Source organism: Melospiza georgiana, chromosome 6 (assembly GCF_028018845.1).
Source record: "Melospiza georgiana isolate bMelGeo1 chromosome 6, bMelGeo1.pri, whole genome shotgun sequence".
Classification (NCBI taxonomy): domain Eukaryota; kingdom Metazoa; phylum Chordata; class Aves; order Passeriformes; family Passerellidae; genus Melospiza; species Melospiza georgiana.
This window is the reverse complement of record NC_080435.1, coordinates 30,163,739-30,235,827: the sequence shown is the minus strand read 5'-3', so window position 1 is coordinate 30,235,827 and position 72,089 is coordinate 30,163,739. Positions and strand designations below refer to the sequence as shown.

The following is a 72,089-nucleotide window of genomic DNA, read 5'->3' as shown; positions in this document are numbered from 1 at the left end:
TCATTTTGTGCCCTCTGACAATATCCAGCTGTGACCTGTGGAGGGATGAGACTTCTGCCCCCAGACTCAGTTGTACTGAGAAGCCACTGAAATGATTAATGTCTATGCCAGCAATCATGGGCAGATATTCAGGTGTCTGCAGTGACCTGAATATCTGCACCTCTCATGCAACATCAGAAACCTGAACTTGTGACTAAGTTTGAATAACAAAATGTTTTAGACACTGTCACCAGGATATTTTATGAAAAATCCCTTCACCAGGATTTCCTCTCCTGGGAAGCTTCACCTTCTCCCTATTTTGCTGCTCTGGAATGTGATTTGGAGAATTGTTTACCCAGCATGTGAATTGTTTTAATGTCCAATCACAGCCAGCTGTGATAGACTCTCTGAATCTGTCATAGGTTTTTATTTCCATTCTTGTTTTAGACTTCTGATGTCTCCTCTCCCTTTCTTTAGTGTAGTTTTAGTACATCATTATAGGAAGAGGATGAGATGAGGATGGGATTGAGATGAGATTGAGATTTGAGATATAATATAGTATATAGTATATAATATATAATGAAATACAATAGAATACAATATAATATAACAATATAATACAATACAATATAATATAACAATACCATAAAATAATAAATCAGCCTTCTGAGAACATGGAGTCAAATTCCCATCTCTCACCTCGGCCTGGGGACCTCACAACACCACAAGGCATCACCCAGAGAAGTGAGGATCATCTGCACTCCTCCTGAAGCAATGAGCAAGAACTGTGCTCAGGCCTTAGGAAAAGTCACCTCCTGAAAATGCTACTTATCTCTGCAATAGCTCATGGCCAGTCTGAGCATCAAAAATGCAGAATAACAACAACAAAAAACCATCTCTAGTTCTGCCTGTTCATTACAGAATAACATCATCTTAAACAAAGAACCCAAGAGAATAAATGGCTCAACCAAGGACGTTGCTCAGTTTAGGAATGCTAAACAGGACAGTTTGCATTGGTTAAACTTCAGCAGGAATGTGTTCAGCAACTGAAAAGCCACAAAAGATTCATTTTACTAATTGTTACGTGCTTATTTCTGTTTTGCAGACTGTTAATTACTTGTGCATGGTGTCAGTTGGCACGTGCCAGTCAGGATTTTGTGTTTTGGTCATTCTGCTGCCAAGAAAAGACCTTTAAATGCTGCAATTGTTCCTCCTTTGGCCATTTAGTGACAGCAGATAAAATGAATGCACTAACATTCCAAATGAGGGGATCAGGACACCTTCAACAGTCTTTATTTGGCTGTTGAATCAAAGCTGACAGTAAAAATGCAATATACTGGATTAGCACTTCAGCAAATTACTCAGTTAATTGGGACACTGGAAATTAAAGATCATCTGTGTTATGCTCCCACACATATTCCTTGAGACAAAGACCTGGGATTTAGACATCTCTGATGTGATAAATTTGGGGCTAAGCAGGCTTGTTTTAGCTGTCTTACACACGTTAGGAAAACTGAATTTATCCCTCATGGCCAAACTCAAAGCTAAGTATTCCTTTCCCAGCACTCAAAAGGCATCCTGAAAAGAAAAGATCAGATTTCCCTCAGCTCAAATGTTTCTCATTCTTACCTCTTAACTGTCAATTTAAAGATGTAGTAATTTTTACTTTTATTCTGAAAATAATTACAGGCAGTTAATACATTTGCCTAAATAAGGAGAGAGGAGAAAAAAGAAAAAAAAGGCATACAACAGCTAGGCAGAGAAAGTTGAGTTCTGATGAACACCAAATTGCAAAGATGGCCAGTACAGTTGTTCAGGTATCTGTCCACTAGAGTTGCTATTATTTACAGGTGATAGAATTTATAAATACCAAATTGATATATAAATAATTATTCATTTATTTGTAGATAATCTGTTTATATTATATATTTATTAATCTATTGATATTTAAATATTTATAAACACCAAATTTATACATTTGGTATTTGGAATATACATTAAATTTGAGTATGAGTAAGGTGAACACTATGGTAAAAGACACAAAAAAAGTATTGCCCAGAAAATCTTATCCTCCTACCAGGATTTCATCCCATCTTTTGAAACACCAGAATCCTTGATGTGCTTCACTCCCTGTCCATCAAGTGTCTGCTTTCCCTTCATGCATCCCATGTTCCCACCTTGGCCTTAGGAGAGGGAGTGCAAAACCCTGCATGTGTTTGGCCATGGGTGAGATCTCCTTCTCACAGAGCTCTTCTGCTCCTGGGACGAGGCCTGGCACTGAGAACAAATGAGGAAAATGCATTGTGGATGCACTAAAGGTCTGAACCTCTGTGGTCTTCTGCTGGGTTAGCCAAGCAAGGTTTCACCTCCAGAAATAACACACACATATCCAGCATCACTCCCATTAATAAGGTGCCCATGAAAATGAAAAGCAAAAAATTATTTCGTTTTAGAGGTTTGTGGAACAGAATATTTTTTGGGGTGTAATTTGTGGTGTAAATTTGTCCTAAAGTCACAATCAGAGAAGAGACAGAAGGAGAAATCCTACCAGGTGAGGTCACAGCTGGGGCTGACCAAAGAGGCTGAAACACCCAGCTGTCACTGTGATATTTTATGAAAAATGCCTTGGCCAGGATTTCTCCTGGGAAGCTGAGAAGCCTCAGAGAGGAATGAAAACAATGATTATCTGATTGCTGCTTTGGCATGTGGTCTGGACATTGTTCACCAACAGGTGAATGTTTGATTGGTTCCATGTGAATTGTTTTTAATTAATGATCAATCACCATGAGCTGTGTCAGACTCTGAGGAGTCACTCACAAGCTTTCATTCTCATTCTTGCCAAGCCTTCAGATGTATCCTTTATCTTTCTTTAGTATAGTTTTAGTATAGCATTCATATAATATAATATATTATCATATATCATGTATCATATATCACATCCTATGTCATATAATATATATCATGCATCATATAAAATCATACATCATTTCATACATCGTATATCATCAATCATGTATCATATATCATACAATAAATCAGCCTTCTGAGAACATGGAGTCAGATTCTCACTTCACACCTCGTCCTGGGGACCCTCGCAAACACCACATTAAAGAATTACAAGTTTTAACTGACAGATTTCCTCCAAGGTTCTTCTATTCCCCTCAAAATGAGCCAAGTGTAGGCCTTTTGATGTGTTAATGGATTAACACTCTGCCAATGATGTCAGGATGTAATTTTTCCAGAGTGTGATACCTTCAAATGGTTTACACATTGCTAAAGCCAAAGCCATAGAATTCAGTCCATTATACAGGCATACTGATAATGTATGTAGATTTCAGAAAAAATCAGACCATGGAGGTCCATAATAGCTCTTCTATATATGGAATTTGGTATCCCAAAGAGCAGAAAAACTCACAGTAAAGGATAAAAAGACTTAGTATTGATACCCAAGTTTTACTGCAGCATTCTTTCTTAAACCTGAATGCATTATATTCATGCCTACCTGCCCAAGATGAAACACTTTCCTGCCTCTAAAAGTAGTCCAAAAATGTAAATACTGTTTCATACTTTTTAGTGATGTCTTATCAGCAAATACATGTCAATGGATGCCCTATCAATCACAGGGAACATTTCATCCAGTGTAAACAGTTCTATTGACTGGAATGCTGTTAATGTAGCTGAAGCTTTGAAAAGGTTCCTGCCTTCAAGCACATGATTATGGGAAATGCACACTGTGCGTTCTTTCACACATGTACAGTAAGGGCTGATCAAAAAACAACAATCAAAAAAATTAATTCCTGAAAATCTCTTTCAATACAAAGGATCTGAAATCTTTGCATTCTCTTCTGTTGTTCCTTAGCTCTACACCTTTTACATCTACACACGTGTTTATGAATATTGCAAAATACATTTATAGATTTTGGCATATTTAAAATATAATTTGAAATTGCAAATTAATTTTAAAATTATTTTAATTTAAAAAGAATTTCAGAAATTTAATTTGAAATATGGAAAAATTACAATTTTACCTTCAAAGAAAAAAAAATGGAAATGGAGGCTATTAATCTAAACCTCCTCCTTTTGTTATACTTTTTTCAATAGGCCCATGCATTATTGAAGGGGTTTTGCAGAGATACACTTACATGAGTTCTGTATCACATTACAGCTGATGAATGCCCAACACACAGGTATGTTATGAAAGGTCATCAGTTACAAGTGAAGCTGCATAATGCATGCCTGCTGAATACATCTGCCACTTACCTGCACTGCCTCTGTGCCTGCCCTGGCAGGGCAGCTGGGAGCACCAGTTTAACCCAGTTTCATTCTGGGCACTCACTGGGAGCTCTCATTCAGCACAGGCAGGCTTTGCTCCAGTGCCCATCCGGGCTCCTCTCAAAAGAGCCACTGGAAGTGAACCCAAAGTGCTCTAATGCCAAAAGGACCACCAGAGAAACACACAAAGATCCCCATAATTATCCCAACTCCTAAATTTTTTCAGGTTTTCTTAATATGGAAAGAAGCAAGGAGCCATTCTGCATGTGAATGAGAATGGAAGGAGAGTGAAAAGCCCATGACTTGTGCTGAAATCCTGTCCCACAGCCATTCCTCTGTGCCCTGGTGTGACAGTGTTCACAGTGGCCTCAGGATGAGGATCTGACTCCATGATTCAGAAGGCTTGATTTATTATTTTATGATATATATTACATTAAAACTATAGTAAAAGAATAGAAGAAAGGATTTCATCAGAAGGCTGGCTAAGAATAGAATAAGAAGGAATGATAACAAAGGTTTGTAGCTTGGGCTCTCTGTCTGAGCCAGCTGACTGTGATTGGCTATTAATTAGAAACAACCACATGAGAGCAATCACAGATGCACCTGTTGCATCCCACAGCAGCAGATAATCAATGTTTGCATTTTGTTTCTGAGGCCTCTCGGCTTCTCAGAAGGAAAAATCCTAAGGAAAGGATTTTTCCTAAAATGTGTCTGCGACACCCTGCTGATGACAACCCCTCATAGCTCACTCCTGACATCAGGGATGTGCTCTCCTGTGCTGTCCAACCCTGTTAAGAACAAAAAGCCATTGCCTGCATGTTCTCCGCTGCCTCTTGCCTCTGCTAGCACTCCCACAAACATCTCCCAGCCTGACCCACTCCTCCAAGGAGCTCTTGGACCAGAAAAGGACAGCCCTAGGGAGCTGCAGTCACTCTTACTTTAGTTGGGAAGGGTTTCCACATGCCAAGAAGCATAAAAATATGCAAGCAAACACAAGCTCCATCGTTCATCAGCAGATCATGTTTGCACACAGTATTTAAAAGCTGGAGTTTGATTCTGGAAAAGACCCCTGCATCCTGGAGAATGCTGGATGAGATGGAGTACTGTATAAAGCTCTCCTGGTTGTTCCAGTGAACTTGTGCTTGTTTCAGGTGCTTGTGCAGTTCTCCCCAGAGCCCAGCCCGGGTCAGGTGAGGCTGAGCATGTGAGGAGAAGGGGAGTTGAAGCCAAGGCACCCTGGCTGCTGCCCATGCTCATCTTACCTGTGACACCCAGCAGCCCTGCAGGGAGCAAGGCAAGTTGCTCTTTTTCCAGCCTCCGTGGGCATCAATCCCATTAGGGCTGGGGAAGGCTGCTTCATTATCCAGACATCTATTTCATTATGAATATCTGTCTAGACGAGGCAGAGATCAGAGTACAGAGAGCTCCTGGTGCAGCACACAAGCAGGGAGCTGAGCAGCACCCTGAGCTCACCCTGGCAGCTCTTCCTGCTCAGGAACAGCAGCAGCAAAGCAGCTCCATGAGGAATCATCCTCCCAAACAACAGGGGAAGGCCTGGCAGTCTGGCCCTGCTCACCCTTGCACTCAGCCAGAGCAGGGGGGAAGTTTCTCCCCATAACAAGGGATGTGTTTTCAAGGGAGGAAAAATTAAAGCCAATTACATAAGAGAGCAGATTTCATTGTGATTATTCTGCAGTTCCCCATCGATTTCTGAAGGACAGAGAGGAAGACACAGGGGTTCATAGCTCAGCATGGGTCTGGGGGCATGGGCAGCTCCTCAGAGCAATAGCTGCCAGCAGCAGGGACACTGAGAGTGGCACTGTGCACAGTGTGTGTGTGACACAGTGGCAGTGTGCAGTGTGGGTGTGTGACACAGTGAGAGTGTTCACAGTGTGTGTGTGACAGTGGCAGAATGCACAGTGTGTGTGTGTGACACAGTGGCCGTGTGCACAGTGTGTGTGTGTGTGACACAGTGACAATGTGCACAGTGTGTGAGAGACAGTGACCGTGTGCACAGTGTGTGTGTGTGTGTGTGTGTGACACAGTGGCCATGTGCACAGTGTGTGTGTGACACAGGGGCAGTGTGCACAGTGTGTGTGTGTGTGTGACACAGTGACAATGTGCACAGTGTGTGTGACACAGTGGCAGTGTGCAGTGCGTGTGACAGAGTGACAGTGTGCAGTGTGGGTGTGTGACACAGTGAGAGCGTTCACAGTGTGTGTGTGACAGTGGCAGTGTGCACAGTGTGTGTGTGTGACACAGTGGCCGTGTGCACAGTGTGTGTGTGTGTGACACAGTGACAATGTGCACAGTGTGTGAGACACAGTGACCGTGTGCACAGTGTGTGTGTGTGTGTGTGACACAGTGGCCATGTGCACAGTGTGTGTGTGACACAGTGGCAGTGTGCACAGTGTGTGTGTGTGTGACACAGTGACAATGTGCACAGTGTGTGTGTGCGACAGTGACAATGTGCACAGTGTGTGTGTGTGTGACACAGTGACAATGTGTACTGTGTGTGACAATGGCAGTGTGCACAGTGTGTGTGTGTGTGACACAGTGGCAGTGTGCACTGTGTGTGTGACACAGTGGCAGTGTGCACAGTGTGTGTGTGTGTGACACAGTGACAATGTGCACAGTGGCAATGTGCACAGTGTGTGTGTCACAGTGCCAGTGTGCACAGTGTGTGTGTGTGACACAGTGACAATGTGCACAGTGTGTGTGTGACACAGTGGCAGTGTGCACAGTGTGTGTGTGTGTGACACAGTGACAATGTGCACAGTGTGTGTGTGCGATAGTGGCAGTGTGCACAGTGTGTGTGTGTGTGACACAGTGACAATGTGTACTGTGTGTGACAATGGCAGTGTGCACAGTGTGTGTGTGTGTGACACAGTGGCAGTGTGCACTGTGTGTGTGACACAGTGGCAGTGTGCACAGTGTGTGTGTGTGTGACACAGTGACAATGTGCACAGTGGCAATGTGCACAGTGTGTGTGTCACAGTGCCAGTGTGCACAGTGTGTGTGTGTGACACAGTGACAATGTGCACAGTGTGTGTGTGACAGTGGCAGTGTGCACAGTGTGTGTGTGTGTGACACAGTGACAATGTGCACAGTGTATGTGACAGTGGCAGTGTGCACAGTGTGTGTGTGTGTGACACAGTGCCAGTGTGCAGAGTGTGTGTGTGTGACACAGTGACAATGTGCACAGTGTGTGTGTGTGACACAGTGGCAGTGTGCACAGTGTGTGTGTGTGACACAGTGGCAGTGTGCACAGTGTGTGTGACACAGTGACAATGTGCACAGTGTGTGTGTGTGTGACACAGTGACAATGTGCACTGTGTGTGTGTGTGACACAGTGACAATGTGCACTGTGTGTGTGACAGTGGCAGTGTGCACAGTGTGTGTGTGTGTGTGACACAGTGACAATGTGCACAGTGTGTGTGACAGTGGCAGTGTGCACAGTGTGTGTGTGTGTGACACAGTGCCAGTGTGCAGAGTGTGTGTGTGTGACACAGTGACAATGTGCACAGTGTGTGTGTGTGTGTGACACAGTGGCAGTGTGCACAGTGTGTGTGTGTGTGACACAGTGGCAGTGTGCACAGTGTGTGTGACACAGTGACAATGTGCACAGTGTGTGTGTGTGTGACACAGTGGCAGTGTGCACAGTGTGTGTGTGACACAGTGACAATGTGCACAGTGTGAGACACAGTGACAATGTGCACAGTGTGTGTGTGTGACAGAGTGGCCATGTGCACAGTGTGTGACACAGTGGCAGTGTGCACAGTGTGTGTGTGTGTGTGACACAGTGACAATGTGCACATTGTGTGTGTGTGTGACACAGTGACAATGTGCACTGTGTGTGACAGTGGCAGTGTGCACAGTGTATGTGTGTGTGACACAGTGGCAGTGTGCACTGTGTGTGTGTGTGTGACACAGTGGCAGTGTGCACTGTGTGTGTGACAGTGGCAGTGTGCACAGTGTGTGTGTGTGTGACACAGTGGCAGTGTGCACAGTGTAGGAGCAGTTGTGCCTTTTGTCACCTTCATTGTCCCCAGCAGCCTCCCCAATGCCTTGTGTTGGTTCTTTGTTTTACCACACAGGCTTCTTCCCAATTTGTGTTCACAATCGTCCTGTGAGTGCCTGGCAGCCTCTGTTTCATCTCTTGCTTCATTACCTTGTAGACATAACCTAATCAAGTACTGACAAATTTACTTTTTTCACCTACAAAATTTAGAAGCAAACTGTCATTATTCCAAGTCTACTCTAAAAGTCACACATAAACACTTGCACAGATGCTTAGCCATGGATAGCTACCAATTCATTGCACACATTAATGAATACAAATTAATTCTCCCTTTTTAACTTTTACTTCCAATTTAATTATCTTTTAAAAATTAATTTACTAGGTGATATATTGTTCTGCTTATTAGTTAATGAGTATGACAGTTTACACAATTCAAGTAATGGCCAGTTAAACATTTTCTGGGTAACTGAGGTTGTCTAGTGTGCAAAAACAAACACTTTTAGAAAATACCAGTGATGACGTTGAGAGCAAAAACACTAACTATGCATGAATCAGTAAGGGCAGTGTCGTACATGATCTAATTCCCTTCTTAAAAAGTGAACAAGGTCTAGAAAGCACATTCCCTTTTCTGCTCCAGGTTCCCCTTAGGAGCTGAAAGAGTTGAGCTTTTTTTGGGCTAATCTTTTTATAACATAATTTAGTAAAACTTAAATAAAAATTTAAGCCCCCAAAGAGAAAATTAAATTAGGACACTTGGACTCCCAATTTAACTCTTTCAGTCCTGGATTCAGATGCATTATACAGCTATTATTCTTATTGAGTGTAAAGTTTAAAGGAAAAAAATATTTTGTCTTCAAGAAAAAACAAACCTGGAATCATCGAGAAATAAGTATTGCAACAAAACCCCTTGGTTTCAAATTTGTCCTTTTCCTTCCCTCCTTATTTTTTGATATTTCTATTACTGAAAAGTGGCAGGTGCAAACACCATTCTTCAGAATCCTTAGTGATGAAAAATCCACTTGTTCTGCCACAATGCAGCATCTTCCACCTCCTGCCTGCGCCCGTAAACACACCACAGAGCCTGAACTTGCACAATTTGCCCAGTAAATAGATATTCCTTAAATCCTCAAGTCAGTTCTGAGCACCTAATTTGCTACGTTGCCAACTGCAATAGTTCAAGAAATTAACCTAAATTTCTATTTGAATGGCAGGTTTGACATTTTGATATAATTGTCAAATGATTCTGTGTTTTTTGGTATTTTTGGTTTATTTTTTTTGCTTTTTTATTTCATTTGTTTGGCTGTGGTTTTTTTTAGATTGATTGTCAGTTACTGTGTTGTCTTCACCCATGCATAGCCCAGAATTCCCCACATGGGCCATTTGTTGCAGTATTTAATCACCTGGTTTAATGACCTAATTTAATCACATTTCCACAGGTAAACATGCTTTCTTAACAGCCCTCCACGAACTGAACACGTGGATTAATACCACCCACCAGTTCCCACTAATTTTCATGTTTTCTGCCACTCTTCACTCTTTAAATGTACACATTTAAAGGAGATGCTGAATAAAGTCATGTTCCATCCACTTCTAGATTTCTACCAGTTGTTAACTGGAGTTTCTGCCTAAATGTTCACAGCTCTGAATAGTTTGAGCAACTCTGAGTGGCTTATTTATTGTTACTCCACGGAACAAAGAAGTTTGGTGTTTCCCAGTCTGTAAATGTTCACAGCTCTGAATAGTTTGAGCAACTCTGAGTGGCTTATTTATTGTTACTCCACGGAACAAAGAAGTTTGGTGTTTCCCAGTCTGTAAATGCCCAGATTATCTGACATGATGGGATTCTCAGGTTCATGGCAGCAATTAAAATGCACTTCCCAAGCTGTTCCTCGAAATCCTCACTCCTTGCAGTCTCTGTGTGCTGCGCAAAGCTCTCTGGCAGGTGCCTGAAATACCAGGTGTGAGCTTCAGAAGATGCAGGGCTGCTTTTAAACCACATGAGCAGGATTCTCTCAGGGGGTGGTTAAACAAACACACCTCATTTGCTTGAGCGCATATTAAACAGCACTAGCTACATTTTATACTAGGAGAACATTTAAGTGTCCCATCAAAATCACATTTTTGAGGGTGCAATATGAGTGTTTCTGTGTGTCCATCCCTGCAGTACAGATGCTTTACCCCTCAACATTGCTTTCTGTGCTGCTCCTGGCACACAGAGTGGGCAGCACCCACAGAAGGGAAGAAAACTTCCCAAAAAAAAGGTTATATTGATATCCCTCTCATGCAGTGCATAATCCTATGAGTTATTGACTTACCATAACCCAAAGCCTACAATGAACACAGAATTAATAATTTCCTTATGGGATTTTGCATGGTGATTTCACTACAGCATCTGAATTCTTTGAAAACATTAATGAACAGATCCTCTCAACATCCCTTTGAAGTTCGAGGATATTTTTATCACTATTTTACACAGGGGGAACAGAATATTTAAGATAAAAGCCAAAATGTTCAGAGTGTCAGCTAATTTTGTTTGCCAATTTTGGAAGTCTGAGGTTCTGAGTTTTCCAAGAGCTAAGGGGTTTTTTTTTAAGGCTTTTTATATGCTCAGAGGAAAGACCCTGATTCCACCAGTTGCTGCTAGGAACACAAAATGTTCCACATGTTCAACCTTATTTGATACCAACATTATTTGATACCAACATTATTTGATACCACACTTCAGCTGCCTCAAAACAAGCCTGGTGAGCCCATTTCATGAAAGGAGCCATCACTCTGGCCAAAAAACAAAACAGCATCCTTTCCCTCCCTCCCTTCCTTTGAGTGTTTCACAAGATTTCTTCCATCTTAAGCAAGAAATGAGATTTTGGATAGAGCTCTGTCCTCTTCCCTGAATGCTCCAGATCACGACCAAACGAATTCCACCAAAAGGGCTAAATATTGAAAAAAACCCCCAAAAATAAAAATCCATCTCATCTCTTTAAACAGGAGACTGGGTAAGTCCTGGAGTGACTTTATCCCCATTCCTCTGTGTGGCTCAGAAATAAGTTTTGCACCTTTGAGAGCAAAGAGGGGGAAGAAGAGGTGGTTTTCAGAAAAAACTGAAAACCTGTCATTCCTACTGCAAAGCAACATCGTCCACAACACAAACAACAAACCAGAGCTCTCCTTTATTTTAGTTAGTTTTAGCCAAGTAAAGCAGAGAAGTTCCCTCAAGTTTAGTTTTGTTTCCTTTTCTTTAAACCTATTTAAACCTGCTCTAAACTAAAACACCCAAAAAACCACCAAAATCTCACACCTGCAACTCACCAAGCCAAGCCTAAGCCACAACATTTCCAGCACCAAAGAAATTAATAACAAACTGAGTAAATCAAGATACAGCCCACAAAAAAAAATTCTGTGTTTTTAATCTCTTTGGGTTTCATTTTTAATATTGTTCATTTCTTTGTGCTAGTGAATGCTTTCCCTGTCAAACAAACAGTTTTTTCTACTTTTATCAAAATTTTTTTTTCTGAACCAGTTAAGGGAAAAGTCACTTACTTTTACTTTCTAAAAGAAACACCTTTACAAGTTTTTCTCCCAAAATTACCCTAAACCAAAACATTATAATTTTTTGTGTCCAACATGTAGCTCGAGAAAGCAGAAAAAACCTGTACTGATTGCATTTTAGTTTTGTTTATTTTGTAATGAGATAAAGGAGGCAGTAATAATTTTAAATTCCTAATGTCTCTCAGAGTAAAAGTGTCTCTTCATGTGTTTCTAGTCCCTAAGTTTTTTTTAAGTTTTGATACATTTCTAGTCACTAAAATTATTTTCTTATCCAAAAAGAGCTCCAATATTATCTGTAACACAGTTTTTACAGTAGAAAGCACAGATTGAAATAGCCATTGCACTAAGCTCAGTGATAATTTAGAGTTTAGAAAAGTACTAGTCTGTTCAAGCTAAGTTTATGGTTTCTTTGTCCTACCCTGCAACCCAATTCCAATAACATGTTTTAAGATGCTTTATTAATAATACACCCAGTTTGTTAGAAGCAAAAAATGAAGGTTTTCAGCCTTTCCTTTACTTCTAATCCTTTAAATCTATTACATCACTTTTTAAAAAGGGTCAGTTTCCCCTAAATGCTAAAGACACCACTTTCCTAGTATTTAACCTAGTAAGCGTCCTCTATACAGCCTACAACCTCTCTGAAATAAAAGCTAAAATATCCAGAACAACTAATAAAGCCCCTAACCCAAAAGTAAACCCAAGAGTCAAAAATCCTGAATAGTATAAAAAATAAAAATAAATAAGCCAAACTTTAAAAAAATTTTCTAACCTAAAACTTTCCACATATACAAAATAAAAACCCAACTAAAAAGTAGAGAAATACCTAAAAAAGGACCATAATGACTCTAAGGAGAAAAAGAATCATTACAATAAGCTAAGCCCTAACCTATATTTATCACACACTCCTAAATACTGTAAAGCAACAAATAAAAGCAAAAAGACAAAACCATAAATCAGCAGCTCCCCCAATCACTCAAGCTACAGCCAACATCCCAGCCACTCAAGTCATAACTTGTCACAGACACATTTTATGAAAAATCCTTTTCATAGGATCTTTTCTCCTGAGAAGCTGAGAGACCTCAGAAATGCATTATAAACAAAATATATCTGCTGCTGTGGAATGCAACAGGTGGATCTGTGATTGGTGTCATGTGGTTGTTTTTAATTAATGGCCAATCACAGCCCAGCTAGCTCACGCTCCCTGGTCAGTCACAAGATTTTATTATAATTTTTTCATTATCATTCCATTCTTTTCTTTGCTAGCCTTCTGATGCAATCCTTTCTTCTATTCTTTTAGTATAGTTTTAGTATACAATTTTCTTTTAATATAATGTATATAATAAAATAATAAATCAGCCTCCTGAACAATGGAGTCAAGATTCTCATCTCTTCCCTGGTCCTGGGACCCCTGTGAACACCACCACAATAACTAAACCAAACAATAAACCTAAACAATGGCAGCCACTGCAGAAAAAACCACACAAAAAACCCAACTGGCCAGTGACCAACAATAACAACCCAGGGCAGAGACCCTCCAAACCAAGCACTGAGACCAAAGTTAAAGCAACTAACACAAAGCCAAAAACACTATTAAAGCCCTGTTCCCTAAAAATCCTTGGTAGCCTAAAAAAAATACACTCAAAGACCTAATAAATCTATAATTAGTTAGGTAATCACTCTTTAAAGCTACAATTCTAAATAGCACTAAAGCAAAACATTGAAAATCCCCATCACATAATCCAATTATCAACATAAGAATAATAAGGGGGTCTGACTCTCACCACCTCTGAGCACGGGTCCTAAGAAGTGTAACACAAAAATAACTATATACAAACCATCTCTAGATACAACAGACTCAATAAAAAACCAGAAACCTAAAAATTCAATGCTTCAAAAAAATAGCAGTAGCAGAAATTCTCTTCTCAAATAACCTAAAGACTATAAATCCAGACTTAGTACCATGTACATCCATAATATAGTGAAAAACTTGTACAACTTAGACCACAAAATGCACTTGTACTTTAACAATAATTAAAAAAACCCCAAAGAAACCCAAAGAAAATATAACAAAATCCAAAACCCCAAAGAAAATACAACAAAAAAACTCCAAACATATACAAATACTGCACATAACCCAATACCTAGAAAAATCACAACTGTAAAAGCATGTCTACAAAAATTAAAATATAAAACTAAAAAAAAATCACAAAAAACTCAAAGAAAAAATTTAGAAATACCTTCTCCATATCTCAGCAATACCAATCAGAAGTTCTAATACCAAATGTAAATGTCCCCCAAACAGAGAGAGAAGGTACCCCCACTACGTGATGGTAAAAAAAAAATTCCATAAGGAAATTCCCATAAAATTCTATTTCCATATTTTTATTTTCTATTTCCATAAGGAAATAAGATAAAAAAATCTACTGCTACTGTAACACAGCAAGTGCCTAAATTAAAAAAACAAGACTCAAAGAAAAAGTTCCCCCAAAAAAACTCAGCTCCAATAACCCGTAACCAAACTACCAAATATAATAATAATAAAACCAACATATCCAATCCCCATAAAAAGCACTACAAAAGATATACCAAGAGAAAAAAAAACAAGCTTCAAGTAAAAGCTAGAAAAAACTGGCTTTAAACTGCATAAATTCATTAACCTAACACATCAAAACCACAAAAATATAAGACCTTAATCAACACTAGCACACAGTACCCAATTATCCCATCAAAATATATAAAGACAAAATCTGTTTCTATTACTAGAGTAACAAAAAGATCACAAAGTTTTACTTTAGTAAAAACTAAATAACTAAAAGAACGTCCAAAAAGCCACTCTGTTGTAACTAGCTCAAAGCCCCCATCCAATTTAAGCACAGACTTCCTCCAAAGTCAGTTTTTCAAAAACCCAAAGAAACTCATGTAAACATTTAAAATAACAACTGTAAAAACAAAAAGCATCAAACAATTAAACACCTGACCTTAACTATCAAAAAACTCCATCTACAATAAAACTTAAAATATCCCCAACAAATACCAATTACCACCTCAACAATACACCACCAGCAGCACCAAACAACCCAAAACAGTGTAATTCCCATCCAAAAAATACATCATAAACTAAAACACCAAAAAAAACCCCAAAACCCACTCACTCTTCAACAAGCCTATTTAGCCTATACCCAAATCTAAAACAAATAAAACTTAACTATAAACTATCATACCTTAAATACTGCTGTATTAAAAGCTAATACCACCATTAAACACTGCTGTGTCAAATGGATTAAAACTCTAATACAAACTAAAATCCAAAACAACAGAATAACACTATTAACATTACCAGTACATTTTTCTCCTTTTCTCTAACAACAAAATACAAACCTCTTTACTCTTACATAAAAAACATACAATACACCTAAAACCAACTACCCAAAAATAAAACCACTGCCCCACCATCTAACATAAACTCATCCAAACTACACTAAAAAAGAGTAAAACTCCAAACCATCTACAATACATTCATTACATCATTGAGAAAAATAACACAGCAACAAAAATGTTTAAAACCAATTTCACCATCAGAAAAATTAAAAAGCCTACTCAAAAAGTCCAGTTCCTAAAAATAAAATAACAAAATAAACAGCATCAAATTCCCACCAATGTCATCAACAAACTCACAATATCTCCACCAACCAATAAAAAAACTCAACAGATTTTCCCAAGCACAATAAGCTTTTAAAAAATGCACATTCCTAAATACAACCCAATGATAAACCCTCTTTACCTAATCACCCACAAAAAGATCACTTTCCAATAAAACCCTAAAAAACAACCAACCTTGACCCCAGTTAAACAAAAAATTGCTCACACAATAACCCTGAGCAGAGTCCAAACAAAATCACACATAAAAAATGTACTCTGCAACCAAGAACCATCATCTGTCTTTAAACCTTTAGAAAGTGCCTAACAAAACTCAAGGCCAACCACGAAGATTTTAAAGTAAAAACTACAAAAAGCGAGTAAAAAAAAGAGTTAAAAAACAAATAAACACCAAAAAACCCCACCAAAAAACCCACCAAAATAAAACCCTCCACCAATGCCAAAGTAAACACTCAAAGAAAAACAATTCCCTCTGCCCACCATGTCACCACCTCCACATAATGTAGATTGCCCTCATCACTCAACACACTCATATTAAAACGCTAAATCAGCCAAAGATTTTAAAAATAATTACAAATTAACCTAAAAGGAAAAAATATAGTCTCACTAACCAAAAAACCCCAAAAGTAACACATATTTAAAAACTGCACCATGTAGCCAACTACCAACAAAAAAAAAACTTTACACTCCTTTCACTAATGATTCCTATCCCATTGTGAAAATCAACCCAAAACTCCCCAACTATATAAAACCCCACAAAACAAATCACAAAACTACTAAAACAGTTCATCAAACCAACTCACTAAACTCAAAGCTATTCAACTAGCCCAAAACATTACTAAAAAACCCCAAAATTCTACCTCAACTCTAATTTGTAAACAGTAACCAATACTCTATAAAACTAAGATATAAAAAACTAATTGACACTGTAGAAAAACCCAGTTTAGCTACTAATAAGCAAAAAACTATCACTATCAAAGTAAAAAAAAAAAATTCCTATAAAAGTCCATCATATAAAGACCCATATTCTCAAAAATAAAGCTAATAAAAACCACCAGAACAACAAATAAGTAAATCAAGCTACAAAAGTACAAGTATCAAAACCAAATTTAAATTAGCAACACAAAAGTGATTCCTAACTGAATAAACTCAGAGTGCCTCCAGTCATCAAAATAAAAATACCACCTGTAGGTAGACACAAAACCCAAGAGCAAAGCTAACCATAGAGTATTTCTCAAGTTGTCCACTCGTGTAAAATATATACTACCACCATCAACCAAACCAAACCCCCTATAACATAATGAGCAATAATCCAAATATAAATATAAAAAACTAGCAAATTAATGATATTGCACTACCCCAAACACACCAAAACAAACCCTATGTGCTCACAGCAACAATAACCACCACTGAGTAACTTAAACCCTTCCCTATAAATACCTCACACTACAGCCCATAGCACCATGCTAAACCTTAAAACACACATCCTTTACAAGCATAGAACCCTGAAAAAATGAAATCAAACCACAGAACTCATTTCAAAACTGACCTTATCAACACCTAAACGAAAAAATCTAACATTAAATAAGTATATAAATAAGTATATAGCATATCTCCTACCATACACCAACTACAAGGTAAAAAAGTACAATAGACTGCTAAAAGCCCCCTTAAAATATAGGGTGGGGGATCTTTCAGTAATTAAGAACAATCTCCAACAAAAGCCACCTAATTAAGACCCAAAGTTCCACTAATCCAACAAACCCTACCCAACCTAAACCCCTACATACAATAAACAAAAGCAAAGTCCTATTAATGCATGTCATTAGTTTTGAAGTTTATTGTAAAAGAAGATTTAAATAAATTCTACCTCAAATTAAAAAAACCAAATTCATAAAGTTGTTTTTACTAAAAGACCAAGTGACACATAGTAAATAATACAAAGAATAAAAGAGCAACACAATGTATACCTCAAAAAAAATCTAATTATTAAGTAAGAACTATGGGTAAATATCACTGCTTGTTAAATGTTACTGTGATTGTCTATATATAACTGTATGCTACATATACCTATGTATAATATGTGTTTATAAAGTTAGAATATATAATAGTTTTAGTAATGAACCATATATAAAATATATAGCATATAAAAATAAAAAGTAAAATATCCTAAAGTAACTTTATAATACTCCTATACCCGTTCATCTCTGTAACTCAAAAATAAGTTTTACACCTTTAAGATTAGTCCTAAAAACAACAAAAGAACAAAATCCCAGAGTTTGTTTTCAAGAAAGCTGCACTCTCACTCCTGCACATTCCTACTGTAAAACAATTCTGTCCATAAAACACAACCAGACAACAAACCAGAGCTCTCCTTTATTTTAGTTAGTTTTAACTAACTACAGCAGATGAGTTCCCTAAACTGGAGGGTTTTCCCTTTTCTTTAAACCTACTCTAAACAAAAGCACCCCAAAAACCACCAAAATCCCACACCTGTACCCCACCAAACCAAACCTAAACCACAACACTTTCAATGCCAGAAAAATTAATAACAAACTGAGTAAACTAAGCCACAGCCCACAAAAAACTTGAGTTTATAACATCTTCTAAAGCAACAAGAAGTTTTATTCTTCAATATTGTTCATTATTTGTGCTAGCAAATGGTTTGCCTATTAAATAAACAATTTTTTCCACTTTTCTCCAAAACATTTTTTTTTCCAAACCATTTAGGAAAAAGCAGCTTAAATTTGCTTTGTAAAGAAAACCCCTTTAAAAGTATTTCTCCGAAAATTACCTGAAAGCAAAACACATGCCTGTGTGCAAAGGGGAAGACTTAGAGAATACACAAATTATAATGTGCAAACATTCTGATCATCTCTGAAAAGTCTTAGACCAGGGACTGAGGAATGGGAATTGATTCAGTAAGAAAATATTCTATAATTCCAATATATTTCATCATATTCAGTATATATTTCTGTGAGCTTCCACAGCACCTTTAAATTCTGGATGCATGAATAGTGTGAAGGCAATCCAGCTTCCAGAGCTTCCCACTGCTTTAAAACTTCTTCAGTGCTTAAAAATTTCTTTATCTTTTAACAGGCCAATGAGCCTGAAATTAAATATCCTAAAGCAACCACAAAATTAACCCCCCTGTATCAATGTCCAACATATATTTTCTCTTCTAGGTGAAGGAGAACAGAAAAGTGTCACAGAATAGAAGCCTGAGAAATGCATGATTTAAAGGTCAGCTGGAGGGAAGACAAACTGAGAACCAGATTAAAAAGCAAAGCCAGACTATGCAATAAGATTATGATGCAAGATGAAAAGATGAAAATCACTATTTCCAAGTTTTATAGCTATACTGGAATGTATGTGGATTCTGTGGTTTTGTTTTGGTTTGTGGTTTGTTTTAGGTTGTTGCAGCTTTTTTCTGTCACTCTCTGTGGTAGTTTAACATGGGAGACATCTATAGGTGTAATACAAATGCTTCTACATATCTGTCTGTCAATCTCAAAATTAAAAAATTCTCAAAGCAAAACCACTACACTCTCCAAAATGGGAATTCCTAATTTACACAAAGCCATTACCCTGCTGAGATCAGAAACAGCACTTGGTGCCCATTATGGTTCCTGGACCTCTTCATCTCCATGAGGGTGGACTCTCACCTACAATCCCAATCTCAGAAAGATGCCCTAAACTAGGCCAAAAGGTCAGAAATTTTCATCCATTCCTCATCCTGGTGCATTATTATAAAGCCACACATATGGAATAATTATAAAACTACATATATGGGATTATTATAAATCCACACATATAAATATGGAGAGTAAACATAAAACTCATTTGGGAGGAGACATCCAGAACACCAAGCTTCAAGGTCTCTAGGAACAAGACTTTCCTGTTCGGTGAGTGCATTGCCAAAAGAATCCAAGCCAGCTGCCCACTCTGAGCTGCCTTCTGTAAGAGTTTCTTCCACCACCTCTGTTCTCTGTTGACACAGGCTGTCGGAGGGCTACCCTTCTGTGTCACAGCACGTCCCAGCTGAGACAGCCACCATACCCAGAGTGCCACCACACAATTTCAATTCCAGAAAGCTTCAGCCGAGAGTAACACCACAGCACTTTAGGAGGCTGCTAGTATCTGCTCCTTTGGTTCTTCAGCCCAGCCTTTTATGCCCTCCTGTTGATGCCCTGCCCCTGTGTGCCCTCTGTGTGATTGCTCAGCACCCCTGGGCACCCCATGGCTCCTCACCTTCAACAGCAGTCACCTGTCCTGCACAGCTGGAGACAATTGGGGATGAGGCTGGGCCCCAATCACCCCAAACTCTGTGCCCACAAATGGTATTATACAAGTACAACCCCCAGCCTTCCCCCTGCAAGGGAGTCTTTCCATGACTGTTGTCAGGTGAAGGTAGCACCAGGTAGTAAATAAAAATTCTCTCCCTTTCCTTTCTTTCAGGCTTCCATCAGCAGCTGCTGTTGAGCACTGCTGGTGCCTTGTGAAGGCTGGCCTAGAACAGAGGCTAGACAGAGTTAAAGAACAAAGTATTCCACAGATCTGAGTAATCAGTTTTGAACTCAACTCTTTTGACATCCATCACATTTTAAGCTCCAGACTTCGTCATCACATATGCTATTCAGGGAGGAAATGTCATGTGTTTTGAACTTGCCATTTAGGTCTCATACAGCAAGAAGCAGTGAATAATTGTTGCCTAGTCCCTTTTTCCATGACTTATTTCATACACTTTGAACAGAACTCCTCACTTCCAGGGTGAAGTGCTCCTAAACTGTTATTTGTATTCAGGCTGTTCACTGCTTTAATTGATCCTCTCATCCATTTTTATACTCTTTGTAATCCTACCACATTTATTTGAAATGTATAGGACAGCACCAGGACTCAGGCAAGGAATTTGCACAAGGGTTTGTTCCTCATGGGTTTTTGTGCTATTTTGACCACAGAGATGTTGTTCTCATGGCATTTTTACAATAACTCCAAGGTCTCTTTCCTGACTAGTAATATCTATTTGAGAACTTATTGCCACATATGTACAGTTTGGGCTGTTTTCCTTCTTGAGTTCCATTCGTTATTTTATTGCCCAGTACTTCAGCAACTAATATGCTTCTCCAGTTCTTCTTTTGTTGCAGCTAACTGAATAATTCAATTTCAATAATTTTTGTCAGTTTACCCTGGAAGCCCTTTTTGAAATGATTTGTGGCTCTATTAAAGCCTCTGAAGTGCCCCTGGAGCCTCTGTCCCAGGCTGGCAGGGGAGCCAAGCACAGGCACAATGCTCCACTTGGCCCTAACCCAGCTCCTGAGAGCCAAAGGGGCACAAGCCCCAGCTGGGGGAAGGCACAGGGCTGTCTGAGGCCAGACATGAGGTGAACATTTCATCTTGACCCTGCCTTCATCTTGGAGTTTCCATCTGAACACTGCTGGAACCCAGAATGGGGCAGTGAGCTTTTCTCTTTCTTCTAAGTCCTCCTTCTTGGAATTTCTTGAGTAACTAAAAATCACTTGGGCTTAAAGTTTGCTAAGTTGAATGGGCCAAGTTAATGGTCTGAGAAGCATTTTATGTTGATTGAATGTTATTATAATAGTGCAAACCATAGCCTGCAGCCTTTGAATGTTTTTGTAAGAATTTCCCAGTGGGACGAGATCTTTAACATCTTTTTCACACTTGCAACACTGACACAACTTAACCCTGTGTGGTACAACAGTGAAATCAGCAAAATGTGTACTTCAGATAAATGCTGTTTCTTAATTAGTTTGTAAAGACAAGCCAGCAGGTAGCAGAGTAGATTGGCAAGGAAATGAAATGAGCTATGCCACACCTCCACTGCTTCCCAAACACACATTGCTTTCTACCTAACTGGCAATCTGACAGAAAAACTTCTTGGGTAATGAAAAGTTATGAGAAGTTTTGTGCCAGTAATGTGCGAGAAATGTGCTGGGAAGCACTTTCTGCCTATGAAGTCTAGATATGCTCACCGTAGGTAAGAAAACAAATGCATGTACAATTAATAGTGCAGAACATTACTCAATAGCAATATGAAATAAAAAACCTCCCTTCAATCTGCTGTATCTCTGGAAACAATTTATGCTAGCTATAAATGGTAAATATGTACCTAGCTAACAAATCTATGATCAACTTCTGATTGAGTCACTCTCAAATCACAGGTTTTAATTTTCTCAATAATTTTTTTGTCCCTGCAAGTGTTGCAACTGAACCAAGCGATTCCACTCAAGTGCATGCCAAAGCCATTAAGAAAACATGGGAGTCACCAGTTTTATGTTTTGACTACCAATATGGTGCATGCACAAGCTTGTCTAAAAACTTTGCAAGATTTTGCTGCAGACATTTGTGTGTCTTGCATGTCATGAGAGCAATGAAAGTAACAAGTATATTTAGCAAAACCCAACATGCCTCTTGTACACATGACAGCAACAAAAGAAGCTCCCTCTGTACATTTTACAATAAACACTGAGAATCTGAAAAAAATCACATAACTCAAAAAAAAAAATAGTCTTTACAACTTCAGCTGTATCAAAATCATAAATTAAAATTAATTCCAAAATCTTGCTGTTTATCATGATAGGGAAATATTGAAGTGACCCTCCCTCTTTGTTCTACTGAAATGAATTCACCTTGCTATGTGGACAAAATATCCCAAATCCTAGTTTTTAGGCTTCACAGAAACCTTTTCCCAGTTCTCATTACACTACAAGATCCCAGGCTCACCGCAACTATATCAACCATAATCCTTTTAGAAAGCAACTAGGAGGATTCAATTTCTCTCTCCTAGTATTTTTAACTAGCAATTCTTATTTCTTAACAAATGATTTCTTCCTCTTTGAACTACTCCAATGAAGACTGCTCCTGCACCACGGTCTGCTCCTCCCAGAGGTGGTCCTGGAAGTTTCTGCAGGCAGTTTCCATTTCCTTCTTTAGAGGCTTGTGAAAAATGCTCGTTCAATGCATGAATTCTGCAGCACAGTAGTGAAATGATCAAGCTCTGGGAAGCTCCTTGCTTCAGACAGTTCTGACACCACAAACTACTTACAGGACTTCTTCCTCTGGCTTTTACCAGATTGGTGAAATTCACTTCACTTGCACAGGCTCAACAGAGCAGAATGACATTTGAAAGCTGGGCAGGCTGTCAAGGTTACAGCACAGCTATACATTGCTCTGTCTCTGAACATTAATGATTTGCTAGAAGTCATTATAAACAGTATGTACTTATAAAAATATTTGTCAAAATCTATTTAGACATTTTTCATAAAAGAAGAAAGGAACAGCTTTTGCTAGAAATACATTTCCCATTACATTGGTCTTAATATTAAATTTTATTTGCAGTCATTAATAAAAGACATATTTACAGCTGAATTAAATTGAAAAAACAGAACAGGAACATTTACAACCAAGTAACAGACGAAAAACCAGAAAGACAAAAAAAAAAGGAAAAAATGCCAGTTTTGGAAATATTTTTCTGTCTCTTGGAACTCCACAGGTCATCCATAGATGCTAACAATCTAAGAGCATCTAAGGCATTGTAATGCTAAGCATGAACATGTTCCAATATTAGCATCTGCCTAACTTGCTTCCAAATGAAAATCTATTTTAACACAAGGAAGCTACTCCAATGAAAATAATTTAGGGGTCAAAATAACTTTTGTAAGATATCCACCTTGAAGCTCTCAAAACTATTTACAGGAGGAAATCACAATTAATCCTATTCACATTTGCTATCCATCAATCCTGCTTGAAATAGGGATGAACTCTGAACTAAATCCTATTTTTTTTTCTTGGAAACACAAAGTAAATGATTTTTTGACGTCCTTGATTTAACATCCAGTGGGACATTTCCTTGAGAAAGGCTTCTAATGAAGTTCCTTGGCACAGTCTGTTCTTGCTTCCTGCTCTTCATTTTAACTCCTAGTGAAGAAAAAAATGCTATTAGAAACAGAGAGAAACTCCTTTAATAAACATAAGTAGACAGTAGCTGACATGGACTTCCTTTTCAGAATAGGTCTAGGAGTTTTTACACATTTCTTTCCTTTACTGAAAGCCTCATTTTAATATGCAAATATGTAATCACTCTTAGCTGAGTAATGCAGTGTTTTAATTGTCTAGAAAGTCCCATGATTAGATGCTCAACTGACAGGAGATGCTATTAAAAAAGCACCATGGTCTATCAAAATATGTAGAAATACAAAAAAATGTTATTAATCCTTCTTATTATAGAATAGCATTGAAAAATAAACACTATGTTATTATAGAAAGTTTGGTCTTTTTAATCTGAAAACAACCCTTTCTCTTTGGTATTTGGTTAAGGTTTATTCTGCTCTTGTAATGCATGCTCTCAAAAATCACATCTATTTCATATTCAGTTCAATGCTGAATAATCAAAGTTTTATTCTCATTTCAAAATGTGCTTCTGCACTCAATAGCTCCTTAATTCCAGAGTTGGGATTGAAGAGTGGAACCTTCCTAACCTGCCCTGCTGGAGCAGACATTGGTACTGATATAACCCTGTCTGCAATCTACCTAATAAGTCACTTAGTTAGACAGAGCTTAGACTCAGATATTCAGTTTCCAGAAAGCTTCTTGTAACACAACCTCAACATTTCCACTGAATACAGAATAAGACCTTTTCCCTCACATTCCCTCAGCAATTTTTACTTAAAGACACGTATGTGCTGTAAAAGCAGTGTATTGCTCATAGCATGGGAAAAAGGTATACAATGGAAATGTTTTCTCACATTGCTTTCCTATTTCATAAGAAAAGCAGACTAAAATTTAAAAACTAATATTGGATTTCCCCTAGATAGCCCATGGAGATTGTCAAGTGTATCTCTGAAGACAGAAATTTAGTACAGATTTAGCATATTAAAATCTGCGTCAGATGCCAAGCAACTTGATGCCATGCACTAGAAAAGGCAGAGGTTTTTATAGAATTGTGAAGACATTTGTGAATATTGGCTGAAAAAATTATTCTGATTTTATCACAGAAAAGATTTATGCACCTCATAGAGAAGCCATATAATTGACCAAACTCTCACACAACAGAACTTGCTAATATTATTATCAGCAGTATGTTAAAAGCAAAATAATTTTGCCTCTGTTATTGTTTTTGCCCAAAATAGCCCCAAATTTTAAGACCAATAAATCTCTGAAAATACATTTTATCTGTTAAAACAAATCAGTTTGGTGTTGTAAAATAAAGCAAAGAATTGAAAACTGGTGTGGAAATTATTAGACAATTTTATTTCTTGATAAGCCACACTTGGGCAAAGACATAATTAGTAATAAAAATTTCTCAACAAGTTAATAAACTATTCTGATGGAAGACCTTGACACCTGGGAAAAAGCGTTTCCCAACAACCTTGTAATAATACTGAATTGAATTCTGATTATACTATCTGTATAACTGACATTCTGACTCTTTTTTTAAACAAAAAAGGATATGCTACTCAAACCAATGGCTTAGAACACTGTTATAGCAACACGTGCTATTAAAGTGACAAAATGAATTGAGAGGCAAGTGCAAAATTAATTAACTTGTGCAATCACTGTTACCAAGGTGATGCCTGTCCCAGAAACTGACACCTTGTGCAGGCTGCCCTGGAGCAGAGGCTGGACAGAGCTACAGAATAAAGCAGGGATTGATTCAAAGCATCTCCTCCATGGATCCACCTTGGGCAGCACCAGAGCCCAGCCAGGGCTGCACCCAAGATGACCCAAAATGGCCCCAAAATGCACGAGCGCTCCCGGGCTCTCTCCCTGGGATCAGTTCTGCTCCATTTGCACCTTGCAGTTCATTGTCCCATTCCAGCTTTAGCCCAGGCACTCCCACCCTGCTTGTTTTTCTCTCTGCAGCCCACGGGGTTTGTGCTCTGGGGCTGAGATTGGGATCATTTGTCCTTGGTGCCCAGCTGGAGCAGGAATTGTTTTGTCTCCCTGCTCTGTGCATAGAGCTCACCATCCCTGAATGTGGAGCCCAGACCCACTCACTAAAGCAGCACAGAATGTGAAAAACACCAAAGCCAAGGGCTGAGGCAGCCAAGGCAGTGTCCCCAGGCCAGCCCTGACACTCACCAGCCCCCTGGGGCACTCTCAGGGCTGCGTGGCTCAGCAGCACGTCCTGCCGAGAGCGCTTGGCAGCCACCGGCGCCTGCAGGCTGCCCAGCACCGCGTTCGAGCTGGAGCTGCAAAAGAGCCACAAAGAGTTTGCCTTCAGTACAGCCACTGCTCACAGGCCTTCTGGCTTGCAATGTAGAAATACTTTAAATATTATCCAGTGTTCGCAGAATCATAACAGAACGCAAGGAATAAACTAATTTATTATGTATATCTATGGATACTTTGCCCTTTCTCCTTTTTAAAAATTTACAAGAATGCTTCAGCTGTGAAAATAAGAACTAATGTTGGCACTTGTATTCAAAGGCAGGACAATATGTCACAGTTTTGTTTGAAACCATAGAAGCCAGTTTGATGGCCATCACATACAAATTATACTAAGAAATAATCTTAAGGCATGTTACAAAATCCTTGAAATGACCAAGCTGTGTTTATTGAACAAATCACATTTTTTTATTGCTACAATAACTTTTCTACATCCTCCAACACAGTTGGAGGGGGTGGCTTCATAGCAGACAATACTTTTTAACTAAGCTGCAAGAAAACTGTTTCAGCTTCATATTCATTAAAACAAAACCTCTATATTTTATCCACAGCACTTTATGTGATGGACTTAAGGTCTACAGTGAAAATTATGAACCTATCTGATCTCACCCTTCTGCAATTGCCTCACAAACCTCCTCAGTTCCACTCTGCCAGACAGCCTCGTAAACAAGCTAATGGTATTTATGTCCCAAGTTCCTTGGCTTTTCCTATTCCTGTAATAAATATTGTATTATTTCCACTTTAGAGTCCCCTAACTCACACTTTCTTAATAATAATTTTCTGCCTAAATGAAAATATTTAGCAAGGAGCAAAGACTAAGACTTTCCTTGTGCCAGTCCTAAAAATCTACTCATGCATGCCTCTTTCATGAGAACTTATGCCAATAAGAATATACCATTATTTGGTAAAATAGTCTCTTATGACTGACTTGCCTCTAATCCCTTGTCCTGAAAATACAACTGTTTCAAATTATACTCATAATGCAGACCATATGACTGAAATTTATATTTTTATTCTAGCATTAGTAGGAGATGAATGACTGGATTGAGCCACTTCAATTAGGGAAAGCATGGGGGATAAAAGAGGGAAAAAGTAAAGAAGAGAAAGGAATGAAGGCACTCTGAAAAGTAAGAGCATACTCCTTTTCTCCTTCAGAAATGTGTTTTTATTCCTTCTCTTCATCACCAACTGCTAGACAAAACCAGAAAAAAATTAATTCTACAGGCAAGTTACTGAGGCACAACAATCTCTATAAAAGGAACAGAAGTTGTGGGATTTTTCTGTAGTGTACTGGGAAATAAGTTTGAGACACAAAAGAAACAAGGTGAACAGAAACAGCTACTCTTTTGGGAAGAAATAAGCATATATATAAATGCTTTAAAATTATTGCACAGTTATTACAAAAAAAAGTACCTCAAAAGCCTGTCTGAGAACTTTTACCTTAGGACTAGACAAATCAGGCTTCAAAAGTTCCCTGACCTTTCCTTAGAGAGAAAGTAGAAAAAACTAGCTTGCCTTCAGAGAAGAGCCGATTCATTTTGCTAAATTCATAATCAGCTATTTGAAAAAGTGAGCAGCGCCTCCCTTCTCATTCTAGAGCAAAAGAATTTATTCCTACTCCTAACAAGACAGTTTAGAACAGTAATTGATAACAATCACAACAGTTACATGAAACTAGACCAGATGACTGATCTTTGAGGATAATTCTCTATTTTAAAGGTGCTAATAAACAAAAAAGGCACTAAAGCTTCTTCCATGTCCTGTGATCTGTTTATAGCCTTGTCCCAACAGTCTAGAGATATTCTTTATAAGACCTGTGCAGTGGTAGCTCCACTCATGTCTAGCAACAGGTCATTTGTAACATGATTTTAAAAATGGTTGTATCAATTTCTGCTTTTGGAAATAGGAAAAAAAAGACCAGCTGTTTCACAGCTGATCAGGTTTAAATACAGTAAAAAAACCCCCAAAACCAATGAAGTACATACACAAAAAAATTACAATTCAACTTAATGTCTATTCAGTTTCAGCTTTTCTGGTGTTCCTGCTAATATATCTCTTTTAGGGTCATAAACAAAAGTTCTTCCTAGAGCAGACTGCAAAAAATAAGTTGCAATATGAGACTGAAAATGAATTATCAGAAAATCAAAGTTGATCACCTAAGTATTGCCATGTATATTTTCCCCCCTGCTTTCTATTTTGGTAGTTTCTAATGTGCTCCAGCAAAGGTAGAACATTCTCAAAAAACTTAGATTTTTAATTGATGACAACATTTTTCTTTTCAGAATTATGTGCCATCTTTCTATTTTGAGCAGACAGCAGCTACACAAGACATGATATTAGTTTGTAATTATTAAAACAGAAGTTCTTAAACTAAGACTAAAGAAAAAAAAAAAAAAATCAACAGAAGTTACCCAGAAAAGGAACAAAAACATTCAACTGAATTCAAGCATATTTAAATCAGAACATGTCATATGCAGGTTCAAATGACTTGTATTAGAGGTTTTCAGATTTGAAATAGTAGATTGAAACTGAAGTAAGAACATTAGAAATGAAAATTCATTTTGTATAAGATTTTGTATAGGATTTTTTTAAGGATTAATTTAATCTTACCTCAGTATCTTTCTTTTTCTCTGAGCAGATGAAGTCATTGCCATATATGAGGGCTTCTCAAATACTGGAGCAGAATTTTTGCTTCTTAGGGAAGAAAGATCAAGTCTGAAATAAAAGAATTCTAGTTTTGTAAAACATATTCTCGGTAAAAGTCAAGTAAATTTGTTCTTAACTGTAAACATATATATGGTAAATTGAAAACTGAAACTGGAAATTAATTTCATTAATGTTATTTGAAGAAGCTTTGAAGACTGAGTTCTTTTCAAGAACTCGGCAGCTTTAAGCATGGCATTTCACAATGTGGAGAGGTTAAGTATCCATTTTACAAACAGAAAACATAAGGCTTAGAGAAAGTAACTTGCCTAAGGCATCACAATCAATTTAGAAAGTGCGTTATTTTTTTTTTTGGTACGTATCTTCTAAAACAGGATAAGCTTTTGACTTCATTTGTTGTCACTAACATACTACTCTTTTAAAAATAATGGCAGAATTGAATTTGATGTTGATCAAAACTGAGGGTTTGATTTTCAAAATGTTAGGTGTATTTATAAAATGGATAGAAATGGAAAAACCCAGCTGTAAAGACAGGCAGGATTAAATGACTTGATAATGTTTCTCACCCATAAAAAAGGAAAATACCTTTGCACAATGCTATTGCTGCATGGCTGAGACTCCTTCACAGATGAGTAAGCAGACATTTCAGCTGTTTCATCTGTACCTTCATAGAGAATGATAGTGGAGTTCATGAGAGCTTGGTGGCTCTCTGGGATCACGTCACACGTGGTGTCCATGATGCTGCCCTTCCTGGCAGCCACATCTGCACTGCAGGCACTGACTGTCCCCAGGCCTGCCAGGTGCAAAGCCTCCTGCAGCACAGCCTGAGCACAGAAGCTGTGCCCTGGCTTTTTGCAGGAGTCTGGAGTATCCACCAGAGGGTACACCTCCTTGGCCAGAGAATCCTCCAGGTGCTGCAAGCTGCACTGGCTGGAGGCAGGAGGGCTTGGAGCTACCACTGGAGAGTCAATCAGCTTCCTCCTTGTTCTCTTCTGTGGTGGTTCTGTGCATGCTGACACCTGTGGGGTACTGTTACTCATTTCTTGTGATGGTGTACCTAAAGAGGTGCCTGTAAAACATGAGTAATGATGGTTAGCACATCTAACTGCACATACAACTCACAGCTGGCTTTTCCCCTCCCCTCCCCTTCCCTAGTGAGACATTAGCAGAAATTATTACAAATACTGTTTATTTCATATACATATCAACTTGATCATGTAAGTGAAATTATTTCTATTGCAGCTTTGTCTAAGATGGCATTTGCTGTGACACTCTGTTGCCATATTTCTCTTCACAGAGAAAAGCAAGGCACAATTCTTCCCAAAGATTTCTGAGATTCACATTCTCTGAACCTCAGAGAAAGGGAAAACACAATTCTTATCTCTTGCTGTGCTTGTGTTGTGCCAAAGTAGAATGCAATATGGAGATTGTATACCCAAAGTGAGGATGTTTTGTTTCCTTGGCCTGTCAGGGCCAGCTGTGTGTGTGGGGGGGGACTGTCAGCTCACAGTCACGAGATTCTGGGCAGTGTGAGCAGGTGAGTGCAGAGTGACTGCTTGGCACATTCAGTTTAGAGGAAATGTATATAGTACAGGATAATAAAGTAATTAATTAGCTTTCTGATATCTACAGAGTCCTCTTCATCATTCTCTCCCCTTCGTTGGAGTCACCTTTGATTTACAATAAAACTCAAAATATTACAAACGTGCATAGGTTGGCATAGTTAACCCCAGAGGTTATAGAAATAATCACAACTCAGATGTGACACATGACAAGAGGGAATGCAAGAGTAAGAGTATTGAAAATTATTGTACCACCATGACAAAAGTCCTACTTTAAGGTGGTACAATCACAATAACCTAGAGCTGACTCCTGACCACAGCAGTTTTTCCCCCAGCAAGTACCATGCAGAATAACGAGAAACTGTTGAAAAAGGAATGACACAGAACCATCTAGAAGGACAAAATCTTCTGATACTGCAAATGAGAAAGCAGTATTTTGCAAGGAGGCAAACAAAGAAGTTAAAGTTACTAGGATTCTGTCACCCTGCTGAATCAACTGTGGGGAGCAAGGCTCTTGACTAACAACTTCCCCCACCCTCAAAAATAAAGCAAGCAATACAGTGCAATTGGCCATTCTCATTCATCCTGATTTCAACTACTTTTCTTGAAGTGTCATAATGGTTTTATTTTCAAGTAAGTGGTAATAAAAGCAATGTCCAAAGCAAGACAGAAAAGGCCTTTCTCTTTCTCAAGCTCGAGTGAAGGAGGATCATTTTAAGACACAGCTCACTGTTCAAATGGTGACTTAAACAGTTATAATACCAAAAAGCTGTGGAGTTGTTTTAAACAAATCAAGAGCGGGAGAGGGCTGTCAAAACCCCAAGTGCTTCTATATTTAACTTCCAGTGTAAATTTAAGAAATGAAGCCTAGTATCCTTAAAATGCCTATGGATTGGATCCCCTTCAGCTGGCAGCCAGACTCATACTCCTCTTTTCTGCATTGCCTACTTCAAGCCTATGAGCAATGCAACTGCAAAAGAACTCCTGCTTCTTAAATTGATGCAAGTTACTCAGGAATTAGCTACAGTATTCCTACAACAGTGTTGATAAATATTTATTTCTTCTAAATTTCATTCTGTTTTTGCCTCAGACTAAGAAAGCTAGTTTGAACTCCTCAGTCTGAATGCTTCTATAGTTCTCTGTCATGTGTTAACACTTAGGGCATTTTAACTGTTCCAAAAACATTCTTTGAACACGACAAAGATTGATTAAGAACATGTATGCATGTTTTTAATGTATTATTTCACCTCCACAAGCTTGATTTGTTACAGAAATCAAGGCTTAAATAGTTGTAGCTTTTTCTCAGGCCCCATTTAATGTTGACCTCATTGCCCAGTTGCATCCAAACTTGCCAAGAGGCTTTACAAAAGCTGATTCCCCAAGCACAGAAATCTTGGGAAAAGGCCCAAGCAAGGTCCTCATGCAGAAAAGCCAAGGAAGGTTGAGCCCAACACTGGTTTTGGTACACACCTTGGAACCAGACATGCCATATGATGGGATACTCAGCTATGTGATGCCCAGTCAGAAGACAGAAAACAGAGCTGTAAAGGACAGCCAAGGATTTAACAACCACAGTGAGACCTAGACCTGTGCCAAGAGGATACAACAGGTAGTATCAAAGTATCTACAAGTACCAAGGAAATTGATACAGGCCACAAGTCTTTTCATGTTGTCACAACTTAATTCAATAATGAAACCATTGAAAAAACAAAGCAAACATTAATTCCTCACTCAGGGGCTCAGTGTCAGAATGAGAAATGTTTAAACTGCTCATGGGAAAAGCAGTGCGGACAATTACATGAACAATTCCAATTCCATGACATTGCTTGGAGCTTTGAAGAAAGCTTCCACATACATGGAAAACTTGGGCCTGAGAGGACTACCTGACATGAAATAACTGAATTGTGAATTTGTCTATGTGTGCTCTTATGAATGGCTCACTTAATGTATGTAAAGGACCTTTTCTTAGTTAAAATACAAAATATATTGTTATCTTTTACCACATCTAATCCACAGCCAGCTTTCACCAGGTGAAATGCAGCAGGTTGCTGAAATGCTGACTGTAATCTAAACATTAAACTAATTCAGGGCCTGAGTGTTGCCCAAATAATCTTCACTTCCACCCAAAATAAAGAAGGCCCACTGTGATAAAGACATACTTCTCCAAGACTTGGTTGGATTTAGTAACAAACAAGAAACTTATTTATGAACAATTTAGAACATCTACTCTCTGTCACTATCAACAATGCTATCCTTCATTATGTACTTGCTCTTTAATTTTGTTTTAATAAGTAGAATATATATCTCAGTGTAATAGACTGAAACATCTTAAAAAAAATTCTAGTCATCACAACCAAAAATTGAATCCAAATCTTTTTTAAAAAGACTTAACATCTTATATTCTTAAATACAAGAATAAGGTTGATATAATCTAGTGTTTGACATAACTATCCATTAAATGACTCAGGACACATTTAAAATATTCATTTATTAGTTTTTACTCCTATTTATATGCATCTGAATGTCTGTTTCAGGAAAAATAATGGTTAGAATTCTATTAGTCCATTGCTACATTAGGACAGGGAGGTTTCAGTTTCACAAAGTTTGCTTACTGTAAGACACTGAGGTTTTGCTAATGTCCTAAAGTTACTAGAAGGAAGTCTGATGGAGAAACATTTTGGTGGGAGTGCCAAGGTTTAGAAGCTTCTACAGGCCTAAATATTGGAAGCATTTTCAAATTAACTGTAAATACCAGCATTTAAATCATTAACTAAATACATAAAGAACACAAAAGTACTGCCAACATAAATAATTTGATGAATTCCATCATACTGGAGAGCATTTTTACGGTAATACAAGTAAACTAATAATGATAGTTGCAGGAATTCTATAAAAGGCAAATATAAGCTATTAGTAAAAACAAAGACCTATTTTTAAAATCTATTTATTTCTGGAATAAAACTCACTGTTAAACGAATTTAAAACACAACAAGCTTTTCTTGTCATAAAAGTGTTGGAAATAATACAAGATATTTAAGAAGTGTTCCTTCCCACAGCTTTTTGTGAGGATATTAGATTGCTCCTAACACCATAAACAGGTAAACAAACCAGCAATATTGTATTTAACCTTCACTAAACAACATAAACCAAATATGATGTGACAAAAACAACTCCAAAATCCTAATTCCACTTTGGCTTCTTGTTCTACTGCATTAAGCTCCAATCAGTTATGACCTCAGGTAAATAAACAGCAAGAAAAACACTGAGATCCACAAAAGAAAGAATTGCCACTGTTGCTATTTCCACATTACTGAGGAAGCAAGATACTGAAGCTAATTGATAACTTTTTGGCAAGTGCTTTTAATAGCTACTATGGAGTAGTTTATGCAAAAGGGACTCGGACAACAGAAGTTGCTACAGAAACTCTACTACTTCCATACATTCTTAAATACCTGGTACTGAGGACAATGCAGTGGAGAACCAAGTAGGGCTATTTATATTTCCTTAAAGTTCCTGAATGGATGGCTAATGGTAATCATTAAATATTGCCATTTTTTTCCTACTGAAAGATAAACAACATGCTCCAACCATAAAAAAAATAATTTCAAACATGTTCCATAATAAGGCAGGGATATTATGTTTATAGACTATATTTGCTTCATGTTTTATAGCTACTTCAATCTTTTGCATCAATATCATCATAGTATAGTAATATTTTTTATTTCATGTACAAAAATTAATCACTTATATGCTTTACAGAACAGCCACAGTTAACTTGATGAAGTAGCTTAAAAGAAAAATATGGAACTTTTATTTCCTTAACTATACTTTCACAGCTACAATGTATCACTTTAAAAACAAACATTATTCCAAATATATTTTAAAGAAGAGATCACATATTAGCCGATCCTTAATTTCAGGCTGATGTTTATAAAAGATAATTATCAAAATTCTTGAAGATACTATTTAAGAGATTCACTCAGAAATTAAACATAACAGCCATCACCCACTGATCAACCATCCCCACCCAGTGACATGAGGGGGTGTTGGTCCTGAGTCTGCTGTATCATTTGTCCCAAAAGACTACTCAGAAGTACTCATTTATCTGACAAGAAACAGCAATAGCAGATATTTACAGCCCTGGGCACTAATATCAGAGGCAGAATGCACTATGTGTGAAACATGAGTCATAGGAAAAGTGAGCAGAGCTCATGGCAAAACAGCTCTGATGAATTGAGTTAGTTCTAATTGACATTAGGGACAAAATAATGGCCAAGACTTGTCTTCTTCTGCAACTCATGCTAATGCATGCAGAAGGGGATTATTTCTGGAAACTGTGCTAAATTAAGTCTAGCAGGTTGTTCTGCTAAAGTGAAATTAAATATTAATGTATTCATTTCAATAAACATTTCTGGGCTACCAGTGATTGATCAAATTACAATTCTAATCATACATTTTCATTCCTTTAACAACTGACTCGTGGAATTCCAAACTGCAAATGACGTCTAGTCAATGCATTTCAATTATTTAATATTCCTGTGACCCAAAGGCATCATCACTGTGATGGCAAGTTTCACAATAGGTTCACAAACAACAGCTGTGAACTGAAAAAGGCTCAAATCCAAGCTGCATTCTTGCAAGTCCCAGTGATCAGGTGTACTGCTTTACACAGCATGAGAAAAAACACTCAGAAGTCACCTAAGACAGTATGGAAGAGCTGCTTAGAGAAATCTTTCCTGTTCAAGGCACATGCTTTTCCTACTTTTTATTAAAATCTTTTACTATGTGCAACTATACCTCAATTTTTCCTGCCATACAAAATAAAAAATTGACTCTTCAGATCAGAACGTTTGTGACAAGGGGAGGCAATGGATTCCTTTTATTTTTTCCTATGCATCAATTGCATCCTCTCAGTGGTAATGTACAGTAAGGCTTCTGGAAATGGGATGCTTGAAACAATGCCAAGAACTTCCCCATTCAAAGAAATACTTGCAAATACCAGTCAGAGCTCTCCACCCATCAGGCTGAACTCTGAATACTCTATGGCTCCCCATGAATGAGCACTTAAGGAAGGGTTCCCAAATACATTCTTAAATGGACTTGTTTCCACAGCCTGTGCTTTCTTTGAGACAAACAGTTAAATTGTGCATGACATTGCATGCTTATAGTTACAATAAGCATACACACACTTCACCTAAATTTTTAATCTATGTGGCAAAAAAAAGAGGATATTGGAAAGCCAGCATTTTCTGTAAAAAGCAACAAATCTAACTTCTAATTAAGGTCAGAATTTTACAAAAGGTGTTTAAAGATTTCAAAGGCTAAAGGAAAAAGAAGATAGAAGGAGGTCAACTCCTGTAGTGAAGCCTTCCATGTGCTTTGGCAAAGCACATGAACTTTAATTAGCTTTCACTAGAAATCAAGAGCTGATTCACAAGAATTGACCACCTTGATAATTTGAACATAGAAACAGACATTGAATAAATGGACAGAAAACATCTTTATCTTTTCCTCCCATACTATGACTTTAATACTATTTAATATATGAGAGACCCTTTCCAAGGAAGTCATCTTCATTACAAACAAAGACTTGGGCATTACTACAATTCAGCTGAAATTCTTTGCTATTTTGAAACTCCTGATTGGAAGAAGGATCTTACAACAAGATAATATCAAAATCAATTAATATAATAAAGTAAAAAATATTTAGAATTATATTCCAAGAACTTATCTCTAAAGAAGACTTTTAACAGAACTAGAATAAATCCCACCACCCTTTCACCTTTGCCATTCTTTTCTTTGCAATTTTCAGATTCTTTTCCCATGTCAATTACTAGTTTTGACTTTGCTCTTCAGGATCAGTTAAACAAATGTAATCAATTCCAAAGAAACACACAAGACTTTAAAGTCCTGCTTGCATAGTCTTACCCATTCTGCAGAAATTATGTAGCTGCTTTGACCTTTTGGAGAGTCAAAGTGCTTGGAATCAGAAAAGTTATTTGACTTAAAAGACCATAATTTTTATGTAAACATAAATTTTTTATGAACATATAATTTTTATGAAAGCATCCAATAACAATTAGCTTGCATTTGAATATTGTCATGGTTCTCTCAAAGAACCACAGGCAAAAGTTTATGTCATTAATAAAGTTTCTGCAATAATTACTGCAACACAAAGAATTCACATTGTCTAAATACTGATGGTTTCTTGCATCCCTTCCAATTTAAACACACAGTAACTAAAGAGGGACCTGTAGTTTGTTCATGACTGAAACTTCCAAATTGGATAAGGGGTGGATACTGCACACATCCCTAGATACTTCTGATACAATTATTTATTCTGTAAGCCTACACTGAAGAGAAATGACCATTTTTCTCATAAAGCTTCGTGTTTTATACATTAGTGCTATAATGTATAAAACACAATGCTACAATTTTTCAAAAAAATTGTCTTTCAAATGTGTTAACATAGGTTCAAAGCAACACCTGAGATTTGTTACTAGCAGACCTAGTACACTGTCTTCCTCAATCTAAATGCTCCAGACTTACATTTCATAGCAAGGAATCATTGCATTCCCATCAAACAAACAAACAATTGAAGAGGAGCAATTTGGTTGTGTTTGTGCTGAACAGGAAAAAAACCCTCAAGCATTAGCAAGTGGGTCACTTTTTTCCTCCCCACTGGTATTGAAGTGATTGTATCAACAGCATTAGTATTTTAGGTAACCTTTCCCTAAAGGTTGCAAAATTTGGAGAACAGTTGTTTCTACCATGTTATGATACGAGGAAAGGAGTAACAGGAATGCCTCCTATTTCCTCTTCCAAAGAGCAAAAAGCAAATAAAAATACCACAAAAGTTTTTGTGATAATCTTCAGGCAAAGACAATTTACAACTGAAAAAAGTCTGTCTTAGCTGAAAACTGAAAATCATTTACCTACTTGAAAATAAAGTTCAAGAACTTTAGGATAATAGAATAATTGGAAAACCTACACAGAAGGTTTTCAAGAAAACCCCTTAAATAGTGTCAAATGACTTAAATATAGTAAAATGTTAATGTTTTAATAGTGGAATTTAAATAAGAGTGGAATTTAAACAAGTATAATTTTAGTATTGATTTCACTAAGAACTGATGAGGCCTCTTCCTTTACAAAACTTCAAGAAAGGTACAAAAGAAGTAGATTAATCAAGAACTCTAACACAGCTTACTATCATCAGAAACTAAAATTCACAAGAATGGCAACCTACATATGACAAGACAGAATCATTACAATCAATATTTCCTTACAAAGGATATTACAGAGCTTCTGGATTAGTGTCCCTACATATTCTGTCAGAAAAGAGTACCTGTACCCCAAAACCCCAGTATCTAAAACCATAAGCCTATGATTTAAACTGAATACCAGCTTTCACCCTTGCTGAATGAATCCCTGACTGACATGGGCAGAACAAGAAGTGTAAGCATGCAAATCTGCTAACTTTCTTTTCCTCCTCTCTGTGGCAAAAAAAGCAAGCACACATTAAAAAGAAAAACCAACCCAAACTAAAATCAAACCAATGCCACTCAGGAGTAAAACCCCTGAAACAACCAAAACACAAACAAAGCAAACCAAACAACTCCAACACAGTCTGAATTTGACACTGCAGACAGTGAAACACTGTGTGTCAACTATTTGGTACCATCAACAGCAACAGAAACACGTGCCAAAAATCACAGATGCTCCCTATGAGGAGAGGGGCAATACATGGTTTTGATAAAATAATTCTCAAGCTACAGAGAAGAAGAAAGCTCCCAAAAGGAGGGAACTCATTTCACTCTTCACCAGGAGTCAATGCTCTTTTTGGGACTACCAGCTTTTGAGAAGCTGAAGTATTTTTGCAGCAGTATTTATCTCTTTTTGCCTAGTTACCTAGGGATGTCTGTCAGTTATGGATTACTGGCAGTAATGAGAAAGCCTCAGGGTGTTGAGTGCTCCCTGTCCACAGCACAAAACACAAGCATGGGCCCCACAGCAGTTGCACTATCAGGATGAAATTTGGCATGTAATCCATCAGAACAGTACTATCTAGAAGGATTCTTCATCCCTTTTTACCCAGACTACGCTCCAGGGCAACTCCCTTCACAGCTAAAGAAGAAAAGCCAGCAATATAGAATTATGGGGGAAAATTGGGGTCATCAGGATATAGGACAAGTCAGTTCCATGGCAGATATGGTGAATCCTTTGATTCTTTGAAACAGAAACTCCTGAAATATTGTAGTAAATTGCTTCCAAGTGAACCTGTAATTAATAGTAAATCTCATCTCCCCCAAGGCTATTAGAAACTACAGAAAACTGTACCTGCTTAATGTTTCAAGTCACTTTAACAGAATTATAACCAACTAACACTGATTCCTTCCCCATCAATGTCACATGAAAGATTGAAATGCAATTTTTAATAGCACTCACAGGATCTATGAACATTGATACACGGGGTACATTATAACAAGAAGAGGATGAATTCATCTGTTGCAGTGTGTGTCTAGTCATTGAAAAAGTAAATTACTTTCCCATATCCAATTAAGAATGGTGCAAAATTTATAGAAAGTAGGTCTGAGAATCAATTTTACATTTGGCTTCAGTGTCTGCAGAAGTGCAATCTGTGTTTATAAATGATATCTGACTGTTGCAGGAGATATTTATAAGTACTTCCAACAAAGAAAAAATTAATGATGTACTTACTGCATGGGGTGTTTGGTCTGCTCACAAGCTGTGGGAATGAAAAGATAGCTGACATTTCTACTTCATGGTTTTGATTTTGATCCTTTTCTTCAGTCTGGTCAGCCCAAGCTACTGATTTTTGTCTTTGAATCAGCTGCTCAACCTCTGCATATTCAGTCTCACTTAAGTCATTTGTCAGCCCAGCTTCTTTCAGCATCAGGTGCTGCTTGCGAAGCACTGGAAGTGCCGTATTTAGTACTCTGAAACAGCAAGAGGCAAGACAAGCTCCCTTGAGAAAACACAATTTTAACCCAGAAAACAAAAAGTTTGAGAAGAACCTTGCTTCTGTTTCAATTAAAACTAAATTCTCTAAATAGGTATTGTCAAGTTACAAGTCAGAATGTAAGTCTTATCCCACCTGCCATGAAACCATACTTACTTTTCTGTTTGCTTGTTATACTGATCTTGAAGAGACACCAGAGCCAACATGTGTTCAATCTGGGCTTTAAGGGCCTGAACTTCTAGATTTAAATGGCAATACTGCAGATCTTGACAAAGTTCCTTTAGGAAATTAGGAATAAAAATGAAAATCAAACAGCTGTACATCAAACTGGTAGAAAGAAACTAAAAATTCAACTAAAAATAATTAGATCAGTAAAGATGGAGTGGAGCTATATTATTATAATAATGTTTTACAGTAGAAAAGTATTAATTATTTGATTTTTATTTCCATGCATAAATATGAATTTGTAGATTCCTTTGACCAACAGTGTGTGTGTTCTGCAATCAGCATTAAAAGTCCAACAGGCCCACATGGATGCTTATCTATGCATGCCCAAACACGTTTGCCTCTTTCTGTACCCTCTTCCCATATACTTCATTTTATTTCAATTATTAAGCTGTTCCTAACTGAGAGGTTTTACCCTTTTTCCAGTTCTCCCCATCCCCAAGCATGACAAAAGGAAAGGTGTTTTACGTTTGGGATGCTCCCATCTGGACCCAGGAGGCGCATTTCATTCTCCACACGGTGCAGCCACTTGGTGTTCTCCTCTAAGAGATTGCTCTGCTCTTCCTTCTCCTTCTGCATGCGGACATAGTGGCTGTTCAGTGCTGAAAGCTTCAGATCCCGCTTGCAAGTGGCCTGAAAAAAATCCCACCCCCTAAACCATCAGCATTTAAGGTGGAAACTTTCAAAGTATGTTCACCAAATTCTCTTTATATATAAAGATTTTTTTTTCCTTACTTTGATATAACATAACCAAATAATTCCTACTAAGTCGAGTATGTCCTACAAAAAGCCTACTAAAGGATAAAGCACTGAGTAAAAAGGAAAATCCTGTATGTTCAAATATCAAACTCTTCTGATGTTTGCACTGTTTCTGAAATATGCCAACTAGAAGGCACAAACCCAGCAAGAGCAAGCTGGATATAAGCAAGGCAGTGTCCTAACCAGGCAGAGGGTTCCCTTTTCTATTTAAAAAAGGACAATCATACTCTGGTCTTGACCTCAAAAATGAGATCATTACATCAACAGTCACAGACGAATGATAATCTGTGTTTCCCATTTGAAAGAAATATTTATGGATTAATTAATTACACAGTTACTTAAGAAAAATTAACACAATTATAACAAAATGAAGAGATGATACCCTGCACTACATTACAGAAAACTCACCTTTTCTACTCTTTCTTCAGAGCATATCAGTTGAATTTGTTCATGACATTGATTCTGATAATATTTCTTCAGTGTATTTTCTTTCAGTTTCTTTTCCACCTTGAGGTACTCTTTTCTGATTTCCTCACGATTTGTAAAAACATTTTTAAGTATTTCTTTGTACCTAAAACCAAAGCATAATAATTAATTATTTACTGAAGACTTTTTATGACCATCTCTTTGGTAAGGGAATTTTTAAATCTAAATTAATAAAACCAAAAAATGAAAAGGAAATGAGTAAAGCCTAATATAGATAGGCACTAAATAAAATGTCAGTACATCAGTAAGAATTTTATGTATTTGACCTGAAAATGGGATGGGAAATTTGGAAGGAGTCACTGAAAATAAATCCTGTTATAATTATGAAGACAACACGGGGATTTAAAAGGCTCATGTGAAGGAGTTTCAGATGCCTTTCTCTAACTCCAGAAGATACTAAATACCTATGTTCTCTACTTCTAACATCTATTTATTAAACAGATAAGACTACTGTTGCCATAGACACACATGGTGCTCAAAACCCCACAAGCTATCCTCAAAGAAAGAGAACCACAAAGGTCTTTGGATGCTCACTTTCCCTCAAGGAGCTGTACAATTTCCATCACTTATGGAGGACAAAAATCAGAACATTCACCATGTTTTAACACCAGGAGGAAAACCAAACTGTGGAGGATGGTACTCGAGGAGTTATTGAGTAACCACTTCTCTGGGTACCCCTAGTCTGCCACACAAGCCAGAGTAACAAGAACAACTCCTGGAAGCATTGCCATACTGCCATGTAACTTCCACTGGTGGCACCTCTTCACTCCTGAATACTGAAAATGAACAGTACAGAATGGCCAAAAAGATACTGTACATATCAATAATTACCAACCACATACACAAAGTATTTCATTGTATCCTGTCTTGTTAGAACTTTACACAAAAATCAAAGTTTAACATGCAAGTGTTCTAAAGACATGCAACATTTGAGGTTATGCAATTTTTAGTATTAAAAAACCTCATAAAATTAGAACTGTAAAAATGGTAAAAAAACCCATGTTCAACTCCAGAACAAGCTGAAGAGACATTCTTCTCATGCAATTGACTTCTTGCCAGTGTTTCAGAAGTAGCAATTCTATTTCACAGTCTAAAGTTTGAATAACTAAGTCTTTTATTCTATTCTGAGTGTTTTATCACTCACCTTTTAAAAAGAAACAGAATTAAGAAAATAATTCTTCTCCCAGATTTAGCAATACAAGAGCTTTTCACTGAGTGTCTAGAGGATGCTATCATATCTAGCTAAAAAAAAGTGTACTAAAACACTCACAGAATTCATAAGAGCCATTTCTTTAAGGAACAATAACAGGTTAATGGTTGGAGTATATGATGTTCGAGGTCTTTTCTAACCTAAAAGATTCTATAATAATGCAACAGCCAGCTGCAGAGTATCAGAGCTTTACCCTACACTGCTCCTATCTATACAGCTTTACTACTGATTATACTGCCTGCAGAACTTTTGTCCTCCACAGAAACATGCTTCCTCCCAGCTGCTTGGCAAACACAGCAATAAGGGATCAAAGTGAATCCTCCCAGTTTCCATCACAGTAGAAAGTCGGGCATAATTCAGGTGAGGATGGAGATTCTGCTTCTTTTTACCCTCCTTATGGGGGGCCTCTGCTGGAAAACCAACCTTTTGTGTACTTCTATTCACCAGTGTTCCCAATACAGCATCAAGTACAGAAGCCTTTGTGGATTCAGTCTTTCAATGAGCACATTCCTGTTCTTATGGAGTTATCTTTACCCTCTGGTGTGCACTGTAAAAATGACAAAGTCACCCTGTAGGCACACTGAGGGTATGAGCCCCCCTACACTACCTGGTGTCCAAGAGCTCAAGGACCTGCTGGTTGTAGTTATGGAGCCAGTGCCCACTGTCTACCCTAAGAGGCTCACGACTTGAAGGGCTGGCACACAACCCACCTCCAAGTTTTAGCAGAAGGATGAATGACTTTTAGGTTTGAAGAAGCAAGTGATGCTTCTTCAGTGATGCAAAAAACACGAGTGGATGGACCTAAACACCAGATCATGGACAAGGCTCTCTTCTCTGTCCCCACTAAAAGGGAGAAGGCAGCACAATACCTTCAAAAACTGTAAATGAATGAGAGAAATCAATTCATTATCCACACCACAACAGTATGGTGAGCCTGGCAGGATACTCATGAGAAGGAAGAGAATGACACAGGCACATAATTCCTGACATCCAGAGGGACTGGGACAGGTCGACATCTGGCCCTTTGGATTTTCCATAACAAATATTCTCTGACCAGCAAACCTTGGCATAGAATACATCCAGCCTTTTGAAAAGATATTTTAGAGACCTTGCCCTTGACTGACTCTTCCCACACACAAAGAATGAAATAAAGGGCAAATCACAGGAAATAAATCAATCTTAAAGACATACAGTGCAAAAATATGCAGGAAAACTGTCAGAACTATCAACATGGCTTAGAAGCCCACACTTCTTTTGAAAATTTAATTTAAATAACCTGAATGAAAGGGTTTATTGAAATGTCTGCAATGCCACTAAAATAAAATGCAGAGAATATCTTGCTTTGAATGAGCTCTTACTATACCTCAGAAAGCTTTCCAGGTTAAAAACCAGCATATTCAAAGGGCCAAATAAAAAAAAAAAAAGTTAGCTGAATCAACTTAGGTGAGTAATTGTCAGAAAGATGAGATATGCAGAGACCATCCAGAAAGTCTTTCACTACAAAACCTACCCTCTTCATGGAACACAACGATTTCTGCAACAAATTGCTACTTCACATTTTAGTTTGTTACACTTTGTGTTCTCTCATGAGACTGTCACAAGAGAAAAGATAGACAGGAACACTACCAAGAAGAAAAAGAGGCCAAGAAATATTAAAGCAATAGAAAATAAGGAATCTACAAACATAAAGTGATCCCTTTGTAGAAAAACTTCCAGGTTTTGTCTCTCTCAAGCCTTGCAGCAAAGATCCCACTTGAGCTAGTGCCTGCCAAGAGTGGCAGAGCTGCTGTCACTTATGCAAACGACATTCTGCCTACCCACAAACACAACCTGTTCAGGAGCTGTGCTGGGAGCCAGCACTCAGATGCTCCTTCCTGTCACATGGCATTTCCGACGTCCTCCCCTTTCGTTTTAAAACCACCAACAAGTTGTTCTGAACAGAAACAACACGTTGGGCAAAGCCATACCTAGATCTAAGTAAAGCAATGTTAAAATGGGAAAACCAATACTGGAAAGAGTAGGTTTGTTTTACAAATGCTTTTACAATTTAGACAAACTCCAGCTTGGAAGCAAATGTGATTCATTTACCTTTCTATTTCTATTTGCTGGTTGTTTGAAAGTTCTGCAGTATTATGATTTTCAGGAATGCTTGCTTGCTTTTCTTCGTATTCTCTCAGCTTCTCCTTCAACATTAGGATCTAAACCAAAAGAAGCACCCTTTAATAGAAATATGGTTTTTGGTTTATTTCCCAAAGTTGTCATTCTGTGCTGATATTGAACAGCCTTACAAATGGCAGCAGGTGATATTCCTCTTAGAAGACAAAATTTTCTTACTTCAAAATACATTAGACCTTTATAAATTTAATCCCATTAACTATTTTTTTATATTCAAAGTTAACAGTTAACCTTTTAACCTCTTAACAACAGATTTGTTATGTACCTCTTTCTTTTGTTCATTGCAAATTTTAGCATACTGGCTTATGTGACTGTCCAAACTCACAACGTTGCTCTTCAACTGGAAAGAAACAAATCAGAATTTAAAGGCAGCTCCTCAACGTTTTCATGTATAATAAGCACAGTGTGTATATGTAGCACATAGTTACACATTCACTATGTTGTGAAGAAAGAGATTAATACAATTCTGACTTGCACAATGAGAAAATTACTGTCAGCTTTTGCTGTCATCTGTTGCACACCCGTGGCCAGGACGTTTCCCTCAACAAACCAAGAATAATTACATTTACATACACAAGCACATTTTGCATTTTTTCAGATTAGTTTAACTGTTTAAATGTCTGTCTTGTGCATTTTATTATAAAAGCTACCTTTAAGTACACAACAAATGGAAACTACTGTGAACCCTGTATTACATAAAAAGAATTAGGAGCTGCAGCAAAAAAGATAATGAAAAATAAAGTTAAACAATAGAGAGCAGAAAAGGACATCCCAGCTTTTCATTTATCAAGACAATCTCACTGAGCTTCTTGACTCCAGCTGAATTCTACCTGTACAATCCTGGACTGGCTCTTGTACAACTGGTCATAAATTTCTTTAATGTACATTACAGCTCTCTGAGAAAGTAAGAGCAAAACAGTAAAAAAGGATGTGAATTCTACTGGCTGAGAATTATTCTAAATCTCATGCTCACAAAACAAACTGTTTCAAACTGGCAGCATCATATCACTAACACAGCTCTGGTGCTTTTGGGTTAGATCTACTTTGTATCTGCTACACCTACCAGTCAGATAAGAAAGGGTTGACCATAGAGAAAGAAGATGTAACAGAACAAATTTTTGAGTCAGAAGGGAAGGAAAATATAATATTCCAAAAGAAATAATTTGTCTTGTAATAGTAGATTATTGTACTTTGACAAGAGAACAGTAAAAGTAATATACTCACAGAAGACTTGATATCCTTTGCTCGGTTTGCATACTTCAGAGTGTTGTAGGTATCATCATAAAACAAAGAGGAGGGGCTAATAGCAGCTATCATGATTGTTCTGCAATTTCCTCCAAGAGAATCCTTCAGTAAACGAGTCAGCTTGCTGTTTCGATAAGGAATGTGCTTCTTGCTCTAAGAAGAGTGAGAGATATTGGTAAGGTTTATTTAACTGTACTTCAAATAAAAGTCTGCTTGGAATTTCAATGGTAACACAAACCATGAGAAACAGCCATGAAAATTTTCTTTGACACAAGTAATTTTCCTTTGAAGTATCTGTACATCTTAAACATTTTAAGTCTCTTGGAACTGTTCAACACCTTTGCAACACACATATTAGCTAGGTTATTTCCTGATGCCTGGATATGTAACTCCTACTTCTGTGATAGAGCAGCTAACAAAAAAAGTAAACTACATTAAATTACACTGAGTTTACAAAATCATCCAGATTGTGAAGGACCTCTAAAATCCCTCTAGTTCAATCCTTCTGCTCAAAGCAGGGTCAGCTAGAGTAAGATGGCAAGGACTATGCCCAGTAGGGTTTTGATTACCTCCAAGGATGGAGATTTCACACGTTTCCAGGCAACACATACTCTGCTTTGTGAAGCTACAGAATTTTCATCTCATTACACCAAGTTTGGTCACTAGGAACCCAATCCCTTATCAAGTAAATCAATGTGATTTTTCCATGTGTCTGTGGCACAGACTTTAAACTCCACCCTCCCCTCCAACAAGATGGTGACAAGGACATGCAGCATCAGGAAGGGAAATTAAACCTGATTTTCTCCTGGCATATTTGAAGGAGGAATTTGCTAGTTGAGCAGAAGGACAAAAAGAGTGTTATGGTAGACAGTGGACTTCACTTATGCAAAAATTCAGGAGGTTTTATCATTCTGCTACACAACTGTACCTATTCCTTGCCTTGAGCTGGTGAGCCAGATCAGGAGATTGACTCATTGCTCTGAGCAGGGATGTGTGTGTGTATGGATGTATGTGAGATCCCAAAAGAACAACTTGGAAGAGATACTGTTTTATCCTACAAAAGCTGCTCCTCCCCCAAGATTAAAGGTTAATTGTAAGGTTATTCATGTACTCATGCAATCTTCTCTACATATGCTTGATTTTGAACATAAGAAAAGCAGGTACCATTCATCTTTGATACTATCCTTAGGCAGCTGCACATAACTTTTGAGAATTTTCTCTCACTGGGACTGTCTTTTAGCTATCACAGATATGATGGTAGAAACCCTTAAGACAATCTTACATGAGAATGATGATGTGAGTAGCACCAACAATGTAAACCACATTATTCCATCAGCTGAGCACTTTTTAAAATGGTTTCTGAACTGCATGGGAAAGCAGCACCTACCTTAGGATCTGCCAGAGCATTAATGACATTTCCAAGAGCAAGCAGGGACCTGTTAATGTTTGTTCCCTCCACAAAGCGAGCCCCCTTGGCACTGGTGGCTTTGGCTCGCTCAGACCCTGCCAGGTCAATCAGAGACATTTTGGCAATACGAATATTCTGATTAATACTGGCTGTTTTATCTTGCTGCCGTAGGTAAATCTACAATAAAAAAAAAAAAAAAAAAAAAAAAAGAAGAAAACAATTAAAAAGTAACAACTAACTAATCTAAGTAGTAAATTAATTTCATAGCATAACAACTGGTTTAAGACATTTGTATTGGATGTCCTGCCACTTTGCCTTCACTTAACTGAATCACAAGGTACCTCCTTTTCTTGCTCCTGATTCTCTCTCCCTTCCTGCTGCACAGGATTAAGTGACCAACTGGCCCCGGCTCACAAAGCAGCAAAGATAAGTGAGGTTTTTTACAGGAAAAATGAATTTCACAGCTCTTCTTGTGCACCACAAATGCATACTACACTCCTGAACTTGAAATTGAAAGAGGTGTTCCTTTTTCAAATGCACATTTAGGAGTACACCATAAAGAAATGCATAGGGATAAACCAGGAAAAGGCTGACCCTACAGTGATTTAGATTTAATTGTATCTTCCATGAATAGGAAACAATATCCATTTACTGCTGTGAAAATATACTTCAGGATCTTTTCAAATGTGATGCCTCCTGAAGCCACTTGCTTCATCCCATTTGTCCTGAAATTTCACAGTACCAAGATGGACAAAGAACTAAAAGCTTCTGCTGGTGAAGGTATTCTTTCTTCAGGTTTATAAGGAGGCAAGCAAAGCATGAATATACAGTCAGTAAGAAGAAACAAAGTTATCCTTAGATGGCTTTCTACTTTATACAGTATTTATTTCATCTTCTCTTGTGTTGAGTGCCCTGCCATTTGTTAATATAATTAATAATGGTTAGTGACACTTTAATGAATGCCCTTCTGGACAGTGAATTAGAAAGGAGCTGCCATCAGCACAAGGTGACTGACTAGTAAAGACTCACCACTGCTGTGGCTTTAAGCTCTGTGCATGAGAAATGAAGCCTTCACAATAAGGCTTCATCATAAGTTTCTAACAGAAAACAGATTGACAAGTACTGTGAAAGAATAAAATAAAATTCCTATGACTTGCCATGAAATGTGAATCTATTTCAAACAGATATGTTTCTATATCAAACAGTATAACTAAGTTCAGTTGCACTGTTTCCAGTATCATAGACAAAAAAAAAAAAAAAAAGAACCTCAGGCTGGGAACAGGCTACCAGAACAACACAATAACTATCATTAATGAAGGAGGGAAAGGTAGAGTGACAGCCAAACTCTGTTGTATGACTCAAGCTTTTGTAAAAATTCAAAAGATACAGGAAATGCCCCAAAGCAGAACACTCTCAATAGAACAGTGTAGCAATTCAGATTTTTCTCTCAGATGCAGTAATTGCCTGACCCAGATAGATATTTCAAACTTAAGACATATGGTACAGTAAAGCAAAACTTGCATCTTTAAAATCAGCTCAAAATGTCCTGGGCCAAGACTTACCAACTTCTGAGTCAGTTTCAGAAAATATCCTGATCCCACAACGTTAACAAGAAAAGCCAAAAATAACCTATCTCTATAAAAAAGCAACTCTTAAAATAATAGAAACTTTAAAAATAAAGAGCAATCATGACAGCACTGGGGATTTCTCACCACTTACATCTCTGCAAACAAAGACACAATTTCATTATGCAGAATGTCACAGATTTGTGGAAATATATGAGGAACTGAAGTGATTTATTCAATTGCTTGCCACTTGTAGAAATGCACTGAGAAAAAGCCTGCCAGATAATAAAATGCAGAGCTTTTTCCCAAGAGGTGAGGGAGAGAAGAGATCCCAGCAACAGGTAAACAAGCAGAAAGCAGCAGCTCCCTCTGGTCTGCGTGCAGCTCTGCACCTGGAGCCTTCCTGAAGGCAGCAAACATCCATGACAGGGCAGCTCTCAAGCCAAACCACTCTTTGTGCAGCCCTGTACAGCACACAACACGGGCAGGCCCTGGGGGAAATTCAAAACAGGAAGGGCAATTGCTAGCATAAGTTTAAGGTATATAGGAAAACAGAAGCTTTTAGAGTGGTAATGGCTTTTGCTCTGTTCCATACATAGAAGATGTTTTTTAAAACTTCATTATAGTTATTTAGCATTGACTAAGTCTGTAGGTACTGTTAAAAACTTCTCAACACTTAAGTGCTCTAATGCAAGGACCAGAATCAAATGTGTTTCAATATTTTTCAATCCAGAGTGAAACACATAAGTCATTCAAGGTATTGCTTTGCACTATGTAACAGCAAACAGGACAAAAAAAAAAAGACATTGTTGATAACAGGACTAGTTTCTAAATATCACAGGCTGTATTTAAAAAGAGAAGACAGGAGAATAAGGCAGTGTAGCCAACCCCAAAAATCTTGGGAGAAGTCTTAAGTTTTTGCATATTTGCACAACTCATTCAAAACTCATTTCTGAAAACTAAGAAGCATCATTTCAGTTTTCTAAAACTTGATCCACAGCAGGATATTAGGAAATCACTTTATTGTAGAAATTAACATTAACCAAGTAAAATAAGAAAGTACTACTTCAGATTCTTAGTTTACTAAGATATTTACATATTTACATAGTTTACATTCTGTAAATTATTTTTCTCAAATAAATGCTAAGCAACATCATGATACCAGAAAGCTTTACAAATACCCCACCAATACCTTTCAGTTTATAAAATTACAATATGGAAGTCTATTAAAGCTTTAAATTACAATTTTACATAAGTTATTTCTTGAAAGGAATATAAGTTAAGAAGGTATAAGTACATATTTTATACATATAAGCTCAAACAATTGGAATTAGAGATCTTTGCACTGAATTAATTTCTTCCAACATAAACACTAACAACCATTACATCCTTCCAAGGACTAAGGAGTAACAAGAAGAGTAAACTGAAAATCTTCAACCCCCCCTTCCCCAAACTGAGGTTCAGCACAATTTAAAAGCTTCCCTTCTGTCCATCTTTAAACAAAACCTGCAGCTGCAGTAATGGCCACAGATCTGGCTGTACCACCTCACCTGAAAGACAGCATGGGACCGGGAAGAGGAGGCATTCACATCTGTGGGATGCTGGGTCCTGTTTTTGTTCCCATAATCCAACATCTGAAGGATTTCCTCTGCTGATTTAGGCTTTAGGAATAGAGCACATGACAAATACAGGATTCTTTTCATTTCCAACAACTATAGTAACACACTGATTCTAAAATACATTTGCTTTAACATTCACCTCCAAAAAAAGGCACTTCAAATAAATATTCTCAGCTGAAAAGCAGTAAGGTATGACAAGTAAGCACTTAATTCCAGCAACATAAATCAGCAAATATTTTTAGTTTAGAATTTAAACAAATATGAAAGATTCTCCATAGTTAGAATCAGCCTCTTTTAACAATGTCTGGACTTAAATTAGTATATCACTATTGAATGCATTAGTACAAGAAAAGGTTTTTCCTCACAGAACTCAAGGTTTGGGAAGAAGGATGTTCAGAGGTTAGAATACAAACTAAGAATATTGTTTCCTGTCACAGCATGTAAATACACAAGGAAGCTGCAAGAAAATAGGTCCACAGGAATGGATATTCAGATTGGAAAACTAAGTTCTATCACTGACCTTACCTAAGAATTGCTGTGCTGGCCTGGAAAAGTAATTTACCATGGACTTCTTCAAATATAGTTATTTACAAACAAAAACAACCTTTAGCCTTCACAGCTGTGTAGGTGGTGATGAAGGTAATGCCAAGATATTTTAGCCCAAAAAGAAATCTTCCAAAATCTGCTGGACGAGCATCCAGCCAACTGTACCCTTTTACAACAAGGACTGAATGCTCCTATATTTGCATTCAATGAGACTAGCAGGTTTTTTCCACAATGTGCTTTTAACTAATTAATTAGATTTTCAAGTTACTGGTGCTTATGGCCAGAAAAAAACCCACTAGGAAATGACCAAATTCCATACAGCTTTCAGAACAATGGAAATGTTTCTCAAATATCTCAAGCACATTTTTAAGTTTCTAGAGATATTTACATACCTGATGCAGTGTCAGACCTTGAACTATCACCCCTTGCTGGCCATCCTCACGAACAGCCAGAGGTCCAGAGTTGACCAGCAGATCACGAATCTGTTCATTGTAAACCTTTGAGAGGGAATTGACAAGATTTTGTTACAATATCCTCCCATAGCTGACAGAATTAAATAAGCAGAAATCAGCAGTCTTTCTTATACTCCTTTAAGACAAAGTAGTGAATTCATGCTATAAATTTTTGACATTTTTCATATACCAAGCTTAAAGTATTCAATTAATATTATTTCTTTTTAGATTTTAGAAGTAATTATTTTTAGTAAATAATCTTCATTCTTTATTGAAAAAGAACTTTTTTTTTACAAAAAACAGTTTGGCAACAAGCATGAATGCAAAGCATTTCTTTTTTCTCCATGGTACATCACGATCCACACTTCTGCAACACTTCTTAGTTCAAAGCTACCTCTGTTAAAATTTTTAAATGTCTTGTTTCTTGGTCTGTGAAAACATATGGCAATGCACACTTTCCCCTCCCAAGTACTACCTAGGGTCCATGAAGACTTTGAGGAAGCTAAAAAGATAACCATTTTACTAGCACCATTCAGCAGTGGTGCCAAAACATTTCCCTGTAAAATCACAACATCATTTTGTTGTGCTTTTCCAGTGTTGTAGGATGTTACTGTGAGTCCTAAAACATTACCCTGAAAAGAAATTTCCTTATACACATTAACAGATGCTGAGAGGCACGTAATTGGTCAGCAAGACACAAATCATGAACAATCAGTAAATATATCAGAAGTGGAGGTTGTTTGTGGGCAGCCTTCTGTAAATCAGCCCAGAGCACAACAGAGTTTCACTCGTGTAAGGACACACTTTGGCAAGCCCCAGAAGGGACCAGAGGAGAGTAAAACCAGCTTCTTTTTATTTATAAAATATGACTTATTAAAAGCAACATAGCAAATGCAGGAACTCACCTCTAAATAAGAGACAGCAACATCACATGTTTTATCATCTTTGATTTGATCCATGCGTTTATAAAGTGTCATCATGGTTAAATACATGACTCCAGGGTCTTCAGGAGAACCCAACATTGTATGAGTCTTTCCAGCTCCTGTTGCACCATATGCAAGCACTGAATTTTCCCCAAAAGACAGCAAAGCAAAAACATGTAATTTATTTGTAAGCTAATCAGGAAGACCAAAGTCAAATGAACATTTACAGACCTCTGTCATTCTGTACAACTGTTTCATAAATGGATAAAGTTTCTTACTTAGGCTATACCTTTCAGATCTATAATTAGAGCAAGATGTTTCCAAATAACATCTTTGAATTTTCAGTTCAAAATCCATTCAGTGATACATCTGATGAAAACATTATTTACTGACTCTCATAACCCTAAGCCATCAGCTTACTGCTGATAAGTGTTTAATTTCCTCACCGCATTGCAGCAGCCAATTAAAAACCCCCAATATCTTCAAGAGTTCATAAAGCAGTTATGTCACACACTCTGTGACACAACTGCTTCTGCTTGAATAACTCTAGATGACTCCCATATATTTCAGATAAATTTCCCAAGTCTATTATAACCTTAACACAAACTTATTCTTAAAATAGAGTAGAGCTATCCTAACTTCCACATGCTAAAAAGTCAGCCTTTCATAGCTATGAATTAAACCACAATGTTTTATTTCTATCTCAGGCTTTTTTAACAGCTCTGCAGCCACTGGACAGAACAGTAGAAACTTTGAGAAATTCCCTTAAGTTTTTTTTAACTAAAGAGGATGAAGAACAAAGTTACCTGTACAGTTATATCCATTTAGGAAGCCATCAATTAGATTTTTGGTAGTATGCTCAAAAACCTCCAACTGGGATGAGTTGTCATCAAATATGGCATCAAACATGAACTTAAGATCCTTCCTTTGCCTTTTGTTAATATCCCTGTGGGTCACTCTCCTCCTGTTGAAGAAGCTGACTTCCTCCTCCTTAGGATCAAAGACCAGCACGTGCTGGTCGATGACACGGACCACCCTGCTGAAGCTGCCCTGCTTTTCCTTCTGGCTCTCTGGGCGCACTCGCACCACCACTTTGACATGGCTGCACACATCTTCTTCCTTGGCAGGAGCCATCCCTGCTGCCCCCCAGCTCCGCTCCCAGCGCTCTTTCAGGTCCAGCAGCCGAATCCTTTCTGCAGCAGACAAGAGAGGTTTTATTTGCAATAGGAGCCGTTCACTCCTCCCAGCAGTTCCCACGTTTGCTCAGGCCCCTGTGCTGGGCCCAAGGGCCGCCCCAAGGAGACTTTGGGAACTCTGCGATGCACCGAAAGGTGCCTGAACTCAGCGCAGCTTCCAGAAAGGAACCAACCAGCACTGCCCCAGGGAATTCTCGAGTTTATTTCAGAATGTAAACTACCAACTGGCTTACAGGCTTTCCTTCATACAGACCAAGCTTTCAGAGGAGACACCGCATTTCTGCGGACCAAGGCGAGCAGTCTTTTTGTCCTTCAGCACAAAGAGGAGCTGCCCGTGTCGCCCTCCCCGGACTGAGCCAGGCACGTCGCGCGTACATTTAAAGAGAGTTAAAGCGGGATTTGCGTTACCGTGCCCCGCAGGGGATGCAGTAACCGGCCCCAAAGCGGAATTCCCTTTAAACAGCCCATTGCTGCTGTTGGCAGCGCGCTGCCAGCTCACCCCTGGCAGGTACACGAGCAGGGCTGCCAGCGCCGCTGCTGCCGCTCCAGGGCCGGCTCGCCTCCCTCAGCCGAGCCCCTCTCGGCCCCTCCCGGCTGTCCCGGCCCCTCCTCACCCACCGCAGGCGGCTCTTCCTGGGGGCACAGCGCCAGGCTGGGCCCTGCGGCCGGAGAATCCCCCGTGCCGCCCGTTCACCCTGCCCGGCACTCGCTCACCCTGCGGGCCGGGCCTTTCCCTCCCCGGGCTCACCCCCGACACTCACCCCCGGGCCGTGCCCTCGGCCGTCCCCGGTCTCTCTCTCTGTCAGCCCCGGGCCGTGCCCGCACCGCCCCGGGCTCCGGCTCTCAGTCCCTGTTCCGCACCAACCTCCATCCACCGCGCAATTCAAACACGGGCAGGCCGCGCTCCTCGCCTTCTCATTGGCTGTGCGCCGTGACGTCAGCAGAGCGCCGTGCGCGGGGTCCGCGGGGAGGGAGCACGGAGGGAAGGGAGCACGGAGGGAATGAGGGCGGCCGCGAGGGAAGGGCGGCGCTCCCGGGGCTGCCGAGGAGCGGCCGCCTGTGGCTCCGCGTTTCCGGCTCCAGCCCCCCGGGCTCTCCTCGCAGCGCTGCTCCGGCCGCCTCCGATCCAAAGCGCTTCGGGCTGGAGTTTCTGTCCCCGCCGCCTTTGGTTCTGCTCCAGCGCCGGTGCCGGCCCGAGGTGGCGGCCTGCAGCCGTGCCCCTCAGGCTGCCCCGGGGGCGTGCGCTGTGTGAAATGAAATAAAACACGAACTGTGCTCTCGCCGTGAGGAGGAGGAGATGCCCGGGGTGCAGGAGGAGGGGGCTCTCTGTGGGCAGCGTCCCTCGCGTTCCCTCAGGGCAGGGCAGGGATGGGGGCACGGCCGGGGCTCAGCCGCTCCTCGCCCTCAGCAGAGCGGGCGGGACGGCAGGGTGTGAAAATCGCCAATCATTTGTTTTTAAAATGGAAAAGTTTAATAGTAATAAAATGGTTATAAAAATAGCAATATTATTAGAGTAACAAAAACTTTGGACAATTTGAATTAGGACAACATGAGACAATAAATCAAAGAGTTATGGACGTCTGGGTAGCTTTTTTCTGGGCAGCATAAGCCCGAAAAAGGACACCCGTTAACAGAGGATTAAAAACAACAGCCTGTTGCATATTCATACACGATACATGATGTGTAAATTCCATTCAAACACAGGATTCTGTCTGGTCAGTGTCAACTTCTTCCGCTGAATCCTGATGGCGTTTTCATGGCTGAGCAAAGCGGGAGGAAGTTCATTTCTTCTAATAATGGAACAATAAATTTGTTTTCTCTGAAAGATTGAGAGGTGTCCCGTGGCTGCTATCTCAGTGCGAGTCTTTCCTTTAAAAAAGTATCTTACATAGCGTAGTTTCTATTTTAACATTGTGTTGTAACCTAAAACCATATTTAACACACTACTTAAGAAAATTAATACAGCATAACTTTCTAACATAACACATATAATATTAATTTCAATATTTGCAAAAAGGCAATCATAAACCACACATTTTTCACAATGGGAAGGGACAGGAGGCACAAACTCAGCGGTGCCATGGAGAGAATTCAGCAGGAGAGTCAGAAGCTGTGCAGACAAGCAGGGCAGAGCAAGGAAAGCCTTCCCGTGGGCTCAGCCATCTCCGGAGAGCAGGGCCCATCTCAGGTGATAATTAATGGTCACCATGGTTGGGAACACCGGTGCCACCACCCCGATCCTGCTCTGCCCCTGTAAGAGCCTGAATGAGAGATGTGGGACTCCAGGGGCTCTCCAAAATGCAGTTCATTCCATCCAAGAGTTACAGCAGTCCAGGGTGGTGGGTGACGGAGCTGTGCCCACAGCTGTCAGCTCCAGCTGCAGGCAGGCCTGAGACCCTTTGGTTTTGGTTACAGTGCATTATATACTTTTCTTTAGGTTACAATGCATTATATACTTTAGGTTACAATGCATTACACACTTTTCTTTAGGTTACAATGCATTATATCCTTTTCTTTGCTGAGCATCTTCATACAGTAGAACCAATCTATACCTTAACTATTATCTATAACCTATCATAACTACTGTAATTACCATATTCATGTTACTATTCTCCAATCACTAAAAGTACATTACAGTTTAAGCTAGAAATTGTTTTTCAGTTTTCTTGCAGTGGAAAATTCTGAGACATTTGTTCTACTTGCACCATCGGCAGGCTTGTTTGCCCGTGCTGTCTTTCTGCTTGGTAAAAACATCTTCTTGTTTGGGGTGGGTTCATCCTTTTCTCTAAGCCATAAAAACCCCTTCTAACTAACACAACCTCAGCCTCCTTGGTTATCCAGTAAGAGTGGCTCGGCAATTCTTTTCTTCTATATCAAAACTTGCTTCCATCTCTATCCCTTCATCAGACTCTACATTTAAAAATCTTTCTGCTAAGCACACATATCTGTGAGACTTTCTTGTCAAACTTTCATCCTTCCCAACATGCCCCTTTCTGTCTGGAGCACGGTGTCCTTTGCTCTGGGGAATCCCTTCAGTCCCCTGGGTCGCTGCCCCAGCTATGTCTCCTCGCTGCTGTGCCCAGCAGGAACCCAAAGCAGCCCCAGCTCAGCCCCTGGGGAGGGAATGAACTGCAGCCCAGCCAGAGCCAGCAGAGCACACCGTGGTAATGCCCATGTTTTCTACACGTTTTCTGTAGGCACACCGGGGAGTGTTGCAAAGCACACATCTGTGTGTCTGCTCAAAGTTAGCCATGTGCACTTTCAAATTTAAGATGGGGGAATTACTGCCCTGTCCCTGTAGTACTCCTGTCTTTGAAGCAAAGACTACAAAATTAGATTTTACCAATCTACCTCACTTCTCAATGAAAAGTCTGTGCACTAAGTCCGCACATAAAGAAAACACGTGGAATGCATAATTAAAATAAAAATACAATAGGGAAGGAAAAAAAAGGGATGTTTTTCATTCCAACTCCAACAACATCAAGTATGGCTCTTAAAATCCCCTTCTTATGCACAGAACTGGATAAACAAGAGAAAGAATGGCCTTGGATTCTTGCCCTTTATTTGCCTTGAACATCACTCAGAGAACAAAGATAATAGACTTCTTCACCTTGTCCCCTTCTTTTGTGAGAAAGGACATCTGCAACATATTTATAGAAAAAAAAAGATGCACTATATAATGAAAAAAACTCTTGATGTATGTGCATGGTAGATAAAGTAATTTGTGGGCTGAAGTTAACACTGGAAAAGTTAACTCAGCTCTTCAGAAAGGTTGATCTGTTGTTTGCTATGTTTGTGTCCTGGCATAGGTTCTGGCCAGGACAGGGTTAATTTTTGCAGTGGCCAGAACCCAGAGGGTATTTTCCACCACCTGATGTGATTTTGTGGGCATGGGGAAGTGTGGGGGCACTCAGGTACTGTCGAGCACCCTGTGGGACCGTGGTGAGAATTCCCGTGGGGATCCCTTGCCTCCCTTGGGCAATTTGGCTGTTAATTTGTTGGTTACTTTTTATTTTCTTATCCCATTGCCAGTTCCTGTAAATTGTTCTTACCTCAACCCATGGTCTTTGCCTCTCAGTGCCACGCAGGCAGTGGAGTGAGGCAGGGAATGGAACAAGCAGTGCATGTTTTGGGGTGGTTCCAGTGGGAACGCCAAATTCAGGAGTGCCATTCCTACACCACAACAGCCCTGTCTGGTGCCCAGTGTGGGTCATGCTGGGTTGAGATGACAGCAGACCTGCCCAGAGCAGGCTGGAAGCAGGTTTGATTTGCTGTGTTGGGTTGGTGCCCCTGCTCCCTGTGTTGCTGGGTCTGTTGGTGTGGCCGTGGCCCCTGACCCTGTGCATCTTTCCATCCCTGCACTCTGTGCCCACCTCGTGCTCCTTGTCCAGGCAGGGACAGGGGTCAGGATTGCTGTGCTGTGGCATATCAGTGTGTGGCATGGTGACATCAGGGGCAATGAAGGTGTTTTGGGATGTGGGTGCAGCGCTGCTCTCCTGCCCTTACCTCAGATGTGGTAGTGTTTTTGGGTCCCCAAGATGAGGGAAGAGATGAGAATCTTGACTCCATGTTTCAGGAGGCTGATTTATTATATTATGTTATATATTATATTAAAAATGCCATACTAAAGAAAGAGAAAGGAGACATCAGAAGGCTAGCAAAGAATGCATAATAAAATCTTGTGACTGACCAGAGTCTGACACAGCTGGACCTGTTAATGGTCATCAAGTAGAAACAATTCACATGAGACCAATCAAAGATGCACCTGCCACATTCCACAGCAGCAGATAATAATTGTTTTCGTTTCTGAGGCCTCTCAGCTTCTCAGGAGAAAAACCTTGGCGAAAGGATTTTTCAGAAAATATGTCTGTGACACTCAGGCACGACCTTTGGGAGTCCATTAATAATCATATCCAGCATGTGGATCCAGGGGAGGGTGATTTTCCCCAGCCTTTTACCTCCTTTTCCTCCTGTTACAATGGCTTTTGAGACTTGAATTCCCTTTGGATGTTAAGGAGAGCATATTCTTGTTCCTAAGTCTTCCAGGTCTCCTCAGTGGGGCCCACACCATGTTTGGAGTCATGAAAGAGATTTCTAGGGAGATGTGCCCCAAGAGTGGATAGAGATGAGTGGCATGGAATATGGGAGAAAATGGGTCATCTTCTGAAGGATTGTTCTGCTCCAGTGGTTTGGAAGTTCACCCCTAAACAACGACAAGACTCTGATAAAGTGGCAGAATATTTGAAAAAAAAAAAAATGCTCTGGCAGTTCCATAGAGGCATGGAGAACACCACTCCTAAGGCATGACAGACTGGTTTATTTAGTCCACTCCTTCACAATCTTTGATATATATGTACATATTAAAGAGTTCTTGATGTACATGTAGAAAAGTATGAATTACTTGAACCTCACTGGCATGGGAAGGTGTAAAAGGTTTCTCTGCTGTCTCTAAAACTTCCAACAGCCTTTGACCAGTTAAAGCACCTTGACCTCCTGGCATAAATGTTTACTCATCCACACTGTGAACCAAAGTGGGGAACTGATCTCACTGACAGGTGTCCAGCAGAGAAAATAATAGGATTGAGCTGGTTGAAGTCCCCAGCTGCACAGCTAGCTGTCCCAGCACACTGAAAGGGAATGAGAGGAATTAGCAGCTGGAGGTGGAGCCTGGTGCAGCCTGATTAAACCAGCACTGCTCCTGAAACGTTGGACATCCCAGGACAGCCTCAGGCCTCCTGAATGTTGATGACATGTTAGACAATACCACAGTGCTGCAGCTTACTTTGCTTATTTTTTAGCAGCTAGCTCCCCTCCAATATACATCTTTTGACACAATTTTTAGATTGTGGACAGCGAGGAAGTTGTAATTTTTACAATGTTCAGGTGTGTGCCACGGGATTATACTTGCCTTACTTAAACTAACAGTTTAGATATGAATGTTTTAACAGGCACATTATTCCTAGGACTGCATGTTTTAAACACATCTGGGTTGCTTTCAGGTTTTTTTTTTTTCTGTGCAGCTGTTGAGTAAATTGAGAAAGCGAAACTAAAAGGAGCGTATTAAACAGGCACCCAAAGCCTGGGCATTCCTTTGATGACATGTGGAACTGATAACTGCACTGAGAACAAAGCTGGGAGCGCCTCAGGATGCAGTAAGATGAGCCAGAAAAGTGAAATACATAATCCTTGTGAAAAAAAGTCCTAACAAGAATACACAGTGCTATAAGGAAACTGACATTTGCAGGGGTTTAAGAAGAAACCCATAAGAACTCTTTTCCCTGATAGTGCTGGGACTTGTGATACTTTCATGAAACTTCATGTATTTTACAACATGAAATGCCTTGACTCAGACTTACTACATTTTTTAATATTTTCCCTTACAACTCAAAGGCAAGATGCAATAAATCTTCCAGACTGCTTTTCAAAAAAATGAGATGTGTGTGTGCCTGAACCAAGAGGCACAAGTTTATTAATCCGGGGTAGCAAGTAATTAACTATTAACTACTGAGTAAGGGCACACATTCTTCCTTCCCTGACCCCTTATTTGTCTTTAAGACATCTGCCTAAAAGGAAGTTTAAATGTTCAGCTGCTCATCTTTTTTGCTTTGTGCATGTTTATTGAAAATAATATTGTGCTTCTGTATAATTTTGTAACAGACATTTTTATAAAACCTACCAACACTGCAACCTTCTACTCTATGTAAAGTTAAAATGAATATTGTCATTTTCTTTTGTAATACTTATGGCAGGGTAAGCTGCTGCAACATGGGATCTTACACAAACCTCAGGTTATATAGATAATTAGAGGCTGACAGGACTCCACCATGTGACCCTTCAGGGCACAAACAAGAACAGCTGTGCTAACCTCTAAACTGCCCCTTGGAAAAGTTGCTGTCTTTCCACTGACTGCTCTGAGAAGTGAGGGAGATTTATCCTGTGCCAGAATTAGCTGGTGTGCATTCCTGCTCTGTACCAATGCAGAGATGTCCATCAACATCAGTCAAATTTCTACTCCATCTTCAGCTACTACAGCGCCATTTGTGAAAATATCTCACATTAAGAATTCTGCTATATCGCCTGCTAGACAGAAAAAAAAGAGATTCATAGCCTCAATTCATAATTCCCATTTAAAATTTAATTTTTAATATTAAATATGTAAATCTGCTACCCATAAATAATTCCCAAATGTTAGTGGAATAATTTTGCACACTGCTTTCATGTAGCTAGTGTGATTCTTGGAGTAGTCCTGTGCAGGACCAAGAGCTGGACATCAGTGATCCTTGGGGATCCCTTCCAACTCAGGATGTTCTGTGCTTCTATTATTTTAATTTAAACTTCAAAGTAAAACAGAGAAATAAAATGTGCTCATATATGGTTTTGGAGGGTAAAATCCTTTTGAATACCCACAGTATCCATATATAAAACTATATCATTACAATTACTATTATTAATCAGCCTGGAAAAATACAGGCTGCTTAGTAATAGTAATAGTAGATAGAAAAATACATAATTGGTCACCATGTAGTACTGAAACAAAAAGAAAAACATTTAGGTGGCATTCTTGAAACCAAAATAAATTTTTTGGGAAACTTAAAACAACGTTCTTGTTGTGCCTGAAACATCTGACCAAAAAACCCCAATACACATAAATGGATTAAAGCATAGTCTAAAATGTTTCATATAGAGCAAAAGAAAGCAGTGCAAGTATCTAAATCTGAAAAGAAGGTCTTAAGAGCTCTTGGAAAAGATTAAAGCATAGTCTAAAATGTTTCACATAGAGCAAAACAAAGCAGCGCAAGTATCTAAATCTGAAAAGGAAATCTTAAGAACTCTTGGAAAACCAGGTGAGAGGATTAAAGCACAGTCTAAAATGTTTCATGTAAAGCCAAACAAGGCAGTGCAAGTATCTAAATCTGAAAAGGAAATCTCAGGAGCTCTTGGAACAGCAGGTGAGATAAGAAACCAGAAGTGAGCGCTGCCTGTCAAACAAACAAGGCAGAGCCTGTGTGTGGCAGAAGCCCTGGGCTGGACTCCAGGCCAAACCTTTCTCTCTGGACACTGTTCAGGCTGGGCTGGGAAGAGGCAAGCCCGTCCTGGCAAGGGCAGTTTTGGGATCCTGCTTCCATGGACACTCCTCCCAGTCCAGCACCATCTTTTCCAGCTTTCTCCTCTCCCCTTTTTGCCCACCACGTTACCCTCCAGCTGCTGCTTGTGAAATCATGTCAGCTCCATCAATTTGGCCTGAAAATGAGCCTTGGAAAATAACTGCACAGGACAGGAATGAACTGCTGACACCATGGCAAGACCAGCCTGACCTGGCACTCCTGATGAGAGAAGCAGATGTAATAATGTTGTCATAAATGAGAAAATGATTGTTGATTGTGATTTTACAAGGGCTCAGTTCTCAACAAACGGTTTCTACACAAAGCAAACAGAAAGAACAATTTTATTTAGTTTTCTTGGAAGAGATCTCATTGATTGGACTAAAAACGTGGTGTTTACTTACACCTTGTGTTCTAAAAGAGGAAATACAGGGTTTGTGCCAATATTGTATGTTTCCTGTTTTTTTTAATGGGAAAACTAATGCAATTTTTTATATTTGACTCTGACCTTTCTAGCCTGTAATAAGCTGGGTTGGCACAAACCAGAAAGTTGAAATGGGTGAATACTTTCTTCTGAGCTAAATCTGAATTCTGATAGAAACAAAACATGTTAATTTTGGTAGGTAAATTCCATGCATAATAGCTCTTTGACCCTGGGGGGAAACCAGGGAGAAAATACAATGCAAATTATTCAGCTTTAAAAGCTGATTCTCAAACTCTGTAGAAACTTGTCTTTTAACCTACCCTGTGGCAATGAATGTCTGAGGAGTAAGCACAAGTGAAGAAGATCAATAAGCTCCACAGGTTCTCTGGACAGACACCAGAAGAGTTTGTATTTACCTGAAAAGGGTCTGTCATTCATAAAGATGGAGTTCAAAATGTCCTGTCACTGAACATTTTTTCCTGTCTCCCTCAAGTGACTCAAATATTTTGTCTTCACACAAGACATCTGAGTATCAGGGGAAGGGGGACAAAAAGAAATGAGGCAAATTTCTGTTAGATTTATGTTTTCTTATGCATTTAAAATAATTTTTGTTAAATACTTTCTCATATACTAAGCTGATCATGTCTTAAAGAACTACCTAGATTTATCATTATTCAGTGCCTTACATTGCAGTGATGACTAAAACCCCAGTGTTTAAGAGCTTTTCTTTTTTCCAACCAACATTCCTTTTTCTCTAAACATGTAAGTACATACTTATCTGAGTTTCCAGATTTATGCATTCCAAAGTTATGTGAATGCATTTCCATAAAACTAAGCTACAGCTAAGAAAAAGAATTTTTAAACTGCCTTAGCAGTGTATTCAGGCAGAAGAAATAAACAAACAAAATTATTCAATTAATGGCAGCACTTGAGAGCCCAGTCCATGATTTGAAGGCTGGGGATGAGAGCACAAATCTTATGTCTAAAACTTTTCAGGATTTTTGTCATCCTTTATGCAAAGGGTAAGACAAACAAGACATGACAACCCTGCTCCTGCTTAGCCTGAGGCAATACTGCTGCCAAACAGGGACTACCCAAAAGAGCTTTATACAGCAGGGCTGCACACAGAGCAGAGCCCAGCAACACCTTTTATGTCAAGTTCCCTGCAGCATCATGCTACATGTTTCTTTCCCAGGCACACATATTGATAGGCACAGCCAGGAGAACCCTGTGGTGGCTGGTCCCTTGTCACAGTGCTGCTGTGGGGACAGAGACCTCTTTTCCAATTATGGAATTCACACACCAGGCTAACTCTCCAATGCCAAAAGTCAGTTTCTTTACCAGCTCCTGCAGCTGAGCAGAACATCAGTGAAAGCTGGGAATGCACAAAAAGGCCTCAATGGAACATGGTGAGACAAGCAGCAGCTCTGTGTGATGCCCTGTGTGCATGCATCCTTCCCTCATGGAAAGGGAAAGGCAGCAGGAAACTGGGCACTGACACCTCAGCAGAATTGGGTTGGAGGTCCTCTGTCCTGTGCCAGTCTCAGCTCCAATCCTGCCCATTTGCACCATCCTGAAAAGCTGGCACCTGAGTCAAAATGCTGCCCTTTCAGGAGGTTATCACCATGGGAACCACGTTGCTGAATGATTAGAGTGAAAATAATAACTTTGCATTTTGATAAGTGTATTAATTATCAAGTAAAAAAAAATATCTGAGAAAACAATGTTTTTCTCAGGAGCTACTGTACACTGGTTTGTAAGTGTGAGAGGATACAGGCAGCACTGTATGATCTTATTTTTTTAAGTGATACAAATCCAAGGAGATGCATGCCAGTAACCACAGAGGAGATACATCTTTGCACTTTATTTGGGACAGGACTCAGATTACCAAAGGAAATCGCAACTACAGCAATTTATAGGAGCTATCTCATAAAGCAGGCTACACCCTGGGCACACAGGATGAAAATCTCACCTACTGCTTCTGGAAAACAGGCTCATCCATCTGCAGGTTCCTCCCTTGCAGCACAGCCATTCCCCTGTGACACAAGGACAGAAATTCTGCTCCATTTCCATTTCTGGGGTGATGCTTGTCAGGAGCTTCTCCTGCTCCCCCTGTTTATGCCACTGAGCTGACCCACCCTCTCCCCATTGTGGAAACCCAGGGCACTGGGAATATTTCTCTCTCTGCTCTGGGGTGCCCTGAACCCCAGGGCAGCACTGACTTTGACCCTCATTCATGGAGAAAGTTTCCCAGACTTCAAGATAGACTGGAATCCACAAAAGTGTGAAATAGATTATAGAGAGCAGTGTAGGTGTATCACTGGGTGAGAAATACAGGTTTTGGGATTTGTAGTATGTTGTGAATGGAAGCAAGATGGAGGGCACAGGGTGTTGTCCTGGGTTTGTCCTTCATGCTTCTTCTTCCTCCTTCTTTATGGGTTTGGGTGGCATTTGGTAATTGGACAGAAAAGTCCACATTGGGGGCTCTTTGGGATCAGTTATTGGGTTAAAAGGGAAAATAATCCAGGTGTCAGTCCTTAATTGGATAGTTTAGTCTTAAAATATCTTGTACCAAGAGATTGTTGGCCATTTTGTGCCTTCTAATGAAAAGCTGCTGAACTGACAGTAGTGTGACTGTTTTACTGATAAGAAATAATAAACACCTGAGTCTGAACATGAACTATTTCTCAAGTGCCGTCAATCCTGACCCAGAGAAACCCACAACTGGAACCCCCACATCCAGCAGACATCCAGGAGTGGATGTTTTACATATGACTTTAACAAAGGGGTTTCCATCAAATGCCAAGTGGCCAGCAGAGGAACAGCTCGTGTAGAGCAATGCTCACATCTGCCGTCATCCCAGACCACTGGGGCTTTGCTCTCATGGTTACCATCATATCATCACCTCCCTCTGAGTGTGCACTGCCTTCTGCCTCAGCACACTGTCAATTATTAATGCTGCTCATCAGAACAGCACATCATCCAGAAAGGCATCTTCTGTATCCCAACGTATCTTCAATAAAAAAAAAAAATCCCCTCTCGTGATTTCTAATATGAAAGCATGCATCAAAAAAAGAAGTGTTTGCAGATGTCCTGAAGAATTTGCCTCTCCTGGATTAACGGGTCTGCTAATTACCCACAACAAGAGGAGTGAGTATTTGTCACTGGAGGAGAGATAAGCAAGGCAGGTGGGAAACGTTTACACAGGCCAGATAACTGAATGTTCCTGGTGCCAAAACAAACAGGTGTGGGTTTTATTGAGGCAACAAACAAGGAAACAAAACCAAACAAATACACAGTTGATGGGGAATATTTCTGTTCCACAAAAACAGTACCTGCAAAGTAAAACAAAAGATGTTCTCTCTCCTGGTGGCAACACTTTCAAAGCTGGAACTTCTCCTCGACCTTCTGAATTTCAACATGAAGGATTACACCCAGGGGATTTCAAGAAACTTGTCCCAGAACAATTCCAAGGGAATAACTGATTCCATTGCACCCAGAATAACACATCAAACTGAAACCCTGATGCAGATGCAGCCTGGGAGCTTTGAAGTCTGTGAAGTGAATAATTTCTACCGTGCCCGTGTAACCAATGTGGTTCACCAACATTAGGGTGTGCAGAGTAGAACTAAACCAGAAGATGCACACAGCTTCTAGTGGTGTTCTGCCCATAAAACCAGCACAGAGGTCATCTAGAACATATTCACCACCCTCAAAAATATACACCACGAGCTCTGGATCATCTGCACCCACTGTTCTACTCAAGAAACTCAATTTATTAAGTACAAAATACAGCTAAGAGAAATCAGATCAGTGATGGCTGTATGGTAAAACATGCATACTAACAAATAAGAGCTGCAATAAAATCCACTGTTAAGACTGTACAAAGACCTGAGCTGCTTTCTAAAAGAGGATGTTTGATATGTCTCATCAGAGCAGAAATGGCTGCGAAGGTGCCTACAAAAATCATTGAGTAACATTCCATGCTCAAGCCTCATGCATGTTTTACAAAGTCTTGTAAGGCTAAAAGATGGATTTCAGCAATTCTTCTGGCTGAAAACCTGAGCTGGAGGGAGATGGGCAGCTGTTTCACACTTGAATGATGATGAGATGTGACAGGGTGGTGTCAGTTCTGTGGAGCTGGAGGTTGTGGTATTCCTCTGTAAATTACTGCATTTCCTGCCCAAAGACAGGCATGAGGTTATCCCACATATCCAGCCTCAGAGCTTCTGCTCCCCCCTGTCACTTTGATTTTTAAAAATTTTCTAAGTCTTCTCATGTTTACATTCTTGTAACAAACTTTCTCACTTTCTGTAAGTAACTCATTGTTTTGCATTCCTTTATAGAAGGAGAAAAATTTGATAGACTGTTGGTTTGTCCAGTGTCACTGGAGAGATGGCACTTTCACCCTCCAATCCACTGTCACTTTTAGAAAACTACAAATGTTAAAGTCAGAAAATAAACTTCCCCTTTTTCTTCACCTGGAGAGCAGCAGTGTGTGCAATCGTGTTGTTTCGTGTCCTATAACAACACCCCCCCTCCTGATGAGAGCACTAGTAAATAATTCTGCAGGCAGCTGAAGCAATGCCTTCTCATACCCCTGTGACCACCTGGTCATTACCATATCACAGCAGATGTGCTTCACTTCCCCAGTCTGGAACCCAGGGATGCCCAGAGTGAACAAACTGGGGAAACCTCCTTACCCTGCTGTGGGGTTTTGGGAACCCCCTCAGTGAGGCCCTTTGCAGAGCTTGGCTATACAGAACCTTAGGTGGGACAAACAACTTCCATTTCTGTTAGAGTAGAGGCATGCCACTGACCTTGAAATAGGAGAACCAGCTTGGAAAGCAGCCAAAGCTCCCTCATGGATCTCTTTCTCAAAAGCATATGGCTGTGGATGAAACAGGGGGCTGTGGATGAAATAGGATAGCTACTGCAGTGTATTTTAACTCCCTAGCTGCCTGTGCACCCCATTCTGCAACTATTGAAATCATTGTAATCATTGAAATCATTACCTGGACTGTGAGATGCTCTTTGTTTCCCATCTCCCTTCTTCCTTTTCCCCAGGAAGGCTTCCCATCTCCCTTCTTCCCAGGAAGGTTTCCCATCTCCCTTTTCCCCAGGAAGGTTTCCCATCTCCCTTTTCCCCAAGAAGGTTTCCCATCTCCCTTTTCCCCAGGAAGGTTTCCCATCTCCTTTCTGCCCAAGAAGGTTTCCCATCTCCCTTTTCCCCAGGAAGGTTTCCCATCTCTCTTCTGCCCAGGAAGGTTTCCCATCTCCCTTTTCCCCAGGAAGGTTTCCCATCTCCCTTTTCCCCAAGAAGGTTTCCCATCTCCCTTTTCCCCAGGAAGGTTTCCCAGCCCTAGAGAAGGGAGGACAGAAAAAAGAACAACGCAAGAACTAATGCTTCACTGAACAAGATCAGGTTTTGAAGTGTGGGAATTTAGGGTTTCCCATGGAACAGAATCACCTTGCTGTGGAGCACCCCATCAAAAGGCAGCTGCTGCTCACTCCCAGGATGTCCCTGTGGTGGGCCCTCAGCCTCCTATAAACCTGATTTTCTCCTGACAGCACTTCCCAGTGAAGGAGAGGAATGTATTCTGCAGAAAAACTGACATGTCCAGTGCAGCCGGTAACCACTGCAACATGGCCAAATTTCAGTATTTGAAATATTGAACACTGGATAGGACCATCTCTATAAACACTTGATGGTCTCAGCTCTCAGTGGAAGTTGAGACATATATGTTAGTTTAGATTTTTGTCTCTGAATATATTCATATACTTGCAGTTGTCCTTTTTCATCTTTACTGCTCCTTTATTGTTGTCATTTTTTGCTAGAAATACCTGAAAATTTATCAGGAATTATTTGCTTATTATTTTTTAAAATTTGATAAGGTTTTGCTGATTTGAGAAGTAGCAAATCAATCGTTTATTTAGTGACCTTAATGACAACTACTTTTTAGAGCTTTGACATGCAAAGTTAATGGATTATTTTTTCAAGAAATCTTGCTTAAATCTGAGTCTTAGCCACCATACCATATCAACATGAACCATTTTCTAAGTTATTCAAATAGAATTCTGTATTTTCTTCTCCCTTTTCTATGTAACTGTTGCCTGTAAACGAAATACTTTCCAAAACCATTCCCAGCTGCTGTTTCTTGCTCCTGTCTCAGTGGTCCATTTTAGTGATTAGTACATGACATTTTTTACTGTGCTAGTAACCTGTGTGGACTCAGACTGTTCAGATTCTTTACTGTAATTGCTCATTTCCTACCTTTTTGAGCAACAACCTAAAAACAAAAATGACAAATCCATATTTCAGAGCACGCGATCACTATGTACCTGTAGCCTTGCAAGAGTCAGATCCTCAGCCACTAAGTAGAAAATTATTATATTAAAATGAAAACCAGAATATTTATACAAAACATACCACATTTCTTCGCACCAGCCAGCTGCTTTTCTTATCACTAGTGCTTGGAAAATGTTTAATTATGGCACCTCTCATTTCTTTCCACAAAACAGAAAATCTGTAGCTCTGTGAACATTTCCTTCAGACTGCTGTAACTACTATAGAAGGAATCCCCTTCTTCTCTGGTGACAACTAGTGACTACGACAATGGTTGTTGTTTAAAGAACAGAAATTGTCAAAATAACTAAAGAATTTGTCAACATATGAGCATATAGAATAACAATTTATAACTTCTTAGGAAAAAATTTTGCTGAAGTTAATCCACAGAAAGCTCACGGATATCTGAACTACTGTTGGAAACAAAAGGCATCACTCACTCATTTGTTAAACTGTCAGGAGCAATCAGGCTGATCTTTCTATTGTGAAATAACTTAAATACATATCTTGAAAATGAAAAATTCAAAACCTAATCTTTATATTATATACATACATAAAAAGATGCATTATATTATACATATAAAAACATTATATATAATATATATTATATAATAAATATTTTATATATTTATATATTATAAATATTTAAATACAGACATTACACTTATTTATTTATATATTAGGAAAAAAAAAATGTACCTGCACAATGAGCCAGAAGTCTTCCTAATTCTTCAATTCCCAGCCTGAAGGATCTGAGCTATTTACCTGGAGCCCTGGTTGTGTCTGCTGCAGCTTTGAAGGCACCTTGCAGCACAGCAGAACCTCAGTGTTTTCACATCAAAGGATGAACTGGCACACAGGGCATACACACACTTATTTGTTGACACACGTGGTAACAGGAGATAGCAATTATTTTTAAATTTTTTGTTTAGCATTTAAAGCTTTGCCAATTAACATTTTGGCCATATACCAGGGAGTATTATGGTAAGACTAGTTCTTTGAAACCATAATCAACGTGTTAAAAAATTTGCAAATAATTGCTATGAATTTGAAATGATGAAAAAATAAACACAGAGCTTCAACAAAACTATTAAGTTCAGTTTATGTAACCAAATTTGATTCTTGGTAAGTATTTCAGATTTGGATAGAATTAAGAATAGAGAATCATAATAGCACACATGGAGGATTTTTGTTGGTAGCAGCAGTGACTTTTATGAGAAATATTTACAAACTGGACATGGCTATGAACTCTCGTGCTATCACTGAGCTCTCCTAACAGGACAAACTTGCATGGATAAAATTTATAGTAGTACATTTCTAAAGGAGACACTGGCCTCCCTGTATTTCTGAAACCAAGAAGATCAAGGTCTGGCAGCACTGAAAATTTCAGTGGAATATAACTGAAATCATCAAATAGAAAACCAATAATCTGGTGATCATACCCAGACTGGAATGGATATAATGTTTTTTATTCACATTGTGAATATTTTTACTTCTCTACTTCACAGAACTTGAAATAGTCTTCTACTTCTATTTCTTAATTAAAGAAAGGATGACTTTTAAATATCTCAGTTTTAAATATAAATATATAAAAAATATTAGCTTTTGAATACATCAGTTTTCAAAATATATCTTAATTTCTTCTATAGTCAACCCTTTGTCACAGGATATTCCCAGCAGCAAACATTATCTGACGTCAAATAAAGCCATTTAGAAAACCTGATTTATTTTGTGTCTTTGTGTCCTAAGTTTTCCAGCAGCTCTGCATTTATCTTTTGACAAGCTGGAAGGGAAGAATATATTTGGGCTTTTATCGTCTTCAAAAATATGTAGACACTGAATTTTTAACCACTATCTAGAGGAGGAACATCTCAGTTGCTAGGAAAAGTTGTGTTCATGTATTGTATCACAACAATTGTGGACATTTTTGTTACCAAGGTATTTCCTAGAAAAAGTTTCTGACATTTATAGAATACAACACATTTGATAAGGTCTTCAGTCTATTTACATTTTTTTCCCATAGATTTGTCTTCTTTTCTATTTCTTCTATCATTTTCATACTGGTTTAGAGAAAGATTCCAGCTGCAACTTTAAATCACTTTTCCTGCAGTTTTAGGTTTGTGTGGCCAGCATAATTTGAGATATGTACATGCAAATAATATAAATATAAATCCATAAATATATAAATATATAAATATACAATCCACAAATATAACTATATAAATATAAAAATACAAAATATAAAATATATGAATATAAGTATGAATACACAAATATATAAATATATAAATATAAGTATAAATATCTAAATATAAGTATAGATATATAAATATAAAGTGTATAAATAGAAGTATAAACATATAAATATAAACCATATAAACCATATAAATATATACATATAAATCTTACAAATATAAGTATAAATATAAGAAAATAAAACTTAGAAATATAAAATACAAAATACAAAAATTAGAGCTATAGATATAAATAGCATGTATTTTCCCCTGAATTTCTAGGTGTCCCTAAGTATATTTCACTATATAAATATAAGAATAAATATATGAATATAAATATAAACACCATAAATCTAAATCTAAATCTAAATCTAATGTGTTTTCCGCTGAATTTCTAGGTGTTCCTAAGTATATTTCACTGTTTCAAAGTAAGGCTGCATCAGGCTCTGTATATTTCTCTGCATTGTTCCATTCAGTGAGAAGCTGACATTGGCCCTGACCAGTGCCAGTTTATAGCATTGACTTTTCTGCAGTGCTTTAATTAATTAAGGTGTGCCTTGCAAACTCTGATCCTGTGCAAGAGCAGTGCCTAAGAGCCAGCCCTGGCTGCCACCCCCATTTCCTGCCAAGGGGGAGGCCAAGTGCCTCTCCTAACACAAGGCACAGGTGAATTACTGAATGTTGGTAAACTCAAGCTCTGCACCTAGAAGGAATCACAGCTGGCTGTGCTACAGACACAAAGAGCCAAATCAGACTTATGTTCCAAGTTAGCTGGTCTTGCATATGAACTCAAGTCTTACCCTTGGAGAGGGGAGCAGAACTGAACCAAATCAAGTTTAGAATAGCGATTTCCACAAGTTCAGGGTAACTAACATTTGGTCTAAGTTCTGTTCTCAGTCCTGGAGAGCAGCCAGAAGAATAGCCAGTTTAACAATAAAGCCAAAAGAACACACAGCTTCCCCCAGAATCTTCCCCTGCAAAATATCTGCCAGTCAGATCCACTGACGTGAGAGTAGAACAGAGAAATCTGTGGGTGATGAAATTACTTTTCTGCGGAGCTTCAGAAGAGAGCCAAACCTATAGATTTTACAGTGTTCCCCAGTCACTGTGACAAGCTTTTCCACATAAAGGTCAAATGTGTTCCACAGGATTCCTCTCACCAACTGTGGAGCAGACAGTGGGATTGTGAACATGACCCTCGAGGCTGCTGAGTAGGATGGCTCAGAAAAAATGGAATGGAATGGAATCTGTTTTGGAACCAAATCCCCAATATACATATGGTAAGGACGTGTTTGCTAGCTCACAGTGCAAGGCCATCTATTTCCTTATTCCTCTACTTCCATTTGCACCCATCTTCTATTTCTATTTCCATTTCCATCCATTCCCTCTATTTTCACTGTCCTTTGGCACAAAGCTGCTGAGAGGGAAGGAGGCAATTACTGTGGGATGAAAGTAATCAGAACGAGGAGACAACTGGTGTGGCCCCCCTGTATGTTTTTGGAAAGTTCCTGAAGGCTTCACACTGAGACAGCTCAGCTCCTCCACAACAAAACAGATATGTCTTATAGCTAAACATAATGAGGGAAAAGTTTGATTTTCTTTGGAGCCTTTTAGAAATTCTCTCAGTTGTCTGCACTCCCCCAGTCCATGCAGATAAGAGGAGTGTGTGGGGGCAGAAGAGAACCCACTTGATGGAAGCTGCCTAGAGTGAGAGCAAAAGCAAAAAATACCAATTACAATGCAATTACTCCTCAGGCATGACTGTACTGCTACCCACTCACCAACTGCCCATGTCTGTGGGTTGTCTCTAGCTTAGTTTTACTACAGTTAAGGAAATATTGTATCACTTGTCGTTCAGATGGATGCCATGGATTTAACTACTGTACTGTTTTCTCCTTGTTATTTTAAAAGACGTGTTGCTTTTCAAGGGTTTTTTTTTTTTTTTTTTTTGTTTTTTTTTTTTTTTTTTGCTTGGAAGACAGACAAGTACAGCTACTTTGACAGCACAAGGCAGATTTACCACTCTAGACCCATTTGCTTTGTTATTTTTATACCTAAGTAGTGGTGGAGATAATTCCAACATGGATAATGTGTTATTTACAAAGCACGTTATAGTATGCCAAAAGTAATCCAGAACTTCCTCCCACCTCCAATTCTGTTTATTAAGACCTGAGTTATTTTAATTGGAATAAGGTCAGCCTATCTGAAAGAGCTTTGCAGAATAAGATTTAAATTTGTTACAGAGTACAGTAGAAGCCAAAGGGTCACTCTTAGACAACTGAGCTGGATTTTGAACTAAGAAACA

At 38.9% G+C, this 72,089-nt stretch overlaps 1 protein-coding gene across 1 annotated transcript; it reads right to left on the bottom strand.

Annotated features, from left to right (window-relative positions):
• Positions 1 to 22,805: 22,805 nt before the first annotated feature.
• KIF18A (kinesin family member 18A) lies at positions 22,806 to 52,666 on the bottom strand. The gene is made up of 16 exons (XM_058026470.1): positions 52,289 to 52,666; positions 51,465 to 51,622; positions 50,500 to 50,604; positions 49,493 to 49,603; positions 46,357 to 46,554; positions 44,949 to 45,122; positions 43,990 to 44,064; positions 43,638 to 43,747; positions 40,262 to 40,424; positions 39,563 to 39,727; positions 39,026 to 39,147; positions 38,608 to 38,846; positions 28,913 to 29,396; positions 28,274 to 28,378; positions 25,577 to 25,686; positions 22,806 to 23,413 (listed from the first exon to the last, which is right to left on the bottom strand). The coding sequence occupies exons 1-16, from the start codon at positions 52,614 to 52,616 to the stop codon at positions 23,271 to 23,273; spliced, it is 2,790 nt and encodes a 929-aa protein (XP_057882453.1). The 5' UTR covers positions 52,617 to 52,666; the 3' UTR covers positions 22,806 to 23,270.
• Between the last annotated feature and the right edge of the window lie 19,423 nt (positions 52,667 to 72,089).

Bases quoted from the DNA above. Each gene is read 5' to 3' on its own strand.
- KIF18A (XM_058026470.1), bottom strand. From the start codon at position 52,616: ATGGCTCCTGCCAAGGAAGAAGATGTGTGCAGCCATGTCAAAGTGGTG. The intron at 50,605-51,464 runs GTGAGTTCCTGC...TCCCTCTCAAAG, and splicing joins TTGCTGTCTCTTATTTAGAG to GTTTACAATGAACAGATTCG. The intron at 43,748-43,989 runs GTACATAACAAA...CTTTTGGTTTAG, and splicing joins GCAATGAACAAAAGAAAGAG to ATCCTAATGTTGAAGGAGAA.